The following is a 60,948-nucleotide window of genomic DNA, read 5'->3' as shown; positions in this document are numbered from 1 at the left end:
GTTTAAACAGCTTATTATAAAAAATTAGCATGAATAGTCATGTTGGTCTGAGGGCATCAGCTGGGTAAATAAATAAAACTGAAATATGACACCTGGACCCTTTCAAAATGATTAATGACAACTGGACCTTTTCAAAATGATTAGCTAATTATCAGCGCAAGCAATGAACCCACACTTGTGCTGTATGTGATACCTTTCATATTACTTAAAGTAATATGAATCAGAAAAATACAGGGTACACCATATTATTGTAGATATATGGTATGCAAACAACACAAACAGAAATTGCCTGAACAAAGAAACACGTTGATAAGAATAGTCATTTATATTGAATCTATAAATGCTTGGATGTTAAATATTCTATTGTACTATGCTCATTGTCTTTTCATGATTCATATTTTCAGCCATGTGGACGAAACTCGCTCTGCTGTGTGTAGCTGCAATGCTACAAATAGGTAAAACTTTCATCTCCCACATTTAACTGGATATAATTTGTTTAACTTTAGTGAACTCTACTGACATATGAACTGAAGCATGTGGTTCTTTGTACTTTACAGAACTGATGTTCCTATGTACAGGAACTTTCAAAGTTCCTTAATTTAATTTTCAAGCAAAACAAAAGTAGAAGAACAAAAAGTATGACATGTACATCTGAAACTACAAATAATCTGATTTTAAGAGAACTTGTACACAGTTAATTTTACTTAACAAAACTTTTTATATAAATATCATATATATCACTTTTTAAATCTATACCAGAAACAGCAACCAGTTTCTTATAGTAAAAAGAAAACGTTGTGATCACAACAGTCTTCTTTTGTTCACTCTTTTTCATTTTTATTTTGACCATAGCAGTCCATGGATGTCCGATAGGAAAAGAGTTCATCACTGCCTTTATGGCAAACCACAAAAGTGGAAAAGTCTTTGCCACCTTTGATCTAGCAATCACTGCACAGCAATCTGATGCTAATGTGAAAGTGAACATCCAGTCAATCCAGTTCTCCTCCACGGTGAAGGTCAGCAAATTGTCCACAAAACAAGTCTCTCTGCCAGACGCTGTTGAGATGCGGGATTCTGGCCTCTCCACCAAAACAGTGCAGATCACATCTGATGCTGACATCTCAGTGGTAGCTTTCAATGATAAACTTGTGAGTGGAGACAGCAGCATTGTGTTACCTACCACTGACCTGGACACTGAGTATGTAGTGTTTACACCTAACACAGGACCTGCAGAAATGGACAAAGTTGTGGCAATCATCAATGGCAAAGATGCTAATACGATAGAGATTGTCCCATATAAAAACGTGCAGGTTAAGGGGTTTGATTTCTGGCAGGGTGGGAGCAAAGTAACCATAACCCTGGCACCATTCGAAACTTACCAGTGCAGAAGTCGTTTTACCTTCACTGGAACCCGAATCAAAGCCAAGCATCCTGTGGCTGTCCTGGCTGGACATCAGTGCTCTAGTCGTGAAGGTCCCTGCAGTCATGTATATGAGCAGTTAGTTCCAGTGCAAAGGTTTGCCACAGAGTTCCTTGTGCCTATGATGCATGACTCTCAAGACTTAGCATATGTAGTAGCAAATGAAGACAGCACCAAGGTAAACATTGCTTTTGGGGAGAAAATGGAGACAAGAAAACTTATGGCTGGACAAGCTTGGGAAGTGTGTCTCAGAGGAAACAGCCCCTTGTACATCAACACTGACAGGAAGGTCATGGTAATGTACTACAGCAGTGGCCATCCATTCAGTGCCTTCCTCACAAGTATCATCCCTTCATCGGAACTGGCAAACCAGTGGTCACTGGACACACTGGCTTCATTTGAAAACACAGCAGTTATTGTCTGTGAAGCAAATGGAGCTGGAAGTATCAAAATCAGCAACACAATGATCCTAGGTGAAATCAAATGGAGTCCATTTCCAGCAAACCCAAAATTTGTGTGGGCGAGAGTTTCGCTTGGATTACATCAACGCCACATATCTATAACCAGTGACTCCTTAATGGCTGTTTATGTTTATGGAGGCAGACTGCTTAATGGTTATGGCACGACAGGGATTTGCTACAGAGGTGAGAATAACATCTACTTATTAAAACTGTTGATAATATTGCAATTTTCTACACAACTTGCCTAATATTTTTTGCCACTGGCTTGCAGGCTTGGTCCCACTTCCACCTCCTGATCCTTGTGAGAAAGTTAAATGCAGGGAAAAGGAAGAATGCCGTGAAGGTGTTTGCGTACATACCTCCAAAGAGACGTGTACAGCCTTAGGTGACCCCCATTACAAAACCTTCGATGGGAAGCGATTTGACTTCCAGGGAACCTGCACTTATATAATTGCCACTACCATAGACAGTGCATCTGGCCTCACACCCTTTACTATTCTGACTAAGAATGACCACAGAGGGAACCAAAGAGTGGCTTACGTCAGGACTGTCACAGTAACAGTCTATGGCCAGACTGTTATTATCAGCAAGGCGAGAGGAATAGTTCAGGTATGAAGACAATATCAGTTACTTTTCTGATATGAATTTTCCAAAAGAGAGTATTCTGAATGCAGATGTTTTCCCTTCTTTAGGTGAATGGCCAGAACAGGTATTTGCCAGTGACCCTTGCTGATGGAAAGCTGCGTGTCATGTGGAGTGGTTGGTATGCTGTCCTGATGACTGATTTTGGTTTAGAGGTGAAGTATGACTGGGACATGAAACTTTACATCACAGCTCCCAGCAGCTACTTTCGATCCTTGGGTGGGCTCTGTGGAAACTACAATGGTGATCGTCAGGATGACTTCACTGACCCCAAGGGCACCAAAATCTCTACAGTCATTGAGTTTGCCAAAAGCTGGAAAGTTAAGGACGGAGATCTCTTTTGCCATGATGACTGTGTGGGAGAATGCCCCAGTTGCTCTGAAACGCTCCAGGAAAAGTACAGGAGTGAGACCTTTTGTGGCCTCATGGCTAAGAATGATGGACCATTTTCCAGCTGTCATGGAACCATTGAACCAAACATGTATATTGATAACTGCGTCTATGATGTGTGCATCAACAAAGGATACAAAAAGTCACTCTGTGACAACATGGAGAGTTATGCAAATTTCTGCCAAGAGAAAGGAATGAAACTGGACATAAGCTGGAGGACACTGGCTGATTGTCGTAAGTTTTTATTATTACATTTTTAATTTTTTCAATTTTGATTTGATCTTGAACGCACACATATAATTTGAAGAAAATTCTTTTTTTTCTGTACTTTATTATTCCAGTTTTGCAAACTTGATATAGTCCAGTTATAATAAGTATGATAAACATGAATTAAGTAAAAATACTTGACTTCCGGGGAGCGTAGTGGTGCAGTGGGTTGGACTGGGTCCTGCTCTCTGGTGGGTCTGGGGTTCAAGTCCTGCTTGGGGTGCCTTGTGATGGACTGGCGTCCCGTCCTGGGTGTGTCCCCACCCCCTCCAGCCTTACGCCCTGTGTTGCCGGGTTAGGCTCCGGCTCCCCATAACCCTGTATGAGATAAGCAGTTCAGACAATGTCTGCGTGTGTGTGTGTGTGTGTGTCCGGGTTAGGCTCCGGTTTGCTGCCACCCCACTCGGGGCAAGCGAATTCAGACAGTGTGTGTGTGTGTGTGTATTTGACTAAATCTGAATTTATAAATAATAACTTCTTGTTGATTCTTACAGCAACTGAGTGCCCTGAAAACAGTCACTATGAGCCATGTGGAACAGCCTGCCCTGCATCCTGTGGTGACTTGGATGCTCCGACAAAGTGCAAAATGGCTTGTGTGGAGGGATGCCAGTGCAACACAGGCTTTGCTCGCAGTGGAGACAAGTGTGTGCCTCTCAAGAGCTGTGGCTGCACGTATGAGGGCCAGTACTACCCATCTGGAAAGGAGTTCTGGGCAGACAGCAAATGCACTCAGCAGTGTAAATGTAATCCCGCAAGTGCAAAGGTTGAATGTTCTAAAGTAAAGTGCAAGAATTCTCAAGTGTGCGACTTGCGTAATGGTGTAAGGGACTGCTACCCTGTATCCTTTGGCACCTGCCAAGGGTCAGGAGACCCCCACTACCGCACATTTGACGGCAAGAAATTTGACTTCCAAGGCACGTGCACTTACTACCTGTCCAAACTGGTGAACACAGCTGACCCGTCCCTCGTGCCCTTTGAAGTGCGTGTCCAAAATCAGAATCGAGGTAGGAATAGAGCTGTGTCGTACACCAAGACGGTTGAGATCACAGTGTATGGAAGCACAGTTGTGCTGAGTAAAGAAAACCCTGGAAAAGTATTGGTGAGTATGATCATGCATAAATACATATTAAATAAGGTGGTTGAGCATTTCTGAAGCCGACAAAGGTAATCCAACAATCCAAGAATGTGTAAAGAGGGGCACGTGAAAAGTTGACTCTTTTATTAGACAGTGTTTAATTATACAAAGAATGGCTTTGCATGGATTTTTCATCAAAATTTTATGCAATGTATAAGAAAAAATGCTGTTAATCTCAATTCTGGGCATTCTTTATTAACTATTTTCCAAAATTAATAGTCAGTACAAGTTCACCCCCATAAATGTGTGACTTTCTGCAGCTGAACAACCAATATGTGAGCCTTCCTTTCAACTTGGAAGGTGGGAAACTGTCAGTCTTTCGCAGTGGATTCTTTGGAGTGGTCAAGACTGACTTTGGTCTGATGCTGAAATTCAACTGGGACAGCCATGTTGCCCTGACCCTACCCAGTTCATACTCTGGCGAGATTGGAGGACTCTGTGGCAACTGGAATGGTCTGGCAGATGATGACATGATGACACCTGACAAGAGCCTTGCCAAAACACCAACTGCTTTTGGAATCAGCTGGAAAGTGCGAGACGACCCAGGATGCTCCAGCGACTGTAATGACAATAAGTGTCCCACCTGTCAGCCAGACCTTATGGACCGATACCAGAAGAGGGAGTTCTGCGGAATAATCACAGACCGGAATGGGCCATTTAAGGACTGTCACAGCAAGGTTGACCCCAAGCAGTACTTTGATGACTGTGCATATGACATGTGCCTATACCAAGGCCATGCCACTGCCCTCTGTGCCGCCCTCGGTGCTTACACATCAGCATGCCAAGAAGCTTCTGCTTCTGTAGATGTGTGGAGGTCTGATAGCCTTTGCCGTGAGTACTGCAAAACCATAGAGCATTTCTTAACAAGGTTCTTCTCTCATGACTTTGATTATGTTAATTTTAATACCATTGGGAAAATTCATCTGTTATTTCATGTGTTTTCCCTTTCAGCACCCTCTTGCAAAGCTAACAGCCATTATGAAGTGTGTGCAACAGGATGCCCCCAAACCTGCAGTGATCTCACAGAGTCTTCTGGCTGTGAGGGCTTACCCTGTACAGAGGGCTGTGTGTGTGACGACGGCTTCCTGCTGAGCGACGGCGAGTGTGTGCCTGTGGCAGAGTGTGGGTGCGTGCACTTTGGGCTCTCCTACAAGGCCGGACAGGTGTTCTTCCCAGAGGGCCTCTGCAAGCAGCGCTGTGTGTGCCAGGCCGGGGGAAGAGTGCAGTGTGATGCCTACAGCTGTGGTCCCAGTGAGAAGTGCCAAGTGAAGGACGGGGTGCAGGCTTGTCATCCAGATGGCACAGGCACATGCACTGTGTTCGGAGCTTCCCAGTACCGTTCCTTTGACAGCCAATCCTTCAGCCTGAGTGGAGACTGCATGTACAAAATGGTGGAAGTCATCCATTCTCATGAAAAGAAAACTAATTTTAGTGTGTTGGTGCAGCAGAAATCTGCTGGAGGTGATACCATGGTGACATGGACTGTTCAGATTGAAGCTTACGGGTACATGATAGTTATCTTTCCTGGAACCAGCTGGAAAATAATGGTAATTTTTTTGCCAGTTCTTATTAAAACATGTTGCAGTTATGAATACATGGTCAGTTATTCAAACATTTTGTCTTTTTTTATTGCAGGTAGGTGAAATCAAAATGAACCTGCCGCTGACTCTGGAAAATGGAAAAGTGAAGGCGTATCAGAATGGATTTAACGTTATTGTTGAGATGGATTTTGGGTTGAAAGTGAGCTACGATGGATTCTCTGGAGTCAGAATTGAAATACCTTCCACTTACAAAGGTGCTGTAGGAGGTCTCTGTGGGAACTTCAACGATGACAAAGCTGACGACTTCATGTTGCCCAGCGGAGTCCAGGCCGTGTCAGCAGAGAAGTTTGCGGAGGAGTGGGTGAACACTCAGGAAGGACGAACCTGTCACACTGGCTGTGGTTCACAATGTCCACCAACTGATGAGAAGAAAAGACCAGAGGCTGAGAAGGCTTGTAGCATTCTGACCTCTAAAGATGGACCAGTCTCACAGTGCCACTCACTTTTTCCACCTCAGCAACATTTTCAAGAGTGTGTCCAGGATTTAATAACAGACCCAAAAAATGCAAATATGCTGTGCCAGCACATTCAGAAGTATGTGGCACTGTGCCAGTCAGCTGGAATCACCGTCAAAAGCTGGAGAACTGAGACATTCTGCTGTAAGTTACCTTTTCACTTTCGTGAAAATTTTCAGGGAGTATTTCTGCTTTATTTTTTCCTTCTGGAAAAGAGAGAACCTGTCACAAACAGCTTTTACCTGTTTGCAGCTGTGAGGTGTCCAGCAAACAGCCATTATGAGCTATGTGCCGACACCTGCTCTTCCACCTGTGCCTCCTTGAGTGTGTCCAGCAAGTGCCCCAAGTGTCAGGAGGGATGCCAGTGTGACGACGGTTTTGTGTTCGATGGAGACATGTGTGTTCCACTGCAGGACTGTGGCTGCTTTGTGGATGGACACTATTATAAGGTGTGTTTTACACTTAGAAAAGGTGGTTTTCTTTTGAATGATGACAATACATTTCACTTTTTGGATGGAGGAAATTTTCTGGTTAAACTTATCTGCGACACATTTACTTTTCATTGATTTCCAATGTTTTAATATTTAAAATGCTATTATTCTTGGAATCGGTAGGGCTTCTGTTACAAAAACATGGCTGTCAGTTTTCTTTACAGTTTTCGTTACAATATAGTCTTCCAATCGTCTTCTGGAGGTCAGTCTCTGAAGGCTTTACAACTTTGTCTACTTACTATCTCTTGCTCTCTATAATTTATTTACATCTCGACTTATTACATTTACATTTATTTAGTAGATGATTTTATTCATTTAGCAGATGATTTTCTCCGTGCAACATACATCTCAGAGAATACAATTTGTGCATTACGTTAAGAGAAAGAGAGACATAGTTGCAGAATGTGTGATTAAGTACAGTTAGTTGGTTTCTTTCCATTATATGCACTAATGTTCATCACATGAATAGCTGCATAAAACTCAGAATAGACGAATTCTGATCACACACACACACATTAACTGAAATCACTTGTCGCAAGTGGGGTTGCGGTGAATCGAAGCCTAACCTGGCAACACAGGGCGTAAAGCTGGAAGGGGAGGGAACACACCCAGGATGGGACGCCAGTCTATCACAAGACACCCTAAGTAGAACTTGAACCCTAGACCCACCAGAGAGCAGGCACAAGCCAAACCTGCTGCACCACCGCACCCCCCAACCTCGATCACCTTCGTACAATTTTTTTTTTCCAGAAACATAAACATTTATGTACAATAGAGGAGTAGCGGCTGTGTAAAGGCTTATCCGGGCATGATCATAAAGTTATAGTGCATGAACAGTTACACCTTACATGAGCTTAAGAGATCATGGAAAAAGTGAGTATGGAAGAGGTGAGTGTTCAGACCCTTTCTTGGCAGAGTTTCAGCAGTTCTGAGTGAGAGGGGTAGGTTGTTCCACCACAATGGAGTCAGAACTGAGAACCTCTGTGCTTTACCTTTTGTGTGCGGGAAAACCAAGCGGGCAGAAGTAGAAGAGCAAAGCGGTCAGGTGGGGGTGTAGCAGTTGATCAAGTCTTGTAAAAAGCTAGGGGCAGTTCTATTGATGCATCTGAGGGCAATAACCAGGGTCTTAAATTTGATCCAGGCAGCTATAGGAAGCCAGTGCAGAGAAATGTGTAGAGGAGATATATGGGAATGCTTTGGCAAATCAAACACAATTTGGGCAGCAGCATTCTGTGTCAGCTGTAGAGGTTTGATGGCAATAGCAGGAAGGCCATACATTTATTCACTTAGCAGACACTTTTCTCCAGAATGACTTACAATGGATACTATGTGGTGTCACTAGCCCACACACCTTATTCACCAAGGTGACTTACACTGCTAGATACACTACTTACAATGGGTCACTCATCCATACATCAGTGAAACACACTCTCTCTGTGTCACTCACACACTATGGAGAAACCTGAACAGCATGTCTTTGGACTGTGGGAAGAAACCAGAGCACCCAGAGGAAACCTACACAGACACGGGGAGAACATGCAAACTCCACACAGACTGAGCAGGGGTCGAACCCACGTTCTCTTACACCATCCAGGCTCTGTGAGACAGCAGTACTACTTGCTGTGCTGCCATGCCACCCAACACAAGAGAGAGTTGCAATACTCCAGATGAGATGTCACCATTGCCCGAACAAGTAGTTGGGCAGAGTCAGTTGTGAAGTAAGGACTGATCCTGAGAATGTTATGCAGGATGTATCTGCAGGCAGCAGTGTGTGTGGAAATGTCTGATGCTCAAAATGTCAGATCGAAAGGAAACGTAGAGCAGGGTATCATCAGCGTAGCAGTGGTATTTGAATCCATGGGAGGGGGGGAGGAGGCAATGATAGGGCCGAGGGAGGAGGTTTAGATCGAGAAAAGCAGAGGACCCAGTACCAAGCCCTGTGAGATGCTGGTTGAGAGAGTTAGAGGAGAAGAATGGGAGCTCCACCCAGACCGCTTGGTAGGATCTGTCAGGTGGGTAGGACTCAAACCATTTTAGCGCTGTTCCTTTGATCCCAAGCTGACTAAAAGAGGAGAGTAGAATCTGGTGGTTGACAGCGTCGAATGCTGCAGTGTCGAAGAAGATGGGGACCGAGGAGAGGGAGGCGGCTCTAGCCGACTGGAGAGCATCAGACACTTCCAGGAGTGCTGTCTCTGTGGATTGACCAACTTTGAATCCAGACTGATATCCATCGAGGAGATGGTTCTGGGTGAAGAATTCAGATAGTTGATCACAGGCCACCCGTTCTAAAATTTTAGACAGGAAGAAGAGGAGGGATACTGGTCTTTAGTTTTGGACTGAGTTGGGATTCAGGGAGGTTTTGTTTGACAGAGGTGAAATGAGAGCAGTTTTAAAGTCAAAGCAGCCAGAAGAGAGCAAGGAGTTGATGATCTTAGAGATGAAGGTGGAGAGATGGTCTGTTGGAGTGACGATGGAATCGGATCAAGCAAGCAGGTTGTTGTTGTCACGAACCACGTTGCAGCCTTTCAAGTTCGCAAATGACGAGACCGACTCCTGGGTTTCTAACAAAACGTTACATTTAATTAAAAATACCAACAAATATCCGTCGCTCCACTTGTACACTCTGAGGCAGTACACTCTTCTTCACTACTTCTTTTCATTTACGCAAAAAGACCAAGGAACGTAATTAACGTATGGACATCTAGTGGCAGTTCTATAAATCGCATTTCAAATTGTACAATTAAACTCAATGCCAATCATTCATCAGCAATTACAAGTTAACAACCAAATACAAACAATAAAATACAACATCCTCCCCCCCTATGAAGACCGTAACACCATCAAATTTCTAAAGGATATAAACGCTGAACAGGTCTTCTTAGCACAGTCCCAGCTGGAAGATGCACAGTGCACGACCTCACACGTCCATCTCTGCCTGGGATCAGCTCCTTTATTATCCCAGTTTTCCAGATCTGTCGTGGCATTCGGTCATCTCCAACCAAGACCAGATCTCCTTCCTTTAGCGGAGTAGGAGGGGGTATCTTATTGGCATGTGCAGACTTCAAGTCTAACAGATACTCCGTTCTCCATCGCTTCCAGTACTCATTCAGAAGCCTCTGACGATATTTCCATCTTCGTGTGAGTTCCTCTTTGCCAACGTTGGTGGCTTGACTCTCAATGTGGAAAGACCTTGGTGGTAAAGAAGTAAGTCTTTTCCCAACAAGAAAATGTGCTGGTGTCAACGGTTGAGGCTCTTCCAACTCACTATACACAAATGTGAGCGGCCTTGAATTGACTATAGCCTCCACCTCTGTCAACAACGAAGACAATTCTTCAAAACTCAGTGAAGCTCTCCCCATCACTCTTTTCAGGCTTGTTTTCACTGATCGGATTAACCGTTCCCAGAATCCACCCCACCAAGGTGCTCTTTCTGCAATGAACTTCCACCTGATGCCGTTTGAGGAAAAATATTCCTGAAGCTCAGGCTCTTTAATTGCTGCCCAGAGTTCTCTGAGATCATGATCAGCCCTTTTGAAGGTTTGAGCATTGTCTGAGTAGATGACTCTGCAGAGGCCACGCCTGGACACGAACCTTTTTAGAGCCAGGAGGAATTTTTCTGTGGACAAGTCCGACACCAACTCTAAGTGTACCGCTCGTGTCACAGCACAGGTGAACAATGCAATGTATGCCTTTTCTACGGTGGCCCGAGTTTTCACATAAAGAGGGCCAGCAAAGTCAATGCCTGTAATTTCAAATGGAGGCGCTTCAACAATCCTGTCCCTCGGTAGGGGTGCAGTCACCTGCTGAGCTGGGGTTGCTGTGAACCTTTTGCAGATCATGCAGGCAGATATGATCTTCTTTACCTTCCGTCTGGCACCTGGGATCCAGTATCTTTCTCTCAGCTGGACCAATGTGTCCCTGACCCCTGAATGCATTACCTTGTTGTGGCAACACATAACCAGCATGTCAGACAGTCGGTGGTTGGTAGGTAGCAGCCATGGATGCTGCTCTCTCTCACTCAATCTTGACTGTTGCAACCTTCCTCCCACACATATTACTCCGTACTCATCAAGGAAAGGGTTAAGGTCTCTGATTTTTGAGTCCTTGTGAATATTCTGCCCTGTCTTCAATTCATTTATTTCTCTGGCAAACACCTTGCCTTGTGCCTCCTGAATCCACAATCTTTCAGCTTCTGACAGCTCCTCTGCTGTGAGGTCTCCTCGTTTCTTGTCTTGAGCATGACAATTATGGACAAATCGTCTGATCCAAGCAGTGACTCTTAAAACAGTGGTAAGCTTACTGAATGCTTCTAGTTGTAGTAGTGGTTCAGACTGAGTCACTTCAGTGTTGCTAAGCTGGACTGTCACTTGACATGACTTCATCTCAGACTTCAATTCTTCCTCAGAACACCCTTCCACTGTTGATTCTGGTTGTGTTGGTGATGTTAGGAAAGGTGGACCTGACCACCACAACCCATCTCCTTTCAGCTTGGATGCTGTCTGTCCTCTTGTGATGAGGTCCGCTGGGTTGAGCTTACCACAACAATGTGACCATGATTCTGGTGCTGTCAGTGACTGTATTTCTGTGACTCTGTTCGCAACGAACTGCTTCCATTTTTGTGCTGAGCCACGAATCCACTGAATAACTATCATGGAATCTGACCACAAACAAAGCTGGGATGGCATCATGTTCAGAATCTTTAACAAGTTGCTCCCTACTCTAGCTCCAACTAAAGCTCCCATCAACTCCAAACGTGGTAGAGTTAGTTTCTTTATAGGAGCCACTCTCGATTTGGATGCAACAAAACTGGTGACAGTTCTTCCATCCTTAGTTCGTCCTTGGAGGTATGCAACTGCTCCATATGCCCTTTCACTGGCATCACTGAAGACATGAAGAAGTGGGGATTGCGCATTCTGCCAGTCGCTTACTCCGTACCACCTCGGAATGGCAATCTGATGCAGCTATGGGAGCTCCATGCACCATTGTTGCCACTCATGACTGAGGTCTTCTGGCAGCTCCTCGTCCCATCCTAAGCCCCTTTGCCACATGTCTTGGAAAAGGCACTTAACTCGTATAGTGAATGGTGCCAGGAAACCTATGGGATCGAATATTCTAGCTGATGATTTTAGGACGCTTCTTTTCGTGTTACCCTGCTCCTTTAAGATGCTCATCAGTTGTCTAAGGTCAAAGACAAAATCATCACTATCTGGCCTCCACACCAACCCAAGCACCCTTAGCACGCAACCATGTGCTTCAGGTTCTGGCATACATTCAAATCCACCATTCAGCCACTTAGCCTTCAGTTCTGCAGAATTCGTCATCCACTTACACAAGTTCATGCTGGCTGTGGACAAGATCTCCTTTGCTCCTGATGTCAACATATAAGCCTCGTCAATATCCTCTGCGCTGGCAATCAGATCATCTACATAAAGGCAGGTTTCTAGAATGTTAACAGCATGTGGATGGCTGTTTCTGTACCCTTGCAGATGATGCCGGATAGTGGCTGCTAGCAGGAATGGGCTTGAGGAAACCCCAAACACGACACGAGCCATCCTCATCTTGCGTGGCCTTGTGTTCTCAGTGTCAGGTGGTCCTGTTATCCATAAAAACCTTAAGGCATCTCTGTCTTTCGTTGCAATGGATATCTGTAGGAAAGCCCTTGTAATGTCTGCTGTGAATGCAACTGGATGCAGTCTAAATTTCACTAAAATGCTTAAAAGGTCTGGATTAAGGTTTGGACCGGTCAGTAAACAATCGTTAAGAGATGGACTGCCACGCTCATGAGAGGAGGCATCAAAGACCACTCTCAGTTTAGTTGTCATTTTGTCTTCTCTGATAACAGCATGATGGGGCAAGTAATACATCACATTGTCCTCCGTCACCTGTGAACAGTCGTCTTCTGGGACATCTTCACACACCCCCTGCTGTAGATAATCCTCAATGACATCATTGTATCTCTTGAACAATACTACATCGGTTCTCAGTTTCCTCTGCAGTCCATCGAGTCTTTTCTGGGCAATTCTGAAATTGTCTGGGAGGTGCGGGGCATTTTGCTTCCACGGTAACCCTACCTCATATCGCCCTCTAATGTATTTGACTGACTCCTCAAAGCTCTGTCTGGCTTCGCGGTCATCTGCGCTGTCCCCATCTCCCTGTGTTATGCCAAGGGAATCCAATTCCCAGAACATGCGCAGCTGCTTTGAGACTTCATTGCATTCACTTATTTCAATGTTCATACAAGCAACCTCACCCATATTTGAAGCAGAGACTGGTCCCTGTACTGCCCAGCCAAATATTGTTTCTACAGCTACTAGGGCTTCTGATATTCGCTCTACTCTTCCTGACAATATCTTCCAGTAGTAATCGGCGCCAATCAGTACGGATATTTCCGGCTCCTCCCTGCTATCGACTGAGACATCTGCTAGTGGTAGGCCTCTCTTCTCTAGCTGGTGTCGAATGTGTTCACCAGGCACCTTCATAATTGCAGTGCACACTTGCGGTGTCTCAATGGCTTCAATCTCTATTTTCTGTTCCTTATTCCAGACATTCTCCAGCACTAATTTTACAACATTTCTCACAGCCGTTACCGGGTTCTCAGAACCAAAGGTATGCAACTTTAGAGTCTCCCTCCTTTGAACTGGTAGACCCAAAATCTTTACCTGCTTCTCGTGGATGAAACTTCGTTGGCTCCCACCATCCATTAAACAGCGCACCGCCTTCCGTCCGCTGGGTCCTTCAGTCCATGCTCTCACTGTTTGCAAGAGCACAGTGTTCTGACCCTTCGTGTGTGTGTTTGCAGTACGGGGCATAACGGATGAAATTAGTGCATCTGTAGAACCTTCAGTGTCATTGGGGGCTTCTGCTTGTTTGGCCTTGTCACACAATGTAGCATGGTGTCTTCTGCCACAAGCAGTGCATGACACACCCTTTGTTTTGCAAACCTTTGCGATGTGTCGTGGTCGTAGGCAAATAAAGCACCTCCCCATTTTCTTTAATTTCTCTTTTCGGGTGTTCACTGTGTCATCCGTGCACGCTTCTGATTTGTGGCTTGTGCTATCACAGAATATACAAGTAAGAGGCGCAGTCGAACTGCCTGTGTGGAGAGCTGCGGCTGTAGGCACATTTGCCCTTCTGACCCTTGTCTCGCTCCGTACATCTACTTTACAGTGTTGCTTGTGAGAAGCCTGTGCATCCTTGGTTATGGTTCCTGCGTTAGTCAAGTGCATCGCACGCTCTCTACTTTCAACCTCCCATTGCAGAAAAGTAACAAGCTCAAGAACCTTCCATTCATGACCTGGACTCATTTTGCGGGTGTACTCAAGGGCAAGATCATCTGGTATCATTTGAAGCAGTATGGGGCACAATAATCCTCCATAAGTGTGTGATACAACACCTAAGGATTCTAAACTTCTGATCTGTACCTCACATTCGTCATACAGTTGTCTTAATGCTTCAACGTCGGAAGATTTCTTTACTGGAGTCAACTTCAATAATTTGGACATGTGCGCACTCACCACAAGGTCCTTTCTTCCAAATCTTTCCTTCAGCATATCAACTGCTGTGTCATAATTGCTGTCCGATATCTTTAATCCTGCAACAGCTCGGGCAGCAGGTCCAGTGAGGTATGACTTCAAGTAAGCAAATTTCTCCGTTTTGCTTAATTCTCTGTTTTCATGGATAGCAGTTTCAAACTGATCCCAGAACTCTTGCCAAAGACATACTTCTCCGTTAAATTTACTTATAGACAGCTTCGGTAATTTCACCGATGATCTATTAGTTAATCTGTTTGCATGCGTACTCGCATCACTTAGCCGGGCCGCCCTTACTCCCTCCATCACGTCAGTCTGACGTTCAATCAGCCTGGCAGCACGGGTTTTCCACAGACTGATGTGGTCCTGATAGTCTGCGGTTTTCGCGACATCTGCATCTAGCTCGTCTATTGGTATTTCGTCTTCTATGTCTTTATCCAATTCGCGGAGATTCTCCTCCTTAATGGAGAGCATGGACAACAACTCTCTCATACGGTCGCAATTCACGTTGTCCTTACATGTTTCTTCTTCTAGAGACCGCAGTAGTTTCGTTGCGGATGCCCGCAAAACTCCGCGTTTATGTTTCAGCCTCTGTAGTCGGTCCGACATTTTCTCTTTCACCTTCGCGGCTAGGTGCAACGAGCTATCCGTTTAGTTCGCCTCTTCCCGGGTTTCGGCACCAAAAAATGTTGTTGTCACGAACCACGTTGCAGCCTTTCAAGTTCGCAAATGACGAGACCGACTCCTGGGTTTCTAACAAAACGTTACATTTAATTAAAAATACCAACAAATATCCGTCGCTCCACTTGTACACTCTGAGGCAGTACACTCTTCTTCACTACTTTTACATTTACGCAAAAAGACCAAGGAACGTAATTAACGTATGGACATCTAGTGGCAGTTCTATAAATCGCATTTCAAATTGTACAATTAAACTCAATGCCAATCATTCATCAGCAATTACAAGTTAACAACCAAATACAAACAATAAAATACAACACAGGTGGTGGCTCTGTATGATATCAGGAGGTCGGAAATTTCAGATTTGGAGAATAGCTTGAATTTGGAGAGCGTGACTACACAGGGAGGTCCAGTGTGATGCTGAGAACTTGTCCATGATTGCATTGACTTTGTCCCTGAATAACAAAGCAAAGGCATCAGCAGTGAGAGAAGATGGGGGAAGGGGCGGCAGATGACACAAGAAGGAATGAGAAGGTGGCAAGGAGTCTGTGTAGTTTTTTAGTTGCAGACTGTATTTTGTTGTGGAAGAAGGTAATTTTAGCTGAGGAGTCAACAGAGTGAAAAGTAGCTAAGAGTTGTTTGTAGACACCCAAGTCTGTGTGAGTCTTGGATTTTTGCCATTGTTGTTCTGCAGCCTGGAGTTTTGTCCTGTCAGCACGTAATGTATCAGTCAACCATGGGCAATGGGGCATGCTGGTCTGGAAGACAGCGGACAGAAAGAGTCAAGGGTGGAAGATAGGGCAGAGAGAAAATGTTAGTGGTATATGTTTGTTGATAGATCCGAGAACTGTGCAGCAGAAGGGAGAGCGGACAGTGTGGTAGAGGCAAAGCAGGAAAGTGAGAGAGATTTTAAGTCGAGGTGGAAGGTGAGAATGGGTGCAGAAAAAGGAGAGGGATTAGTGGTGGGGCAGGGTTGGATGGAAATGAAGAAGTGATCAGAGACATGCCGTGAAGTAACAGAGAGGACAGGACAGCCACAGTTACGGTAAAAGACAAGGTCATGGCAGTTGCCTGTTTTGTGAGTAGCAGGGGATTGGGACAGGGAGAGATCGAAGGACTGTAGGAGCAACAGAAGGCTGCTTGAATGAATGTTGTTGACATGCAGGTTGAAGTCACTAAACTAAACAAAGTGTTGTCCCCCGGAGAGAGCTCAACAAGATGTCATCCAAGAAGCAGCCGGGAGGGCCATGAGGGCGATAAAGAACAACCACAACAAGAATGATTGAGGCAGTGATAGAGACAGCATGCAATTCAAGTGAGGAGAAGTTATGCAGGTGGAGAGGGAGAACAGAATATTCCCACTGGGTAGAGATGAGCAGGCCTGTGCCTCTACCTCTGCCTGAGGGACGAGGGGTGGGGGAGAAAGAGTAGTTAGTGGAGAGAGCTGCAAGTGTGCCCGTGTTGATTCAGGGTTCAGTTTGGGCCAGGAGATCCAGTGAAAGATGGGAGGCGTAGGCTGGTATGAAGTCAGCCTTCCTCACAGCAGATAGGCAGTTCCAGAGTCCCATGGAGAAATTGAAGCAGGATGGAAGGTTTGACACACGACGATAAACCAGTTTAGTGTAGCAGCAGGAGTGTCTGAGTCTCTGATGGTGGTGGTGTTTGACATGTTTGACACATGATTCTTCAAAGAACTGGCTGGTGACGGCAGAATTCATGTAGTGGTGGTGGCCTCCCTTGGTGGACTCCTGCAGGTAGAGTCCCTTGTCTTTGCACACCGAGTCTTACCACCTAAGGTTGTCACTACGGAACACCAGCTGCTATTTAAATCACGCTAAATCACGTCAGCTGAGATAACTAATCGAAATCAAAACTACTCCAACAATGGTCACCAAAACAAACAAACAGACGCGATTAATCAATCGACGGAGTCCCGCCCACTGTACAGTACGGAGCACAGAATTGCTTAGCTTTAAATGTGCCCTAACAAACTGCAAATACAATTTAAAAAACAAACATTAATAAAAATACAACTGACAACTACACAAACACACAACCGATTGCTTCTATCTATCTGCACAACTACACGACAAGAATGCGCGTTGGGATAAAGCAGTAGCAACAAATAAACTTACCTGAAACACGACGAACTGCAGCGATGGACTGCCAACGCAAAATATAACGCACAATTGTTATGACTACTTGTCAGTATTTCTAAATACTACAGAGAGATTTTTTGTCAGTTATTGTAATCATCAAGCAGTTTGCTATAGGGTAGTATCACATACAATTTTTTGTCAATGTTGCTTTTGTGATGCAAAAAACATAATTTAATACTACTGATACCTGTAAGCTTACATTATGATTATTAAAAATGGTTTTGGTTTCTGGTACTGGGGTTCATATGCAATGCAATATACAGGATGACTAAAAGGTATTAGTATTTTTTAAGCTATTTTCAGCTAAAATAAAAATGAGTTAAATATGTTTTAGCTTGTAAACATATTTGCTCCAACTAAAATCTCACTACTGGAAAGTATTGCTGAGCATCTTGCAAATTAGTTATATAATCACAGAAAAAATCCTTCAGTTTAGCTGAATTTTGTGTACATCTCGCTATCCATACTAATCAACAAATTATCCAGTATGCAGTTATTGTAACTTGGAATCAATTCAACTAAGCGCAAATTGGAAGGCAGGCACCAAATTAGATTTGTTTACCATTTTTTTAGGTTAGAAAAAGAGATTACCACACAGCTTAATTAATAATTAAACCTATAATTACAGTAAACTGTATTTCCTTCATGCCAAGAGAAGCAATGTTGTTTGTAATAAAACAGTTTTGATACTGGATAAACTTAGGGAATTTATAACATTTAAAGATAAAGTCGAAAAAAATTGTTACAGATATTACAAAATGTATTTTCATTGCCATGCATACAATACTGTTCATACACACACAGACGCACAATGTCTACATTGGTCATCTACATAGTCTACCGCAGGGCCCCCCCAAGTAGGACTCAACCCCCCCTCCCCCAATACTGTTTATTTTGGTGCAATATTTTTAGGTGTTATGTTTTCCATCCAGGAACAAATAATAGTAAAACAATACACTCATGACAGGAATTTCCCCAGTAAGGTGATTTTTTTGCAGCATATTAATCCTGTGATGTGATGGATGTACAGTATAGGTTTACTATAATATGATAATCTGGTTTAGTGTGACATATTGTAGTATTAACTTTATTCTTTTAGCTGACACTTTTCTCTAAAGCAACTGACAGTGTTACAGTTATTTACCAATTTATATAGCTAGCAATTTTTATTTTTTTTTTTCTTTTCTGGAGTAATTTAGGGTAAGTATCATCCTGAAGGGTACTACAACTGGCAGTAAGGATCAAACTTCTAACCACTGGATCCAAAGGTTGTAGCTCTAACCACTATGCTACACACTATCCCATCTCACATAATACTTCAATCTAGAATCCAAAGGAAGTAAGTAGCACATTTTGAATTTCAATGAGTGTTTTCTGGGAAGGGGGGTGCGGTGGCGCAGTGGGTTGGACCGCAGTCCTGCTCTCCGGTGGGTCTGGGGTTCGAGTCCCGCTTGGGGTGCCTTGCGGCGGACTGGCGTCCCGTCCTGGGTGTGTCCCCTTCCCCCTCCGGCCTTACGCCCTGTGTTGTCGGGTAGGCTCCGGTTCCCCGTGACCCCGTAAGGGACAAGCGGTTCTGAAAATGTGTGTGTGTGTGTGTGTTTTCTGGGAATGTGTGCTTTCAGTCAGGGGAGTCTGTAATGCAGTTCGATTGCACTGAAGAATGCCACTGTGAGCACGGTGTGTTTTCCTGCAAGAGAACAGAATGCAAACCTTCTGAGTTGTGCACAATCCAGGATGGTGCCATGGGTTGCCATCTGTCAGGTGGGTGTTGTTATTAATGCAACAGAAATATTTCCATAATCACTTCAGTTTTCAGGGCTGCGCTTTGAATAAACACTATGTTGCTTTCCATCCACAGACCCTTGTGAAAAAGTCAAATGCAGAGAAAAGGAAAAATGCCATGAAGGTGTTTGTGTACATACTTCCAAAGAGACGTGTACGGCCTTAGGTGACCCACATTACAACACCTTTGATGGGAAGCGATTTGACTTCCAAGGAACCTGCACTTACATTATTGCCACAACCGTAAACAATACCTCTGGCCTCACACCCTTTGCTATTCTGACCAAGAATGACCACAGAGGGAACCAAAGAGTGGCTTATGTCAGGACTGTCACAGTAATGGTTTACAATCAGACTATTGTGATTAACAAGGAGAGGGGTACAGTTCAGGTAATGAGAAAATTTTGAGCAAAACTTTACAAACAATAATACTTATTCTGAATGAATCAAATGATGAGTAAACACAGATTTTTCCTTTATTATTTCTAGGTGAATGGCCTGAAAACCTTCTTGCCAGTGACCCTTGCTGATGGAAAGCTGCGTGTCATGTGGAGTGGTTGGTATGCTGTCCTGATGACTGATTTTGGTTTAGAGGTGAAGTATGACTGGGACATGAAACTTTACATCACAGCTCCCAGCAGCTACTTTCGATCCTTGGGTGGGCTCTGTGGAAACTACAATGGTGATCGTCAGGATGACTTCACTGACCTCAAGGGCACCAAAATCTCTACAGTCATTGAGTTTGCCAAAAGCTGGAAAGTTAAGGACGGAGATCTCTTTTGCCATGATGACTGTGTGGGAGAATGCCCCAGTTGCTCTGAAACGCTCCAGGAAAAGTACAGGAGTGAGATCTTTTGTGGCCTCATGGCTAAGAATGATGGCCCATTTTCCAGCTGTCATGGAACCATTGAACCAAACATGTATATTGATAACTGTGTCTATGATGTGTGCATCAACAAAGGATACAAAAAGTCACTCTGTGACAACATGGAGAGTTATGCAAATTTCTGCCAAGAAAAAGGAATGAAACTGGACATAAGCTGGAGGACACTGGCTGATTGTCGTAAGTAAATAACAGTGGTGTAAAATTTAAGTCTGCATCTATTTTGTCTATCTTAATTTTAGCAGTCTTCAGTCTGGTTATGTGACATGAAATGGAGCCAGAGAGCAGGACCTGGTCAAACTCGCTGTGTCACTGCACTCCCTATAGTTAAAATTATTTTTCATAACAAGGTAGTGTTCTTTAATTAATTGCTAGTAGTTAATACATAGGAGGGGTGCGGTGGTGCAGTGGGCTTGGCTGATCCTGCTCTCTGGCATTTCTGGGGTTCGAGTCCCGTTTGGGGTACCTTGTGATGGACTGTGTCCTGTCCTGGGTGTGCCCCGTCCCCCTCCAGCCCTGCGCCCTGTGTTGCTGGATTAGGCTCCCGTTTGCTGCAACCCTGCTTGGGACAAGTGATTTTAGTCAGTGTGTGTGTGTAGTTATTATATAGCTATTATGCATCATGCACTTAACACTTACAAATTAAACATAGATATATATTATAATGATACTGATAGGAAAACTGTAAATGAGTTTTGCTGTGGCACCTTGTACTGAGAACGTCTATTTTTTCACATTGTTGAGCAAGTTAATCTGGGCTGTAATGTTTCAAGGAGGTGCAGTGGCTCAGTGGCTTTGGCCATGTCCTGCTTTCCGATGGGTCTGGGGTTCGAGTCTTGTTTGCGGTGCCTTACGATGGCCTGGTGCCCTCTGCTGGGTGTGTCCCCTCTTGCTCCCTGTGTTGCTGGGTTAGGCTTTGGTTTGCCCTGCTGCTACTTGGGACAAGTGGTTTCAGCCAGTGTGTGTAGTGTTCTGAAAGGTTCTTATCAGCCTTTCTTCCAAAGTTCCCTCCTTGTGTTGTGTGGGTAGCTATGGACAGGAATTGGATGGGCAAAGCCTGCATGGGGTTTAGTCATGGTTTGTCTCAGCTCTTGTACTGTCTGTCATATCCTATGCTGTTATGACCGCAAGGTTGTAGAGGGGTATAACAAAGTCTTTGTACCAAGTTATGGGTTGTGAATTGATGGGACCAGTGGTGAGCCGTCAAGGCCAGCAAGGCCTTCTCTGCTGGCCTAAATGCTATCAGAATCACTGACTTACATTTTAATATATTTTTTACATGAATGTGTATTAAATTATTCCTAATAGTCTATTCTCTTAATTTCATAGCTTTTCTCTTGGTTGCGCTGCTTCCAGTAGTGTATGTTTATGTTAGAGCTTTTATCCAATCACATTTCAGCCATCATGTGTTGCCAGGGTCAAAGAAATCTGCCTTGAGGCCTTCAGAATCAACAGTGCGGGCGCCTGTAGCTTAAAATAAATGGCAATGAAACTGTTGCTTTAACCAATCAGATTTCGAGCTGGCGACACCGGGGCCGTCTAGCAGGCGTACAATAATGTCGGCATTTTCACGTCCTTTGACTGGATGGTCAGAGAGCGTACTAGTCAGAGCTAGCAAACCACATCTATAGTGAACTGCACAAGCTAAAACATCAGAATCAGAATCAGAACGAGCTTTCTTGCCAAGTATGTTCACACATACAAGGAATTTGTCTTGGTGACAGAAACTTCCGCAGTACAGACAGAATGGCAGTGACAAGACACAGATGAGAAGATAGAATATGTGAATAAAGGATAAAAATATTTAAAAAATATAAAGTACACAATATACAAAAAATAGTCACTAGACATTATACTGTATGTATGTACAGGTGTGTTCTATATAAATGCAAGGGAATGTGAGTAAGACATCTGATGTGATAAATGGATATAAATATAAATAGCATTGTGCATTGCACTGGTTTACTCTCTATTGTGTGAATAGTCCAAATGGGGGCATGGTGACTGAGATAGTAAAAGAGCAAATTTGCAAGAAAGGGGTAATGCAGCTGTGAACTTAACACACCATGAGACAAACTATAATTATGAAGAATATGGCAGGGTGGCTGTGATCTTATACTGTTCAGCTGTCCGGAGAGCGCAAAAACCATATTTCGTCCTTGTAAATGAGAAGAAAGACCTTGTCAACTGAAGTTGGGGTTATTAAAAGAAGCTCCTTGTACTCCAAATGCTCGTAATCTGAATGGGTTTATCTCAGAGTATGACTGTATGTTAAATGCAATTTTAACAAAAATCTGTGAACTGCTAAGTGAAAAACTGATGGACTTGCTTTCTCTCAATCACCTTTTCAGCAACTGAGTGCCCTGAAAACAGTCACTATGAGCCATGTGGAACAGCCTGCCCTGCATCCTGTGGTGACTTGGATGCTCCGACAAAGTGCAAAATGGCTTGTGTGGAGGGATGCCAGTGCAACACAGGCTTTGCTCGCAGTGGAGACAAGTGTGTGCCTCTCAAGAGCTGTGGCTGCACGTATGAGGGCCAGTACTACCCATCTGGAAAGGAGTTCTGGGCAGACAGCAAATGCACTCAGCAGTGTAAATGTAATCCCGCAAGTGCAAAGGTTGAATGTTCTAAAGTAAAGTGCAAGAATTCTCAAGTGTGCGACTTGCGTAATGGTGTAAGGGACTGCTACCCTGTATCCTTTGGCACCTGCCAAGGGTCAGGAGACCCCCACTACCGCACATTTGACGGCAAGAAATTTGACTTCCAAGGCACGTGCACTTACTACCTGTCCAAACTGGTGAACACAGCTGACCCGTCCCTCGTGCCCTTTGAAGTGCGTGTCCAAAATCAGAATCGAGGTAGGAATAGAGCTGTGTCGTACACCAAGACGGTTGAGATCACAGTGTATGGAAGCACAGTTGTGCTGAGTAAAGAAAACCCTGGAAAAGTATTGGTGAGTATGATCATGCATAAATACATATTAAATAAGGTGGTTGAGCATTTCTGAAGCCGACAAAGGTAATCCAACAATCCAAGAATGTGTAAAGAGGGGCACGTGAAAAGTTGACTCTTTTATTAGACAGTGTTTAATTATACAAAGAATGGCTTTGCATGGATTTTTCATCAAAATTTTATGCAATGTATAAGAAAAAATGCTGTTAATCTCAATTCTGGGCATTCTTTATTAACTATTTTCCAAAATTAATAGTCAGTACAAGTTCACCCCCATAAATGTGTGACTTTCTGCAGCTGAACAACCAATATGTGAGCCTTCCTTTCAACTTGGAAGGTGGGAAACTGTCAGTCTTTCGCAGTGGATTCTTTGGAGTGGTCAAGACTGACTTTGGTCTGATGCTGAAATTCAACTGGGACAGCCATGTTGCCCTGACCCTACCCAGTTCATACTCTGGCGAGATTGGAGGACTCTGTGGCAACTGGAATGGTCTGGCAGATGATGACATGATGACACCTGACAAGAGCCTTGCCAAAACACCAACTGCTTTTGGAATCAGCTGGAAAGTGCGAGACGACCCAGGATGCTCCAGCGACTGTAATGACAATAAGTGTCCCACCTGTCAGCCAGACCTTATGGACCGATACCAGAAGAGGGAGTTCTGCGGAATAATCACAGACCGGAATGGGCCATTTAAGGACTGTCACAGCAAGGTTGACCCCAAGCAGTACTTTGATGACTGTGCATATGACATGTGCCTATACCAAGGCCATGCCACTGCCCTCTGTGCCGCCCTCGGTGCTTACACATCAGCATGCCAAGAAGCTTCTGCTTCTGTAGATGTGTGGAGGTCTGATAGCCTTTGCCGTGAGTACTGCAAAACCATAGAGCATTTCTTAACAGGGTTCTTCTCTCATGACTTTGATTATGTTAATTTTAATACCATTGGGAAAATTCATCTGTTATTTCATGTGTTTTCCCTTTCAGCACCCTCTTGCAAAGCTAACAGCCATTATGAAGTGTGTGCAACAGGATGCCCCCAAACCTGCAGTGATCTCACAGAGTCTTCTGGCTGTGAGGGCTTACCCTGTACAGAGGGCTGTGCGTGTGACGACGGCTTCCTGCTGAGCGACGGCGAGTGTGTGCCTGTGGCAGAGTGTGGGTGCGTGCACTTTGGGCGCTCCTACAAGGCCGGACAGGTGTTCTTCCCAGAGGTCCTGTGCGAGCAGCGCTGTGTGTGCCAGGCTGGGGGAAGAGTGCAGTGTAATGCCTACGGCTGTGGTCCCAATGAGAAGTGCCAAGTAAAGGACGGGGTGCAGGCTTGTCATCCAGATGGCACAGGCACATGCACTGTGTTCGGAGCTTCCCAGTACCGTTCCTTTGACAGCCAATCCTTCAGCCTGAGTGGAGACTGCATGTACAAAATGGTGGAAGTCATCCGTTCGCTTGAAGAGAAAACTACTTTTAGTGTGTTGGTGCAGCAGAAATCTGCTGGAGGTGATACGATGGTCACACGGACTGTTGAGATTCGGGTCTATGAATACAAGTTGGCTATCTTACCCAGGGCCAGTTGGTGCATAATGGTAATTTATTTCTTACATTTTTATTTTTTCAAATGTCACATATCCAGTTGTGTTACAAACTTCTGAGGAATGAATCCTCTCCTGTCTCACTGTTATGCTGTTCATTCTTCATTTTGCTTCATGCCCTGTACTTTCTGAATAGAGGACAACTGACACCCTGCATTCTATGAGCTGTAGAAGAAAACAGAATAAAGTCTTACAGGAAATTTTTAATTCTTTTTTTGTCATCTGATGTTTTTTTAACATAACTTATTAAAAAACATCAGCTGTAGTTGGAAAGACAGCTGGTAATGTAGTGGTGAGCGTTGTTCCCTGTGGCTCAAAAGGTCGTAGGTTTAATCGACATGGTGGGCTGTAGTACTCTTGAGCAAGGTACTTACCCTGTGTTGCTCCACTGAAATTATCCAGCTGTGTAAATGGCTAAGTAATTATAATCTTAACATTGTAAGTTGCTTTGAAGAAAAGCATCAGCTAAATGAGTAAATGTAAGCATAACTGGTGAATAAACTGAGGCATTATAAAGCTTTAATACACTGTGCCTTAACAGGTAGGTGAAGTCAAAATGAACCTGCCGCTGACTCTGGAAAATGGAAAAGTGAAGGCGTATCAAAATGGATTTAACGTTATTGTTGAGATGGATTTTGGGTTGAAAGTGAGCTACGATGGATTCTCTGGAGTCAGAATTGAAATACCTTCCACTTACAAAGGTGCTGTAGGAGGTCTCTGTGGGAACTTCAACGATGACAAAGCTGACGACTTCATGTTGCCCAGCGGAGTCCAGGCCGTGTCAGCAGAGAAGTTTGCAGAGGAGTGGGTGAACACTCAGGAAGGACGAACCTGTCACACTGGCTGTGGTTCACAATGTCCACCAACTGATGAGAAGAAAAGACCAGAGGCTGAGAAGGCTTGTAGCATTCTGACCTCTAAAGATGGACCAGTCTCACAGTGCCACTCACTTTTTCCACCTCAGCAACATTTTCAAGAGTGTGTCCAGGATTTAATAACAGACCCAAAAAATGCAAATATGCTGTGCCAGCACATTCAGAAGTATGTGGCACTGTGCCAGTCAGCTGGAATCACCGTCAAAAGCTGGAGAACTGAGACATTCTGCTGTAAGTTACCTTTTCACTTTCGTGAAAATTTTCAGGGAGTATTTCTGCTTTATTTTTTCCTTCTGGAAAAGAGAGAACCTGTCACATACAGCTTTTACCTGTTTGCAGCTGTGAGGTGTCCAGCAAACAGCCATTATGAGCTATGTGCCGACACCTGCTCTTCCACCTGTGCCTCCTTGAGTGTGTCCAGCAAGTGCCCCAAGTGTCAGGAGGGATGCCAGTGTGACGACGGTTTTGTGTTCGATGGAGACGTGTGTGTTCCACTGCAGGACTGTGGCTGCTTTGTGGATGGACACTATTATAAGGTCATCAGTATTATTAAATTAACAGGCTTCATGTAGTAGTGTCTATTTAATGGTCTACTCATTGTTGTAGCCCTATTTGGATATTTCAGGTCCATGTTTATCAAAAGCATGTAATTTTTGCAAAGCGTAAGATATTTTTGTTTTTGCAGTCAGGACAGACCGTGATGTGGAATAATTGCAATGAAACCTGCAGTTGTAAAACAGGGCTGCTCACCTGCAAACAAACACAGTGCAAGCAGCCTGAGGTTTGCAGAGTCAGGAGAGGTGTCATGGGCTGCTACACTACAGGTACCTTCAAAATGAAATTGAAAACCTTTTGTTAAAGTTTTCTTCTAGCTTTTCCTTTACAACAAAAAAATTTTAGCACGTGCAACAGTGATGCAAAATATTACTGTAATGAACCTACAACAATTTCTAAATTTGGCCATGAAGACTATCTATGCAGGTGAGCCATTCGTGACTATATAAACTCAAGACCATCAAGACCAAACAGCAACTACAGATATTGTTGACATGAGTTTTGTCCAAAATAAGTACTTCAACATGTTTTTGACCTTGTGACACTAACAATTGTGACTACTCAAAAACTTCCTCATGTAGTAAAATTTCTGCTAGATGTGAAGTATGGAGTAAGGCTCAAGTTACAAAATATTGTTAATAAAGTTGTATACAGGTGGTCCCTGACTTACAATGGTTCAATTTACAATTTTTCAACTTTACGATAGTGAGCTGGCAATAGACATTTAGTAGAAACTGTACTTTGTATTTTGAATTTTGATTTTTTTCCTGGGCAACCGAAATGCAGTGCAATACTTTATTACGATGCTGGGCAGTAACAGCAATCTGCGTCTCTCAGTCTGCCACACAGAGGTGAGTATTAGGTGTATTAAATGCATTTTTGACTTATGATACTTTTGACTTATGATGGGTTTCGCGGAACGTAACCCCATCGTAAGTCGGGGACCACCTGTAAATATTTGATTTTATTATGGAGTTAATTTGCCATAATAAAAGCTGAATTCTTATTCAACTACAAAGATTTTTTTCTGAGATCACAAGAGCTTTGAAAGCAGGTTAGTCCCTTAGTTTCACGTCGTGAAATATATGAATGCATTGAAATACAGTATTTATGTGTTAACTGAAAGGTGTATTAAGACCTCAGATTTGCATTGGGAGGGATCCCCTTCAGTAAAATGGCAGGAAAAACACTTCTCATTTTAAAAAATTGTGATCTGCCTCATTCTGTTTTATTTCATTTTCAGACCCATGCATGGAACTCACATGTCGCGAGAAAGAAGATTGTATTTTAAAAGGTGACACTGGTACTGCTATCTGTGTACCACGGTCCAAAACCTCCTGCTGGGCCATTGGTGACCCCCACTACCAGACATTCGATGGCACCATCTTTGGATTCCAGGGAACCTGCTCCTACACTGTGGCTAAGACAAATGGTAAAGATGACAGCCTTACAGCTTTCAGTATCGTGAACAAGAACGAGATCCGTGGAAATTCTGATGGTTCCTTTCTGAAGTCAGCCAGCATAAAAGTCAAAGGTCATGAGATTTCCATTCTAAACCATGAACGTGGAAAAGTGAGGGTAGGTTTATAATTTGTTTGCACATCCTATCAGTTTTTATCTGCAATGAATATTTTTTTATTTTTACACGTTGTTTCAGTCATACACATGGCTGTATCTTTGCTTGAAATCAATTTTTCATCTATATGAACCATAGTATATATTTGAGTTACAAATTTAAGCACAAAATAAAATCCTGTTAGATAAATTTTGATCTTTTGATACCTTTTCATACATTATGTCCAACTCTTTGTTTCCAGATTGATGGAGTTATCTCAAATATCCCTCTAAGTCTGGAATCTGACAGCATCAAGTTCAGACAGTCAGGTATAAGGGGAATCATGGAGACAGACTTTGGTTTTCAGGTTACATTTGACTGGTCCACGCTCTTCATGGTGACAGTGACAAGCAGCTACTATGACAACCTAGCAGGAATTTGTGGAACATACAATGCAAATCAAACTGATGACTTCACTACTCCCAGTGGTGTTGTTGTGACAAACATCACAGAATGGGCCCAGTCCTGGAGTGTGCCTGATCGTGATCCCTTCTGCTGGCACTACTGCAAAGGATACTGCCCCACCTGTTCTGATGAGGATCAGGAATTGTACAGCAGTACAAAATACTGTGGTTTGATTGAAAGCAAGGAAGGCCCTTTCAGCCAATGTCACAACACTTTGGCACCAGAAGAAAGTGCTTCTAACTGTCTTTATGACGTGTGTCTCAATAAAGGCAGACAGGAAGTGTATTGTGCAGCATTAACTAACTATGTGGCAGCCTGTCAGAAGGTTGGAGGCACAGTGTCACCTGAATGGAGACAAATTTCCAATTGTCGTAAGTACAGGGCTATCATTTTGTCTATGTATATCTTAAAATTATTACATATAATAACAAACATAATGGGTGAATGAATAAGATTTTGTGTCCCTCCCTCAGCCCTGATCTGTCCAGAGAACAGCCACTATGAACTTTGTGGCAGCCCTTGTCCAGCTACTTGTGCAGGACCAATAGCCCCCGAAACTTGTCCCTTCCCCTGCGTAGAAGGCTGCCAGTGTAATGACAGTTTTGTACTCAGTGGAGAAAAGTGTGTGTCAAGAATAGAAGGATGTGGATGTCCACATGAGGGCCACTACTATATGCCTGATGAAACCTTTTGGGCAGACAATAGGTGCCAAAGTAAGTGCACCTGTGACAGTACTACACGAATAGTTGTGTGCAAGAAGAGCGGTTGCAAATCCAATGAAGCATGCAAGGTGGTTGATGGCATCCGGGCCTGCTACCCAGTGAGCTTTAAGACCTGCACAGCACAAGGAGACCCACACTTCCAAAGCTTTGACGGAAAGCGCTTTGACTTCCAGGGAAATTGTGTTTACAAGCTGGCTGGAGTTTGTTCCAAGGATCCCAATCTGGAAAGTTTCGACATTACCCTTGAGAACAATAATAGGGGCAACAGACGAGTGTCTTTTGCAAAGGTGGTGACAGTCAAAACAGCAGGCAATACCTTTACCATCAGTCGGGACATCCCTGGTAAAGTATTGGTGAGCAAATTTTCAGTCACTCCATTCATAAGTTGTTGAAAAATTGGAGCAGGGTTCAGCAAGCTGTTTGAAATAGTCACACTATTGTTACAAAAAAATTTGCTGAGTAAATTTCAGGACTCTAATGATATTCAAAGTCAACTATATACAGAATTCCTGAACTTGGCAGAAAGCAGAAGATTTTATTTTATTTTATTTTATTTATAATACACAAAAATATTTGGAACATAATAATTTGGTTCACCTAAATCAGTATGGCCACACATTTTTATGAACTGGCTACAATGGGTTGCCCACTGTGGAACTAGAAGTTCCTTTCAAAAAACTATGTGTAATTGTTTCATATTGTGGAATTCACCTTCCTTTCTTTTGTATGTCTTCCCAGGTAAATGACATCATTACTTCACTGCCATATTACTTTAATGTTACTGCAGTGCAGATCTATAGGAGTGGCAGACTAGCTGTCCTGGATACTAACTTTGGTCTTAGTGTCACCTTTGACTGGAGCAGCATAGTACGTGTCAAGGTCCCCAGCACTTACCAAAATGCCATGTGTGGCCTATGTGGCAATTACAATGACAACGCAGATGATGACCTAGTTCTTCCCAGCGGAGAAAAGGCAAAGGACCCCAATGAGTTTGGCAACAATCATTTGGTTAGCAGAGTTCCTGGATGCTCGCACATCTGTGAAGACTGTGCTCTGCCGACACTTTCTGCTGGGCAAGCAAACCAAACATACACACGGGACTGTGATATAATTATTGACAAAGAGGGTCCATTGAGGGGTTGCATGGGTAAAGTGGATTCAGTTCTGTATCATGAAAACTGTGTTTACGACGTTGTGCTAAATCAAGGGCTACAAAAGGCAGCATGTGATTCCATTACTGCATATGTTGAAGAATGTCAAGAGGTGGGAGGAAAAATCGAAGCATGGCGTAAAGAAGACTTCTGTGGTAAATACCTTAATTAATACTATAAATAGAAAAAAAAAAGTTTTTTCACTGGGGGGGCGCGGTGGTGTAGCGGGCTTGGCTGGGTCCTGCTCTCTGGTGGGTCTAGGGTTCGAGTCCTGCTTGGGGTCCCTTGTGACGGACTGGCGTCCCATCCAAGGTGTGTCCCTTCCCCCACAGCCCTACGCCTTCTGCCACCACAACCCTGCTTAGGACAAGTGTTTTCAGCCAGTGTGTGTGTGTGTTTTTACTTTTTCATCATGTTTATATTTAGTTCATACTCAGCAATACACTTAGACAAAACTTAATTTGTCATTCTAATCAGGAATTCAGACTAGCAAATGCATGCAATACGCATTTTAACATTAATTTTTTTCTGTTATTGCTGTCATAATGGTTACCCTCTCGTTTTCTCTTTACAGCTTTCCTTTGTGCGAAGAATAGTGTGTACAGTATTACTGCCCCTGGTTGTCCAGCCACATGCTACAGTATGACCAGCCCAGATACTTGCAGGACTGGTGTCAAAGAAGGTTGTATTTGCATCCCAGGATTCTTGCTGAGCAATGACCAGTGTGTGTCTATTGAAGACTGTGGTTGCCACCATGAGGGCCAATACTATAAATCAAAGGAAGTTTTCTACCCCGATGGAGAATGCCGTAATCGATGCATTTGCAACTCTGGCACTGTAGCCTGTGAAGAAACTACCTGTGGCCCCCAAGAGGTCTGCAAGGTGGTTGATGGTGTCCGGGGCTGCCATCCTAAGGGCTATGCCAAATGTATTATTTTTAACTCCCATTATCTTACCTTTGATCAACAAAGCTATGATTTCCATGGTGCCTGTGGATATACTCTGGTGCAGGTTTCTGACAGTTACAACCATCTGGAGCTGAAGTGGTTTACAGTTACAACGACCATGGAATATGATGAGATTGCCTACCATTTGGAGTCTGTTCAAGTTGAGGTTTTAGGGCTCTTGTTGATCATAGAGGCAAATTTACCCTGGGAAATACAAGTGAGTTTATTTTGTATCTGAATGAGATTCACATGTATAAAAGCTCATTGTTGCATTCATTATGTGTTTTTATGTAATTTTTTCCTTGATCAGTATATTCCTTCCTGTAACAGGTAAATGGAACCCGGAGAAATCTACCAGTGTCTCTGAATGATGGACAGCTGAAAGTTTCTCAGATAGGTCGAGGAATAGTAGTAAAAACTAACTTTGGCTTCAGGGTAGCCTATGACCTCCAAAGCACAGTGATCATTACAATACCATCCACGTACAGTGGCAATGTCGCTGGACTCTGTGGTAACTACAATGGACAAAAAGAAGATGACTTCACGCTCCCGTCAAAACGCCTCACAAATGACATCAGTACATTTGGGGAAGCCTGGCAAATAGAAAAAGATGAATTCTGTAGGAATATCTGTCCAAAAGAAGGTTGTGCCAAACCCGACAATAACATAAGACAAGAGCTGGCAGGTCAACAGAAATGTGGCTTTATCACTGACATTAACGGCCCATTGGCTGCTTGCCATTCTGTTTTGGCCTCTGGTATATTCTTTGAGAACTGCATTTACAACAGCTTTATAGCTGGAGGAAAGATGGAATCTGTGTGTCTTGGAATAGAGGCTTATGTGTCTGCCTGCCAAGAGGCTGGAGTGTCTCTAAAAGCCTGGCGAAGCAAAACTTTTTGTCGTGAGTAACACCACAGTGGTCCCTTTAGTCCTCATAAAAGCAATGAAAATATTATTCTGTAATTACTGAAGGCCAGTTTATTAACCATAGTTTCCCTCTACAACAGCTCTGACTTGTCCTGAAAACAGCCATTATGCTCTTTGTGCTAAAACATGCCATAATCACTGCATGGACTATGTTGGACCAGATGTCTGCTCACAAACTTGCACAGAGGGCTGTGAATGTGACGATGGATTTCTAGCCAACGGAAACGAATGTGTGAAATTACAGAATTGTGGCTGCAACTTGGACGGAATGTACATTGAGGTGTGTATTTGGGTTGACACACACAGCAACCAAAGAAATTTGTCTTCAATCCTTCATCCATCTCAGATACAACTCAATACACAAATTGCTCAGAGTGGTATTTACACACACACACATTTTCTGAACCGCTTGTCCCATATGGGGTTGCGGGGAACCGGAGCCTACCCGGCAACACAGGGCGTAAGGCCGGAGGGGGAGGGGACACACCCAGGACGGGACACCAGTCCGTCGCAAGGCACCCCAAGCGGGACTCAAACCCCTGACCCACTGGAGAGCAGGACCCGGTCCAACCCACTGCGCCATGTGCCCCCCCAGAGTGGTATTTATTCCTTCATTTTTGTTTTATTATTCACGATTCTCATTCTTGCCTTGTTTTCTTTGCCAGAGTGGAGAGACGATCTATCTAAATCAGTGTTCCCAAAGGTGTACCTGCACCTCTTCCCACAATCCAGTGTGTGAGAGTACCACGTGTCCAGCTAATACTAAATGTGGCATCAGCAATGGAATTATGGCTTGTTATCCTTCCAAAAACACCTGTGTCATAAATGAAGGAAATACAGTCAAGTCATTTGATGGATCAACTTCTAGACTTATGGTAGGAAATCAGGTAATTTTATTAAATATGTATAAAGTTAGGAGTGATGGTCAATATTGTATTGTAAACATTACTGCCATCACATGCTGCTGATAGGAAACAAATGTAAAGAATCATATATCATTTTTGAGTTTAAAAGTAAGCAATAAATACACAGTTAAAAAAATGACAAAAAAATCAGTTTTTTTAAACAAATTTGTATACTGTAGGCTGCAGAGGAATCAAATCATCACAACAATGTGTCATTCAGTTGCTGATGATCTCATCTTGCACGTTATGGATTGTTTTATTACTCAGTATTTAATCAAAATCCTTATTAAATAATATTATTGTCAACTGTATTTGCGAACACCTATATGACCAGTAAAGCATGCCATGCACAAGTAACAGATACAATTCTGTTCAATGGATGCATTTATATAATCATTTCATAAAATACATTTTACTTGTTATTTTCCTTCTTTAGGATGGAGGGCTTTATTATGTTGTGCGTTCTAAGGACAAGCCAAGTTCCGAAATATTTTGGCTGCTTGCAAAGGTTACGGCCTGCAGTCAGATGAAGCAAAGCCTAGGAGTCATCCTTGGTTTGTTTGGAGACACCCTGGTTAAAATCTCTGCCAATCATAAAGTCACAGTAAGTGCAAACAAAATAAGTGAGTGAATTTACTGAAATATTCATATGTTAATGTTTATCCTTTTATTGTCATTCAGGGAAATCAAAACAGAGTAGTTGATTTCTGACTGCCTAACTGCTTGAACTGACTGCCTTAAAATGGATATTAAATGTTTTGTGTGTTTTTTTAAATATCTTTTTTTGTAATTTAGCAATGACAGGTCCAAATAAATGGAATTGCTCTCAAATCAGACTTTGCTTTACCAATCTGTGACACACACTGACTTCCGGCTTTCCAAACTCTCAAATTTCTGCAGATTAACTCTTGGCCTGTGACTCTTCCATGGGAACGAAGTGACAAAAAACTGGCAGTTAAGGAAACAGATGGAAGTGTCACTGTTACCTATGGTGCTGATGTGCTGGTGAAGCTTGATGCGAAGAATGATCTGTCAGTTACAGTACCTAACGCTATGCTCAGCAACATGAAAGGTCTTTGTGGAGTGTACAGAGATGATGCACAAAGGTACAGGAACAGCTGGCTCTCCTCCACAAAGTTTAAAAAAGGGTGGCTTTCCAAGTATATCTCAAAAATGTTCGACCACAAATGGTAAGTCTATTACAAGTCTAAGGATACTGTGAAAAACTGAATGATCTATGGACTTTTTTTTTTTATATTCCCAAACACACAATAATATCTGTACGAATATTTATGTAAATAATAAGTCAATTTTTTTTTTAAAGTGGCGGAGTCAATTTGGGTGCTTATGTTGTAACCTGAAGTTACTATTCAATTTATCCTGTTTCATCAAATTGCATGTAATAGTAACGGGAACACTTTTTGGGGTAATAATCATGGCATTGTGATAATAGTAATAATCATTAAATCAAAATGTAAATGCAGTTTAAGCCCCTTGGAAAATGCATTCTTCTTACAAAACAAAACAGTTTTCATTTTTTCATTTTTTTTTCTAGTAACTAAGGTGCTGCAAGAATGAAGACCTCCCATGATGTCTCTCATACTGCTCTTCTACAGTACACTCACTGTACATGCTATACAATAATCTACATGGTGTTTAGGTGCTTCTGCTTACATTACAATATTTAGTAAATTATGTTTTTGCTCAAAATCACAGCTTTAAATTGTTCACATTTATCCAATAATGTAGCTAATTAACTGTCTTAATGATGACCTCTGTTCAAATTCACAAGCTTTGTCACAAAATTTGCTCGACTTCTGCATTTCCTGCTTCCCTGCATATTTGCTGTTTGAAAAAATTTGTTCAAAGAAACAGTAAAGGTGCTTTTTCAACCCTGAGTTGTTTATTTGCCTCTTTTTATTGTGAGATATGCGTATAGACATCGGGTGTGGAAAGTCAAAATCCCTTTCACAATGTTCACAGTAAAATCAGATTTTCCCCAGTTTTATTAAGAAATTCTGTCTTGCAACATTAAAGTAAAAAGACAAATTTAATCCTCATCATCCGTGGTATTGGCTTTGATCAAAGTTGGTAGCAGAATTTTCAGATTTAAACTTTTTCTAAGATGAAATTTATGGACTGATTGAAACAAAACAATGGCCATGCCCCATATTGAAAGTGATCATTTCATTCTTATACTTTGATTGTTCTTTCATCCTGGGCTGTATTTACTTTCCCTGCTAAAGACATGGACATTGTTTTTCCATTTTATCGTACTGTTAATTTGTGGTGGGGGGTGCAGTGACGCAATGGGTTTGGCAGGGGCTTACTGTTGGGCATGTCTGGGGCTCACCTCCTGCTTGGGGTGCCTGGGGGCAGACTGGTGTCCATTGTGGGTGTGTTCCCTCCTCTTCTAGCCTTGTGCCCTGTGTGTCTCCAGTTTGCCTCTACCCTGTTCGGGACAGGTAGTTGCACACTGTGTGTGTGTGTTAATTTGTGGTTCAGTGTCATTAACTAGGTGGTGCTAGTTTCTACATTTCCTCAAAAAGTGGACCTAGATCAGTTCTCCCTCTGCATCTTCAAATATTTTTGACAGCCTGCTGTTGAACATACTGTGGGGAACCAAATGCTGATGGAGATGATCAAAACACTCTTCAAGACTGTTGTGTAAAACTTCATCAGGATGTTTCGTGAGATGTTTTTTTTTTCCTTAGGTAGAAAAAAAGGAAATCAGTCAGTGACAACAAACACAGTGTGGCCATTAATATCCATGATGAATTTTTCAGTGTCACTTTCAGTGTTACTTTGTCTTTGCACTCAGTGTCATCCCTGTGATAAATGGTATGTTCTTGTAACATGCTCTGTGTCACTTTATTGAGAAGTACACAAAATAAATAAACTGAATTAGACAAGGTGGTGCCTGGGAGCAGCAGGTAATGTTGGTGCCTGTCATGCCTGCAGGAACAAGCAGAGTGGCAACAGCGGTTAATTGATGAGACCCGGTATAAAGGGAGCTCCGTGACCGCAGAACGATGCAGATTCTTGCAAACGCCCTTGCATGGATTTGCAGTCTCAGCATCTTCTCCTCGACCTTCATGTCTTGCCTTGTTCTCAAGTTCCTGGTTCCTGACCCTCACCTGCTCTCTTGACCACTGAGTTTAGTCTTGCCTGCATTGTGACGTCTGCACCTAGAAGACCTTCGCCTGTCCCTGACTTTCACTATTTGTCCTGTCCAACGAGCCTTGTCGAAAATAAAACCGACCCACAATTGGGTCCATCCACCTATCTCCTTTCTCCAGTCTGCCTGTGTGACAGTGCCTTCTGTGACACCCTGGAGCTTTTCTGCTTCAAGGAGTGACCGGGCAAAGGGTAAACCTTCAAGAAGCTCCATATGTATGTATGCTCTGGGCATGGCCAGGCTTGAGCCTTCTACACTCCCAACTTTTGGGATGTAGTTTTGAATTTGAGTTTTGAATCTGTGTCAAGTAAGTATGTTCTTCCTGTTTTTGAATGACATCCTGAATCGGTTTACTCTTGATTTATTCCGTGAAGTTTCTTACTCTAAGGTGCCATTAAAGGATGTGAGTGTGAGAGAGTGCTTTGCAGTGGCTTGGACTGACCTGGCATCCACACCTTGTGCCCTGTGCTTTTTTGAGGGGATTACTGTGGCCCAATGCTTGATTAGAGTTTTCTCATGATGGATGGAGATTTCTATTTTGCAATAGTGTTTTTTTAATTTTAAAAAAAGAAATGATTCTTCATGTCTATAGCTGTCAGGCTATTACAAAAACATACATGCTGAAACCGCTTGTCCTGAGTGGGGTCACAGCAAACTGGAGCCTAACTCGGCAACACAGGGCGCAAGGCTGGAGGGAGAGGGGACACACCCTGGACGGGACGCTAGTCCGTCGCAAGGCACCCCAAGCAGGACTTGAACCTCAGACCCAGCAGAGAGCAGGACCTGGCCAAGCCCGCTGCACCACCACACCCTCCTTACAAAAACATTTTCAGTGAAATATATACACATATTTTATAGACCTGGTAGGTGTTAACCACAATTCCACATTCAACATGCACAGAATAAGATATTATACTCTGTGCACTTATATCAAGGGCTGTACGCTAAGTCCAGTTCTACCAACGTTGCCATCTTGCTCATGAAGCTCCAGAGAAAACATCATCAATGCTATCATACCTTTCAACAACTCAGAATGAAGCAACTTAATCTCCTCTACATTTATTCATTTAGCTGATGCTTTTCTCAGAACTTACAACATTAAGGTTGCAATTATTTACCCATTTATACAGTTTGGTCATTTTAATAGTAATACCTCAAGGGTACTACAGCTAGAGTTGGGGATCAAACCTGCAACCTTTGGATCCAAAGGTAACAAATCGAAGCATTATGTTACCAGCTGTCCTGAGTACAAGTACTACTTCTGCTCACAGGGTACCAAAATGGGTATTTCATAGAGATTGTCTAGTGGGCACCTACCTTTGTCAGTGTTTCATTGAGTTATAGCCACAACACCTCAGGAAGACTCAAAAGGTGAAGTTTGGCCTCCCAAACCTACCCCCCCCTACCCACAGCAGGTGCATCAGTTGTGCAAACCATTACCATAACTCAAACCACCGCATTGAATTTCAACACCATACCTCCATACATGCTAACTAAAAGCTGGCCCCTCGTGCAAGCCACCTGCTACCTACCCTACCAAAACATTACTAACTATCCTCTGAGCTGCAGCCGCAACTACCCAGCTCTCTACTCATCAATAACTACTGACTAATTTTCTCAGGCAGCTCCTTTACTGCAAACCTTAGTGAGCGGTGTCTAATACCAAATGCTTGGATATGAAGAACTCATGCATTTAGGTGAATTTACAGCTTTTATGAAAGTTGTTTTTTAAGATAAGATGTCTTTGGTACCAGTTCCGAGGTCCTTCTTCCTCATCAAAATTGCTACAAAATTGTCTGGAGCCAGTGTACTCCTTCATGTATTGTTCTAAACAGTGGTAAAACAACAACTAACCTTCAATATTTTAAGCATGATTTTTAACATTGAAGTAAAAACTTTTTGAATATTTTCTTAAGGTGAATGTAGTAACTTTAACACAAATGATTAATGTATTGGCACAAATAAATCCAGTTTTGACTTTTGTTGTATAATTTTCAATGTTTTACTGTATGAATAGACCATTTCTGTATCCATAAAAACTGAGTTTTTAAATTTTTATCACATTTTATACTGTTTCTTTTGTATAACAAAGGTATGACAAATGAAAAAGAAGAACTGATCCTCAGTTTGTGTACAGAGCTCAGGTCAAGGGAATTGATAAATTCTCCTTTGTCCATAAAGCAATATGAGCTCAGCTGGTACTGACTGGACAAATGGCAGTGCCTGTGGAAGTGACCTCCTCTGAGCACATCTGCACTACAGCCTCCAGTACAGTAAGAACATGTTCAAAAGTTTGTTAGACTATGAGTTTTAACCTTGTTTTAAGCAGACTGGTAGAGGGGGATGGTGACAGTAAGTGCAGAAAGGCAGTCAACAGCAACAGAAGTAGAAGAGTGAAGGTGTTACAAATGCAGAACTGTTCCTGTAGCTTTCTTTCTAAAATGTGAAACACCAGAATAAAGTAATGAATATCGGCGCCAAGAGGTCTTCCACTCTTTGACACCAATTCTGGAACTGTATTGCCATTTTCAATGATGTTGATGTTTTATTTGTTGTTTTGATGATGGTAACAGGAAATGCACTGTCACACTCTACTACAGAATCTCCCTTTAACTATCAAAAGATATGCCATATATAAGCAGATACTTTTTATATTAGGGGGAGCGTGGTGGTGCAGTGGGTTGGACCACAGTCCTGCTCTCCGGTGGGTCTGGGGTTCGAGTCCCGCTTGGGGTGCCTTGCGATGGACTGGCGTCCCGTCCTGGGTGTGTCCCCTCCCCCTCCGGCCTTACGCCCTGTGTTGCCGGGTAGGCTCCGGTCCCCCTGCGACCCCGTAGGGGACAAGTGGTTCTGAAAGTGTGTGTGTGTGTGTGTGTGTGTGTGTTTGTGTTTGTGTTTGTTTTATATTATTATAATACTGTTCTTTGACCCTAACCCTGTGGATGGGGGTATAAAATTGCTGTCATGGAAAATTTCAATAGCATAAGGTTAGAATGAGTGTCGTGGTGGCACAGCGAGTCACACTGTTGTCTTGCAGCACCTGGGTTGTGTGAGAGGATGCGGGTACGGTCCTTGCTCAGTCTGTGTGGAGTTTGCATGTTCTTCACCTGTGTAGGTTTCCTCTGGGTGCTACAGTTTCTTCCCACAGTCCAAAGACATGCTGTTCAGGTGAACTGGTGACTCTGTGTCACTCATAGTTTGTGAGAGTGAGTGACAGGGAGAAATTCAATTTGGTTATGTATGTAATGTAATGTATCTAGCAGCGTAAGTCACCTTGGTGAATAAGGTGTGGGCTGACAACACTACGTAGTATTCATTGGAAGTCACTTTGGAGAAAAGTGTCTGCTAAATAAATAAATGACACACTTTGTCTTTCAAAAGCATTCAGATTTTTGCAGTATGTGCTATAATATTTGCTCTCGTCAAGATATTTAAGTACACTTGAAACAGCTGATAAATTGATATGAGCTCTTACATGAAAATGTACAACACATCAGCATAAGCCAATCTAATTGCGCTACATTAATCTTGAAAATAACTATGCTTTTAACCTTTCCTTTTCTTAGCTTAAATGATATATCATTTACTCTTTTTTTTCAATGAACTTTTGAAGCCAGTTCTTTATACAAAAATATAGGTATATTTCTTTCAATGGCATAAATAATAACAATCAGAGCAAAGACAGCAGAAGGCACAAAAGCTTACTGAAATAGTTTTGTACAAACAGTGGCATGCATACAATTCTGAGGTCATATAACAGGAATTGATACCATCTTTAATGGACCAACAGTGAAAAATGGTAGTCAGCATAAAAACACAAAAAATGTGACAGCTGGTACAGAAATGGTTAGAGGTGTTGCTTTTGGCCCCAGAAATCACAGATTCAAATCTCACTACTGGCTGTAACATCCTTGAGCAAGGAATTTATGCTAAATTGCTCAGATTTACAAATGGGTAGCTGTAGGTATCTTTACACTGTAAGTCACTTTGGAGGAATGTGCTATGAATAAACGTATTAATGCCACTTTAAAAGACCATGCCAACAAGTGGAAAAAATTGTGTAACAGGACTACTGAAAAATTTACATCTCAGTACAAGGAATTAAAATGAAGAAATAGAATTAAAGAACATACGTACAATGAATACAAAAATTCCATAGGCAAGTTACAATTTGTTTGCAGATCAGACAAAATAGGGCAAAAACTAATTGAATTACGGATTACACACACTGTCTGAAACCCCCTGTCCTAAGCGGGATTGTGGTGAACTGGACCCTAACCCGGCAACATATGGCGTGAGGCTGGAGGGGGAGGAGACACACCCCTGACGGGATATACCCCAGACAGGATGCTATTTCGCTACAGAGCACCCCAAATAGGACACGAACCCCAGACCTGCCATACAGCAGGCCCTGGCCAAACCCGCTGTATCACTGCACCCCCGAAATACAAACTATTGTATATGTATTGAATGAGTGAATGTATCATGTTACTGTCAATAACAGATAAGTGTTTCTGTTGTCAGCTTTTGTTAAATGTTTTGTAACCCTATAATATATGCTGTCTCACCTTTGCGCTATTTTCATATACTTACCTGCCAAGGGGTTCTGAGCTCCTGAACCCATAACTTGATTCTTATGCTAAGCTGAGCACATCTCTTGTTTTTTTTAAAAATGGTATTACGGAGAAATAATGATCACAAATATGCAAAGTGACATTTTATATAACCATAAATTGGGGGGCGTGGTGGTGCAGCAGGCTTGGCCGGATCCTGCACTCTGGTGGGTCTGGTTTTGAGTCCTGCTTGGGGTGCCCTGCAATAGACTGGCATCCCATCTGGGGTGTGTCCCCTCCTCCTCCAGCCTTGGGCCCTGTGTTGCTGGGTTAGGCTCCGGTTTGCCGCGACCCCGCCCGGGACAAGTGGTTTCAGCCTGTGTGTGCATGTGTGTGTGTATAGCTAGAAAAACTCAAATATACTTTTTCTATCCCATCTAACGCTTTTTTCTTACGTGACAGATGATGAAAGAAGAATATATGCTCAGCCTGTGTACAGAGCTCTGGTAAAGGGGATTGACGAGTTCCCACTTGTCCATTCATCAACACTAACAGGTCAGCTGATGCTGACAGGAGAGACAGCAGTGCCTGTGGTGGTGACCCCGGGGCACATCCTTATTGCAACTTCTACTAACGGAAAAGAGCAGGTGGTGATAATGGCACACAAAATATACATACAGTTAACAGTGCCAGAATTTAGGCAGTTTTCACTAAATGCTGTGGAATGGCCCACTCCAAATCCAGAAACCTGGGTGGGAATCACAAGGCTGATTGTCCTGGGTGACCTTCTGAGAAGGGCTGGCTATGACTGATTCCAAACAACACAGGTCAACTGCAGCCCACACTGCATTTCTGCACTTCATAGATAGAGAGGCACCCCACACAGGTCCATTGTACTACTGAAATGTTGTGCCCGGATGAGACATTTTCACAGACATAGATTACCGTAATTTCCGAACACGGACGTGAGGGGTGGTGATCTCAACAGCAGAGTGATATATAAGTGCACAGCGCACATGTAATTGAATTAACATGGAACAAAGGGACGTCACTAGTACTTATTTACAAGGATCTAAAGGGAAACACAAAAACAGGACTGGGATGAGGACACAGAGGCATAACAAAGAGAAGAATAATTCGGGATTCCACTGGTGGCATAGAGCTTTTTGTACTTTTCGGCGGTAAGAGTGCAGTGGGTTGAGCCCATAGAGGCATCAGTGAAGGAGTGTGGAAGTGTGAATGTCCCCTGCAGTGAGCTGGTCTGACCTGGCATCCACACCTTGCACACCCTGTTCTTCCTGGAATGGGCTCAAGGTCACTGTAGCCCACGGCTGGACAACAGTGGAGAGGGAATTTCTATTATAAGAATTTTTTTTTTTTTTAAATAAATTATTCTTTATTGCAGGGGGGCGCAGTGGTGCAGTGGGTTGGACCGGGTCCTGCTCTCCAGTGGGTCAGGGGTTCGAGTCCCGCTTGGGGTGCCTTGCGACGGACTGGTGTCCCGTCCTGGGTGTGTCCCCTCCCCCTCCCCCTCCGGCCTTACGCCCTGTGTTGCCGGGTAGGCTCCGATTCCCCGCGACCCCGTATGGGACAAGCGGTTCAGAAAATGTGTGTGTGTGTGTGTGTGTGTGTGTGTGTGTGTGTGTGTGTGTGTTCTTTATTGCTACAGCTGTTGTACTGTGTTAAAAATAATTTTCAATGAAATGTAATCAAATTAGGGGGGTGCGGTGGCGCAGTGGGTTGGACCACGGTCCTGCTGTCCGGTGGGTCTGGGGTTCGAGTCCCGCTTGGGGTGCCTTGTGACGGACTGGCGTCCCGTCCTGGGTGTGTCCCCTCCCCTCCCCCTCCGGCCTTACGCCCTGTGTTGCCGGGTAGGCTCCGGTTCCCCGTGACCCCGTCTGGGACAAGCGGTTCTGAAAATGTGTGTGTGTGTGTGTGTGTGTGTGTGTGTGTGTGTGTGTTCTTTATTGCTACAGCTGTTGTACTGTGTTAAAAATAATTTTCAATGAAATGTAATCAAATTAAAACACACACACACACACACACATTTTCATAACCGCTTGTCCCATACAGGGTCACGGGGAACCGGAGCCTACCCGGTAACACAGGGCGTAAGGCCGGAGGGGGAAGGGGACACACCCAGGACGGGACGCCAGTCCGTCGCAAGGCACCCCAAGCGGGACTCGAACCCCAGACCCACCGGAGAGCAGGACTGTGGTCCAACCCACTGCGCCACCACACCCCCTCAAATTAAAACATTTTCTTTTATTTTAAATGTGCATAAATTGTCTCAAACATCTTTTTTTCTAAAACACTATTAATAAATTTCAGATATCTTTCTTACATCTGTAGGAGCAATCATCAGTTGCATTCTGAAACATTCATTACTTGACCATATTTAGGCACCGATGTCACATCCCCACTCACGCATCCTGCCTACAGTGACCAACTCGGTAGATTTGAACCACACCTACAGAATTAGGCTTCCGCATGAAGAACCTTTAGTTGACACCACTGCTTTCAGAAAGGTTGCTTTCAAGACAGTCTGTGTTTGGCAGCAGTCATGAGGTTCTTCTTCCTCATCATCATCATCGCTGCAGCGTTTGCTCTGGCATCTGCAAATAGCAAAAGTAAGTGTCTGAGGTCAGTCCGTGTCCTTCATTCTGAATCACTGTTGTCCTCTTGGTTTCATGCATTTTTGTGTTTCTGAGTAGCATGTTTATTCATACATCTGGTCGGGATGAACAGCCTAAGATGAACAGAAATCTTTGCCATACTTTCAGCTCAGGAGAAGCCAGCATATGAACAATACTGCCTACAAGTTCAGTCCAGGACATATTGGGACACAGCAACTATGTCAGGTTCTGTATGGATAACCCTTAATTTAAAATGTTCTGTTCTACACATTGGAACAACAACAACATATTCAGTGCTCGTATTTTAAACATTCATATTTCTAACATAGGGGGTGTGGTGGCGCAGTGGGTTGGACCAGGTCCTGCTCTCTGGCGGGTCTGGGGTTTGAGTCCCGCTTGGAGTGCCTTGTGGCGGACTGGCGTCCCGTCCTGGGTGTATCCCCTCCCCCTCTGGCCTTACGCCCTGTGTTGCTGGGTAGGCTCCGGTTCCCTGCAACCCTGTATGGGACAAGGGGTTCAGAAAATAAGTGTGTGTGTATTCTTAACATTAGCCTAAGAAGTTTTTGAATGTTTAAAGTGCATCTGAATAAATATCATGGCAGAATTTACTAACTTCCAATGTAAATGATTAATAAATTTATTACTAGTAATTAGTTGTACTGCATTACTCCAGCTATTATCGGAATTTCCATAATAATTTCAATAATCATGTAAGTGGTAGTGTAGCGGTTAGCATTGTTTCCTTTTGATTGAGTGGTTTCAGGTTCATATCCTAGCTGGAGGACCCTTAAGCAAGGTACATTCTCTTAATTGCTCCAATAAAAGTACCAGGCTGTTGCTGGGTATGGAATTATAAATTGCATTACATTTCATTACATTACATTTATTCACTTAGCAGATGCTTTTCTCCAAAGCAACTTACAATGGATACTATGTAGTGTCACTAGCCTACATACCTTATTTACCAAGGTGACTTACACTGCTAGATACACTGCTTACACTGGGTCACTCATCCATACATCATTGTTTCAAATGAAAGTTTTAGCTGAATGAATAAATGTATTATTAAAATGCAGTACTGTGTGTGCATTAGAAATTTTATGAATTTCTCTACACATGCAAACCATCACTTCCTCTTTTTATAGTGTTGCAAACTGAAAACTTGCAAAAGTTTTCATACATTTTCATTAACTCACTATTGTACTCAATGGCAGAAATAATTTTTAGAGAAGAGATGGGAGAGCAGACACAAGCTGACCAAAATAGTTTTTTTTTTTCTAGTGGGACACAAGTTTTTTTTGTAGGATGCTATTATCAGAATACCAGTATATTGTACAAGCAATAATATTTATAGTTAAAGCCATTTTAACATATCAATCTTAGCACCAGTGGTAGCTTCACAGAGGTTTTGCAAGACACGCCAAAAATATCACTTTAAACTGAGAATGGAAACAACAGAATGGAAAAAAATGCAATAGTGGGGCTCCCCAGCTTGTCATAGGTGAGTCTGGTTGGGGCCCTTCTCAGTCGCTGAGGCCGCGCAGACTCCGCCGAGCTCTCTGCGACATTATCCTGTCCCTCACTCACTTCTTCTGCTGTCTGTACCCCAGCACCGCACTCAACTTCATCTCCCTGGACACCCTTCCTTGGGGAAGCAACAGTTGTTTGCAAGGCAGCTTGTTGGGTGGCTTACTCATCCTGTACAATACGGAATTCACAACCTGTAACTTATCCTACTCTTTCAGCAGCAAAGACACATCAGGATGTCTCCCTTTGTTGGCATGTTCGGCATTCTTCTGATTAACTGCATGCCACACTTCGCCAATGCAAGGGTCGTTTCTGCTGTGAATATGAGAGGTCTGTCGAAGTCAGTTGGGGCAGCTGCTGAATATTCAGGAAAGACAAGTTGCAATAGGCTTTGGGTACCACCCCTTTTGATGAGCCCATGAGATCAACAGCTCTGCAGTGACGATAGCGAGGTGGTCTGACTGAGGACATCTGGCAGATAGCTTGGACTGAGTCAGCTGGCATGGCCCCCGTCCTCTGAAACGCCTCAGGATGGACGTGTGAGCACCGTGACAAGGCGTCTGCCTCAACATTCTGCTTCCCGGGGCGGTACTTCAGGCTGAAATCATATGTGGCCAGTTCCGCCAGCCATCGATGCCGTGCTGCATCCAACTTGGCTGTGGTCAGGACATAAGTCAATGGGTTATTGTCTGTGTGCACCTCAAACTTGGCTCCATAGAGGTAATCATGCAGCTTATTGGTAATCGCCCACTTTAATGTCAAAAACTCTAGCTTATGGGTGGGGTAATTTTTCTCTGCTGGGGAGAGGCTTCTGCTGACAAAAGCCACAGGGCGCAGGCCCACTCCCTGATCCTGATAAAGGACACCCCCCAAACCTTCTCTATTAGCATCAACGTGCAGCACATAAGACAGTCCTGGATTGGCGATAGACAGAACCGGGGCCTCTGTGAGACTCCGTTTTAGCATTTCAAAAGCTTTCTCGCAGTCCTCATCCCACCTAGGACCAAACGGCTCTGAAGGGTGGTGCCATTCCTTTGTACACAGACTTGATGTTGGTTTCCTTCCATCTTGAGAGGCAGTCTTAACCCCTGCCACTCTTCCTGGTCCTCTAGCTACGATGCAGCCCTGCAGCAGCTGATTTAGGGGATAACAGACCCTGGAGAAATCTTTCACAAACCGTCTGTAGTACCCGCAAAACCCGAGAAAACAGCAAAGAGCAGTAATGCTCTCTGGGCGTGGCCATGACTTCATTGCTTCAACCTTCGAGGGATCTGTAGCGATGCCATCTCTAGACACAATGTGCCCAAGGTAAGTCACCAAGGGGCAGCAGAACTGGCACTTGTCCAAAGACAACTTCAGTCCCTCCTCCTTTAGTCTGTCCAGCACCTTTAGAAGGTGCTGCTCATGCTCCTCCAATGTTCGCCTAAATACAATGATGTCATCAAGATACACTAGGCATTCCAGAAGATTCATATCTCCGACAGTCCGCTCCATGACCCATCAGAAGGTTGCTGGGGCCCCACATATCCCTTGTGGCATCCGCTCAAACTGGTAAAATCCCGCGGGACAGATGAATGCGGTCTTTTCCTTGTCTGCTGCACTCAGAGTGACCTGATAAAAACCACTTCCGAGTCCAGCACACTAAACCACTGGCTACCACTCAGGGAGGCCAAAGCATCCTCCTCCCGAGGAACTGTGTACTAATCAGGAATCGTTCTCCTCTTCAGGGTTCTGTAGTCCACACACACATGCGTATGGTTCCGTTTTTCTTCCGAACCACCACTATCAGAGAAGCGTAAGGGCTCCGAGATTCCGAGATGATTCCAGCCTCCTTCAGATCATGGAGGTGTTTCCTCACATCCTCTAGATCCCCTGGCAGTAAACGTCTGGAACGCTCTCTGAAAGGCGTTTCATTCGTCACTCGAATGTGGTGCTGCGCACTCTTAGCACACCCTACATCAAACTCACTGCAAGAAAAGACCTCTTTCCTCTCCATCATTTTTTGACACAGTCTATCCTTCCACTCAATAGGCACAGGAGAGTCCCCAAAGCTGAAGGAGGAGGGGGGATGGTTGAGACGTATGTGGCATCGTCTTCTCCCTTCCTGGCCCTTTATTCATCACATCCACTGGGAATAGGTGCGCAATAGGCATTCCACGTTTTAATGTCACCAGCTGACGAGACACATTCCTCAAAGTGACTGCGAGGTGACGGCACTGGACAGTTCCTGGCTCCTCTACAACAGGCATTACCAGCAGCCCTTCTGGGAAAGGGCCCTCCTCTGGGTGATCTATAACCACAGCCTAACTATTCAGGTGCCCAGGAAACTTTGGAGTGCCAACCACTGTAGCAACACCCCCTGGTGCCAGAGTGAAAGGCTTGCCCCTCGTGAACCAGACAGTCCCTCGCCTTTCCTCAGCCAGGCCGTCAGAAGCTTCCTGGAACTTCTCATATGCTTCTTTTATTACTGGGTGGACAGCAAGGGTAGCTAAGAAATTTCCCCCCTTTTGATTTATGCAAGACTGAAAGAGCCTCCTAACTATGGAGGTGTTTGTACCAACCACCACAGAAACCTCCCCTTTCACAACCAGGTCTGGACACACAGGCACAAGCGTTTCTATGGTCTCCACTACTCCAACTACATCTCCAGTGAACTCCAGTTTCATGCACAGATAGCCATCATATGGATATTGCTCCACACTAAGGCCCCAAATCTCCAGGTACTTGAAAGGGGTCAAAGGCAAGTGCTTCAAATACTGGTCATAGAAGGAGCGATACAGTAGAGTAACCTTGGAACCGCTATCGAGCAAAGCTTTAGCATAAATGCCCTCAATTTGTACCGAGACAATAGCACTGGGTCCAACTAAACCCTCTGGCAATATAGCCTCCCTTTGCCGTAGCATATCACACCTGGTGAAACATGTCTTCTCCGGGGCGGCAGGCTGTTCCTTCACCGGGCCCCTGGGAAGTTTCCCGGCGGCTGCCTTAGTTTCAATATACGGTTCGTCACCTTTTGGAGGTTCTCTGGATTAGGACACTCTCGTTGGAACTGCCCATCTTCACCACATCGATAGCAAAAAACACCAGCACGATACTGGGGTTTGGGAGCACCTTCCCTTCCGCAGGCATACAAGTTCCCTGTACTCTTCGGATTGACATTCTGCGTGGTCCGTTGTGGTATGCCATCAGAGGCAGCTACAGAGGCAGAAAACAGCCGGGAAACCTCCGTCTTTAGCCCTCTGAACTCTTCCCTGAGCCGTTCTAGTTCCTGACCATTCCCCACCACCACAGGTACTGCAACATTTTCAGGCTGCACTGGTACGGGGGGAGGGTGTGGCGCACCCCACACACCTAACCATTGCTGGAAGAGCAGCGTTCTCCACACTTTGCCTTGCCAGGATCATCTCCTCTTCTCTGACATCATGGAGCAACTCTGTGAAACTTGGAGGAGGTTTAAGCTTGTACGTCGTTCTGATGCGAATAGCAACAAGGTCATGGGACAGAGCTCCTCGTGCAACCTGCTCAATGCGAATTCGGTCCATGTCGGCCACCTCAACCCCACCTTTACGATGAACTGCATGCAACAGTTTGTCTAGACGGAACAAGTATGCTGATAGTTTCTCACCTTCCTGCTGGAGTGTACCACGGAACCTTATCATGAGATCAGCCACACTGTCTGTGGTTACAAAGGCTGCTTCCAGGGCTTTGAGGTAATCATCATCAGTGACAGAGGAGTTGCTAACTCTCAAGCACCGGACAATGTCTGCTGCTGGTCCTTTAAGACTTTCAGCTATCCTCTGCTTCTTGACAATATCTGAACACTGCCATTCGTCCAGCATGTGAGTGGTCTGCTCAGTCCAGGCATCATACTCTTCTTCTCCCGGTAGAGTTGGTTTCATACCGGAGAACAAGCAAAGTTTACGATAGCCGAGTCCATCCATAGGTGTGGCTTGGCATTTCTCCACAAGTGAAGAGATGGCATTCACAAGTTTGGTGTTCAAGTCTGGAGCGACAGGTGGCGCTGGAGTAGGCCCAAACCAGCCTGAGACATCAGCTAAAGTCTTCCCTTCACTTGCTAGGAACAACAGGAATTTTGCCTGGAAACTGCCTCTTTCACCAAGTATCGGACATTCTCGGGTCTCGCTGACATTAACTACCCAGGGCCCCAACTCACCTCCAACTGCTAACTGTTCAGGTATGGTAGCCTTAGTCATGTCATTTGTGGTTTCAACTAACACTAGTTGGTTTTTTCCAGCCTGTTCTAAACACCGTCCCCTTACTTTACATTGACCAAGTACTCCCATCCCATCCAGCACCTTGTACACAGTCTCATCACTAACGTCAACAGAAACCCCACTAAGCACGATAGCTTTTCTTACATCAATCACTCCATTATAATGTTTTTTTTAACATTACTAGCATGGGAGGTTAATCGGTGGTGTCTACAACACAACTTTGGGATGCGTGTACTGTCGCTTCCCCAATTGCGGGGTATGACTCTCGCTAGGGTGAGGAGGGGCCCAGTTAGCGTCGTGCAGCTATACTGTTACTGTGAGTACAAACCTCCTCATGCATCACACTTAGCAACCTCAGCCCCTTCTTTTCCCCCCCCAAAAAAAGAACCATTCACACACACACAGACTGTCACAACATTCAGGTGAAATAAGTAACCCAACGAACGCACACACATTTATTAATATAAAACTACTAGTCCACACAAATAATAAACATTACAGTATTCACACCAACAAAGAAAAAACTTTTTTGTGCCCGGGTTTTTTTTCTTTTTTATTTATGACTCATTCTCTGGTACCGTCTCGTTGGCGCGCTTTATTCTGGAGCTCCTTCTCCTCCACCACCGAGGGAAGTTCCCCACCATTATTCACGGTTTTCGTGCGATGCAGGAAACCGACAGCGACCTATCCTCACATCCACTCTCTCTCCAGTGAGGTGGAGCGATGATGGGGAGTCCTGGCAACACTCTCTCCACGGTCCAGTCGCGCTTACCTAACACTTCCACTGCCCCACAACTCCAAAAAAAAAAAAAAAAAAAAACAAACTAGGTGCAACGCGGTGTCTACCACACACGTGCTCCGTGACGACGTTCCCCCTCTTTCCCTTAAAGTAAAACTACTCAAAACCAACTGACGGCACGCCCGCTGGTTGTTATGCTCGCGTAGTTTATCGAAACACCCGAGCGAGAACGAACCCAAACCGGCTCGTTCTCCTAGCCCGGTCTCAAAAAACTCCTTCCTCCCCACGCGGTGTTCCAACTCTCCTTCCTACTCCCTCTTCTTCCCCTTCCCTCCCGGAACATCCCACCCTACAAGGTCGCGATAACACCGATTGGGCAGTCCCTAAATTACATTTTTCCTACCAATAAACACCAAAAAAAACGTACAATATGGGAATAAAAAACACATCACGTTACAAAACCATAACCCTCTCCATATTTATATAACTATTTTCCACCCCAAATATCCAACTACACATGGGAACAAATTGCGCAGGCCACTACAAGAAATTAAAACTCCCACACACACAGACATACACACAAGCATAGCATGTGAAACACCATGTCAGTTTGTTCACAATTGAATTGCATTTTTCTCTTACATTTCCTTTAATTTTTTAACATTAAAGATGAATTAATAGATAAAGACTTTATAGAGCACTCTTGTCACATAGTGACACAGAAACAGAGCGCTGAACAAAGGCAAAAGGGCAAAGAAATAAAGATAACTGTTTCCTACAGACAGGTAATAACAGCATTGTTTCTGTATGTTGACTGATTTCCCTGTTCATAACTGACAGTGTCATCATAATGTTTGTCTAAATACGTAGTACGAAATTCACTTTTTCAAAACTTCAGAGTTTGCATAATATCAATATTTGTGAACTAAACTCTGGATAATTTTTTTTATTGCTTTCACACAAAATGCATTCGATGGCCACATCGCTCAGAATTCATGGACTCTTCTATGAATTGAAGTTCACTACCTGCAAAACTCTGTTTACAGTCCTTTTTGCATATGTATATACTCTTTTCAAAACTGTTGTATTTGTTTGAAAACAAATTTAACATAAAATTCAAATAGACAGCAATTTAGTAAATACCTACAGTGATACTATATTGAAATATATTCAAAATCTTGACAAAGAAAAAAACAACCACAGCTGACACCCATTGTAGTTGAAGACCAACACAGGTGTTTTGTTTTCAATCTGGACAATTTATACAGCCACAAAAACTGACATATACTATGTTTATCCAATTTTTATGTTTTTTTTCTTGTTTGACAGATGAAAAAAGAAGAATTTATGCTCAGTCTGTGTATAGAGCTCTGGTAAAGGGGATTGACGAGTTCCCCTTTGTCCATTCATCAACACTAGGTCAGTTGATGCTGACAGGAGAGATGGCAGTGCCTGTGGTGGTGACCCCCATGGGGCACATCCTTATTGCAGCCTCTACTTATGGAAAAGGGCGGGTGGTGGTGGTGGCACATGAAGAATATATTCAGTTTTCAGCAAGGATGCTAGAATTTCAGCAGTTTGTACTAAATGCTGTGGAGTGGCTCACACCGGATCCAGAATCCTGGGTGGGAATCAAAACGCTGAATTTCCTGGGTGGCCTCCTGAAAAGGGCTGGCTATAGGGTGAAGATAGTTCCCTCGTATAATGGATCAGTAGGTGTCTTCTGCTGTGATGCTTATGATGATGAACAAGCTGAAGAGCTGGTAGAATTTGTAAGGAGAGGTGGTGGTCTCCTCATAGCAGGTCAGGCTTGGCACTGGTCCAGCCTTCACGAAGAGAAGGATGTGCTGAAGTGGTTTCCAGGAAACAAAATAATTGGACACACTGGGATTTTCTTCACTGAGATGTCTGGAGAAAATGGAATCTTCAGAGTTCCCGATGATGTTCCTCAGATCCAATAATCTACACGATAAGATGCATTTACCTGCATATACATTGATCTGTGAAAAAGTACACATAACTTCACCTTACTAGTGAAGAGTTGTAAACTGGTTAATAAAGGATTACAGTATTTTATGATATGAAAACTGAAACTAAATAAAAAGACTAGTAAAAATAATGAAAATGTTTGCCACAGTATTGTTTTTATCTTGTTCACTGAAAAGGTAAAGCCTTATCTTACAGATATGTGCTGTGTCTCTCTATCCATCTGGTGGGTATATCAACAGCAGGGGAAGAGGATATGGACAGAGGTTTGATGAAGGGCATGTTGAGAGATGCAAGCACAACCAACTCCAGTGATCCTACAGACTCTGTACAAGGAGGGCCAGAGTCATTCTTACTTGTTGAGGAGACTCAGGTCTTTTGGAGAACACAGGTCACTGCTGCAGATGTTTGGTGTACTGGATTTGTCTTCTACCTTGTTGTACACTGGGGAAATGACCTTTCTGCAATGCCATCACACTGAACTAGGACACTCAGGAAGGTTGTACCCAGTCCTGGCAGTTATACTCCACACAGACTAAGCTGGATTTAAACCTCTGCCTGAAGAGTCCATGTGTGCAAATACTGAAAATCCAGCGATAACATATTTGTCAGTTTATTCAATTTGTGACACATGTATAGTTGTGTGAAACTGTCCGTAAACTGATGTTCCTAGCTCAAGGAACTTACCTCTAAACAGTGTGCTGCATCAGCTGTAAGTAGCTTAGTGTGTAAACACTGCAAGTCACCTTAAGCAAAGGTGTCAGCTATATAGAGAATAAGAATATTGAATCGTCAACAACCAGAACAGTTTGTGATGTTTCACCTGCTATCGCTAGAGGGTAGCATTTCTCTGTTAAAACGCTTGTGGAAAGCTCTTCCGCTGCTGCATTGGTTTTTACCTCAGGAGGAGTGGGATTCAGACACTGCACCTTCAAGTTACCAGATGACAACATTCAGGTGCTTCAGATGACAACCGATCATCGTTCCAGTACAATATAAAAATAGAAAAATGAAGACGTTCCAGACATGTAAAATTAAGACATGTAGCGTCTGGATGGGAGTCTGACACGGACGCGCATTGCTGTATTTTATTGTGGAAGAAGGAGGTTTTAGCTGAAGAGACAGCAGATTGAAAAGCAGCTAAGAGTGACATTGAAAAGCAGCTAAGAGCTTCTTATTTTTTAAATAGCCAGGACTTGCACTGTATTGCATAAGCTGCAATGAGCTGGTAATCTAACAATCTAATCATGCCAGTGCTACAGCAAGTCAGCAGATATCAGTGTGCTGACTTAGACTGTTGGATAGCGTATCTGAAAAGCCCCAGTTGCCTTGAGTCCTGGAATTAGAGTAATTAGAAACCCATTGGTTTCTGAGCCATGTATTCTAATGGGTCAATGAGAAGCAGCCTGAATTTTTAAAAATGCTGACTTACAAGTGTAAAAGCATTAACATGTCAATCTTAAAGACACAACACACAGTACAAAGACACACACACACACTCAACTCCATATCAGTGATTCCAAACAACACAGCTCAATTACAGCCCATGCTGTCTTCTGCACTTCATAGTTAGAGCGGCACCCCACACAGGTCCATTGTACTACTGAAATGTTGCTTCCGGAGGAGACATTGACACAGACATAGATTACCGTAATGTCTGAACACGGATGTGAGGGGTGGTGATCTCAACAGCAGAGTGATATATAAGTGCACAGTGCACCTTTGGAAACAAAGTGCAGATGCGATTGAATTAACATGCGACAAAGGGGCGTCACAAGCACTTATTTACAAGGACCTAAAGAGAAACACAAGAATGGGACTGGGATGAGGACACAGAGGCATAACAAAGAGAAGAGTAAAGCATGGGACCTGGAATGGAGCACGAAAGACGGGTGCAGAGAAGGAAGAAGACTGGGACTTGAACAAAACAACCACTTTGGGAACTTGGGAAACAGGTGAGTCAATGTGGAAACCAGTGAAGTTTATAGAGTTGAGAACAAAGCAGGATCAAAGCCAAAAACAGATGTATGTACTTGAAATGCATGGATGTAGTTGTAGCTGAAGTCTTCAGGAGGGTGTATTGTCTCAAATCGGATTTCACCGGTGGCATAGAGCTTTTTGTACTTTTCTGTGATAAGAGTGCAGTAGGTCGAGCTCATAGAGGCATCAGTAGAAGAGTGTGAAAGTGTGAATGTCCCCTGCAGTGACCTGGTCTGACCTGGCATCCACACCTTGCACACCCTGTTCTTCCTGGAGTGGGCTCAGGGTCACTGTAGCCCATGGCTGGACAACAGTGGAGAGGGCATTTCTGTTATGAGAAATGTTTTTTTTTTTTTTAATAAATTGTTCTTTATGTGTGTGTTCTTTATTGCTACAATTGTTGTACTGTGTTAGAAATAATTTTGAATAAAATGTAATCATAAATCATAAATTCAAACATTTATTTTATTTTAAGTCTGCATAAATTGTCTTCAAATATCCTATTTTAAAGCTATTACTAACTTCAAGATTTCTTTTTTTTTGTTACAAAGGGTGCAGTGGGTTTGCCTGGGTCCTGCTCTCTGGGGGGTCTGGGGTTCGAGTCCTGCTTGGAGTGCCTTGCAATGAACTAGCATCCTGTCCTGGGTGTGTCCCCTCCCCATCCAGCCCTGCGCCCTGTGTTGCTGGGTTAGGCTCCGGCTCCCCGCGACCCTGTATGGGACAAGCGGTTTCAGATGATGTGTGTGTATTTTTCTTACATCTAATGTAGGAACAATCACCAGTTGCATTCTAAGACATTCATTACTTGACCATATTTAGGGACCTACATCACATCCCCACTCACGCATCCTGCCTGCAGTGACTCACTTGGTAGATTTGAACCACACCTACAGAATTAGGCTTCCGCATGAAGAACCTTTAGTTGACACCACTGCTTTCAGAAAGGTTGCTTTCAAGACAGTCTGTGTTTGGCAGCAGTCATGAGGTTCTTCTTCCTCATCATCATCATCGCTGCAGCGTTTGCTCTGGCATCTGCAAATAGCAAAAGTAAGTGTCTGAGGTCAGTCCGTGTCCTTCATTCTGAATCACTGTTGTCCTCTTGGTTTCATGCATTTTTGTGTTTCTGAGTAGCATGTTTATTCATACATCTGGTCGGGATGAACAGCCTAAGATGAACAGAAATCTTTGCCATACTTTCAGCTCAGGAGAAGCCAAAATATGAACAATACTGCCTACAAGTTCAGTCCAGGACATATTGGGACACAGCAACTATGTCAGGTACTGTATGGATAACCCTTGATTTAAAATGTGCTGTTCTACACATTGGAACAACAGCAACATATTCAGTGCTGGTATTTTAAACACTTATATTTTTAACATAAGCCTAAAAAGTTTTTGAATGTTTAAAGTGCATCTGAATAAATCTCATGGCAGAATTTACCAACTTCCGATGTAAATGATTCATAAATTTATTACTAGTAATTAGTTGCACTACATTACTCAAGCTAATTTCAGAATTTCCATAACAATTTCAATCATGGAGGTGGTAGTGTTGTGGTTAGCATAGTTGCCCTTTAATTGAGTGGTTTCAGGTTCATATCCTACCTTCAGCTGTAGTTCTCTTAAGCAAGGTACTTTCTCTGAATTGCTCCAGTAGAAATACTAAGGTGTTTAAATGGGTATGTAAATATAAATTGCTTTAGGTAAAAGTTTTAGCTGAATGAGTAAATGTATCACTAAAATGCAGCGTTGTGTGTACATTAGAAATGTTATGAATTTCTTTCTCTACACATGCAAACTATCATTTCCTCTTTTTATAGTGCTTCAAACTGAAAACTTGCAAAATTTTTCAGACTTTTTCATGAACTCATTATTCAATGGCAGAAATAATAATTAGTGAAGCGATGGGAGAACACAAACACGCTTACCAAAATAGTCTTATTTTTTCTAGTAGGACAAAAGTTTTTTGTAGGATGCTATTATCAGAGTATACCAGTACAAACAGTAAAATTTATGCAGTTATGAAACCATTTAACACATCGTTCTTAGCACCAATGGTGAAAGCTTCACAGAGGTTTTGCAAGACATGCCCAAAAATATCACTTTAAACTGAGTATGCAAACAGAATGAAAACATGCAATAGAACAACTTAAAATGTTCATTGACTGGGAATTTAACTCTTCTAGATGAGACCGCGTCGTGTGGTACACTGGCTCCAACGTTTCGCTTCCCTTGTTGTTGGAAGCATCATCAGGGAGCTGACGCATCTTGTAAAGGTCAGATGTGAACTGGAGTGTTCGACGAGGGTGGGTGTATTTATGGGCGGGATCGGGGTCGGAGGTCGTAGCGGGTGGTCCTGATAGGTGGTGCCCCCACTGTGTTCTCATCTTGCGCTGTTTCTTTCGTGTTAGTTAGGAGGAGGAGTGACGGCAGCCTCAGCCACAGGTTTATCGAAAATCAAACCACACAAACTGGTACCTCAACGCAGGTTCCCACCACCACCCGGCTCAGAACGCGGTCATGAACGCCTTGATCACAAGAAGCATCTGACTAAGCAATAAAAGTTCCTGGAAGGAAGAAGAACAGATACTTCTGTCTGAAAGCGCTCTCAGCGAACGGTTTCGAGCGCAACCGAGTCATAAAAATCATTTGCCGGCACGAAAACCAAAAAAACATCAGACCTGTAACCAGGGACGGACTGGGAGTAAAAAACGGCCCTGGATTTTCACCCAAATAGGCCCCACCACAACTACAAACAGCGGCTACTATCTCACAATATTATAGCAGTCGATGTATCGCATTTATGGCAAATATCATCACAAAACCCATGGTGATTGAAATAAATTTATTATTGTATGAACTCAAATACTTGAAATCTACATAAAAAGAGCAGATGCAAAAATGTATAATATGACATATAATGATAAACATAAACCTAGAATCTAGAAACCTGAAACCTGAAACAACAGAACTTTTCTACAATTTGAGTATTCATATGTCTGTATCACGTGTGTGTGTGTGTGCGTGCGTGTGTGCGTGTGTGTGTGTGTGTGTCATTGACACTATGCTTATCGCTCCTGCAACTACCTTCACCCTGAATAAGCAAATGAATACAGATAAGTTGATTTCAGATAAGTCTCAGTATAACATCTGTCACTTAATATTAAACCAATCCTAAATTACTTTTAAATTATTTATATATTCTGATATATTCTTATAACACTTTGAATGTTATGGAAAGCAAACACATTATTTTAGGTTTATTTTCAGACAAAATGGTTGTCTGCATGATGTTATCTCAATCTTGGGGAGAATTATAGCCTATGTTTTGCTATAATTTCAGCTGTAGGTAACGTGAGAACACCTGATTGTGCAAACTGACACGTAGCACCATTACACACACACACACACATTTTCAGAACCGCTTGTCCCATACAGGGTCACGGGGAACCGGAGCCTACCCGGCAACTCAGGGCGCAAGGCCAGAGGGGGAGGGGACACACCCAGGACGGGACGCCAGTCCGCCGCAAGGCACCCCAAGCGGGACTTGAACCCCAGACCCACTGGAGAGCAGGACTGTGGTCCAACCCACTGCGCCACCGCACCCCCCACGTAGCACCATTAGAACTGTTAAATTCTGTTTGTTTTAATGTGAGTTCGTGACCAGTTCGTGGGCAATTTAAAACGGGATGAATGGGTGTGAATTTGGATATTGGCTGGGTTAGCCTACATGCCATGATCAGAATAATATCGTTTTGGCGTCTAATGTTGCCACGCAACGACAAAAGTCATGCTGCAGCCAAGCTGAGTGAGAGTGACCATGTGTGCACAAATTATTTGCAAACTCGCTCATTCTCATGTTACATGTTAATCGGAGCAATCGCCTTAGGCTACTTCATTTACTCTATTTTCTAACTCACTCGCAATGTTGTAACCCGTTGTAGAATCGCTGCTGTCTCGTTATGAATGAATGCAATTATTCACGTCAGACAATGCGGAGTGATAAATAGCAGTGAACGTTCGGACTAGGGATGTCCTGGGATTTTACTATAGCGCTGTTCATAGGCTTCATGCTCTATAGTGAGAGAGGCGGGCAAAGGTAACCTGATGTAACTGTCCTGACAGGCGACTCACCAGAACCATTGGTTCAGGAGCAACTGCTGCTGTCTCTCTCTCATCAGGCTCAAGATTAGGGCTACTGCTGCCTGCAGTTGCACTGCTGCTGGCAACACTGTTGCCAAACATCTCTGTTATTTTTTTGCATTTTGTCGGTCTCTAAGGACTTTGCTTTTTTTTCTTTTAGCTTCTCCCAACCGCCTTTATCTTTACGTTTTTTGCTTGCCATCATGAGCCCACTCTCCTTTGCATCAGTTTCGGTTTATTATAAGCAAAAAAAGATTGCATTAGCGTCCCCTTTTGTCGGCTGTCAACGTCACTTAATCTGACACTTTTTCTTTGATGATGAACCAGCCAGGCCGACGGCCGTCGGACGGACGGCCGTTCTGGACTTCTCCAGAAAGTCCAGATGGCCAGTCTGCCCCTGCCTGTAACACGGAAGAAACAGCGCAAGTGGAGAACACAGCGGGGGCACCACCTATCAGGACCACCCACTACGACCTCCGACCCCGATCCCGCCCATAAATACACCCACCCTCATCGAACACTCCAGTTCACATCTAACCTTTACAAGATGCGTCAGCTCCCTGACGATGCTTCCAACAAGGGAAGCGAAACGTTGGAACCAGTGACCCACATGACGCTGTCTAATCCAGAAGAGTTAAATTCCCAGTCAGTTGACACCAACCGCGGAAGCCTACGGGTTTTAATAAAATGTTCATCTTCTGTTTTTTCAGTATACAGTCTTCCCCAATGATACACTTTTATGTGTAAAAAATTGCAATTACAAAAAGCAGTGAGGTCTCAGTAGCAAAACCGTGTTGAAAAATAGCCTAGGCTCTTGCATCTTTCAAAGCCTCCTTTACGGGTGAAACACATGGACAGAAGCACACCAAGCGGCAGTTACAGTTGTAAACACTTTTAGTGAACATTTTTCCAGCTACTCTCCCGTTTGTGCTGTTATAAGAAATTAAAACTCCCACACACACAGACACACACAAGCACGACGTGTGAGACACCATGTCAGTTTGTTCAGACTGCAAGTTCAGTTGCATAATTTTCTTACATTTCCCTTGTCTTTATTTCATTTTTTGACATTAAAAGCTGAATTAATACAGAAACACTTTATAGAGCGCTCTTGTCACACAGTGACACAGAGCGCTGAACAAAGGCAAAAGGGCAAAGATACAAATATATCTGGCAAAGAAACAAAGAAAACTGTTTCCTACAGACTAGTGTAATACACACACACACACACACACACACACACACACACTTTCAGAACCGCTTGTCCCATACGGGGATCGCGGGGAACCGGAGCCTAACCCGGCAACACAGGGCGAAGGGCTAGAGGGGGAGGGGACACACCCAGGACGGGACGCCAGTCTGTCGCAAGGCACCCCAAACGGGACTCGAACCCCAGACCCACCGGAGAGCAGGACTGTGGTCCAACCCACTGTGCCACCACACCCCCCCGGTGTAATACATTATCAATGCATTTATTAAAGCTATAAGTATGCCCACTTGGCCACGCAGGAAACAAACGGTCCAAGTGGCTGCCCATCCCTCCTTGGCATTCTAGATTAAATAGATAAACAGATTACAGGTAATAATAGCATTGTTTCTGTATATTGACTGATTTCCCTGTTTATAACTGACAGCATAATAATGTTTTTTTTTCCTTTTACACTTGATTACTTGCTTGTCTAAATACTGAGCTCACTTTTTCAAAACTTCAGAGTTTGCATTACATCAGTCTTTGTGGACTAAACTTTGGATAATTTTTTTTATTGCTTTCACACAATATGCATTCAATGGCCACACCTCTCAGAATTCATGGACTCTTTTAAAAATCGAACTTCACCACCTGCAAAATTCTGTTTACAGCCCGTTTTGCATATGTATTTTCAAAACTGTTGTATTTGTCTGAAAAAAAATTTAACAAAAATTGAACTAGACAACAATTTACTAAATATCTACAGTAATACTAAACTGAAATATATTCAAAATCTTGACAAGGAAAAAAAATAACTACAGTTGACCCCCATTATAGTTGAAGACCAACAGAGGTGTTTTTTTTTTCAAATTCATAACTATTAAAACCTTACAAATGTAATTTGCCAAAAACACAATGGCTATAAGTGCTACCTTCCTAAAGCAGAAGAAGGCTATAGTTTGAAACAAAAATTTTGTGTGAATCGACAATTTATACAGCCATAAATCGGAGATATACAATTTTTAACCCATTTTATGTTCTTTTTCTTATGTGACAGATGAAGAAAGAAGAATTTATGCTCAGTCTGTGTATAGAGCTCTGGTAAAGGGGATTGACGAGTTCCCCTTTGTCCATTCATCAACACTAGGTCAGTTGATGCTGACAGGAGAGATGGCAGTGCCTGTGGTGGTGACCCCCATGGGGCACATCCTTATTGCAGCCTCTACTTATGGAAAAGGGCGGGTGGTGGTGGTGGCACATGAAGAATATATTCAGTTTTCAGCAAGGATGCTAGAATTTCAGCAGTTTGTACTAAATGCTGTGGAGTGGCTCACACCGGATCCAGAATCCTGGGTGGGAATCAAAACGCTGAATTTCCTGGGTGGCCTCCTGAAAAGGGCTGGCTATAGGGTGAAGATAGTTCCCTCGTATAATGGATCAGTAGGTGTCTTCTGCTGTGATGCTTATGATGATGAACAAGCTGAAGAGCTGGTAGAATTTGTAAGGAGAGGTGGTGGTCTCCTCATAGCAGGTCAGGCTTGGCACTGGTCCAGCCTTCACGAAGAGAAGGATGTGCTGAAGTGGTTTCCAGGAAACAAAATAATTGGACACACTGGGATTTTCTTCACTGAGATGTCTGGAGAAAATGGAATCTTCAGAGTTCCCGATGATGTTCCTCAGATCCCATAATCTACACGATAAGATGCATTTACCTGCATATACATTGATCTGTGAAAAAGTACACATAACTTCACCTTACTAGTGAAGAGTTGTAAACTGGTTAATAAAGGATTACAGTATTTTATGATATGAAAACTGAAACTAAATAAAAAGACTAGTAAAAATAATGAAAATGTTTGCCACAGTATGGTTTTTATCTTGTTCACTGAAAAGGTAAAGCCTTATCTTACAGATATGTGCTGTGTCTCTCTATCCATCTGGTGGGTATATCAACAGCAGGCGAAGAGGATGTGTGCAGAGGTTTGGTGACTTGCAGTGTTTACACACTAAGCTACCTACAGTTGATGCAGCATACTGTTTAGAGGTAAGTTTCTTGATCTAGGAACTTGCAGGAGGAGTGGGATTCAAATGCTGGACGTTCAGGTTACCAGATGACAACATTCAGGTGCTTCAGATGACAACCAATTATCGTTCCAATAGAATAGAAAAATAGAAAAATGTAGACGTTCCAGCCATGTAAAAAATTGAGATAACTGGTGATTTATTGAATTTAATCAAT

General features: G+C 43.4%; 2 protein-coding genes across 2 annotated transcripts; both read left to right on the top strand.

Moving 5' to 3' along the window:
• The first annotated feature begins 896 nt into the window (after window positions 1-896).
• LOC114912584 (IgGFc-binding protein) lies at window positions 897-35,692 on the top strand. Its single transcript, XM_029260112.1, has 25 exons — window positions 897-1,893; window positions 2,153-2,490; window positions 2,574-3,147; window positions 3,675-4,279; window positions 4,576-5,146; window positions 5,267-5,862; window positions 5,951-6,515; window positions 6,624-6,820; window positions 18,926-18,992; window positions 19,090-19,403; window positions 19,503-20,076; window positions 22,248-22,852; window positions 23,149-23,719; window positions 23,840-24,435; window positions 24,983-25,547; window positions 25,656-25,852; window positions 26,002-26,140; window positions 27,115-27,449; window positions 27,689-28,262; window positions 28,365-28,966; window positions 29,352-29,919; window positions 30,339-30,928; window positions 31,042-31,612; window positions 31,824-31,908; window positions 35,614-35,692. Exons 1-25 carry the CDS (start codon window positions 897-899, stop codon window positions 35,690-35,692), a joined length of 11,475 nt encoding a protein of 3,824 aa, XP_029115945.1.
• A 13,643-nt stretch (window positions 35,693-49,335) lies between these two features.
• On the top strand, window positions 49,336-60,398 carry LOC108919116 (TRPM8 channel-associated factor homolog). Its single transcript, XM_029260111.1, has 4 exons — window positions 49,336-49,382; window positions 50,778-51,317; window positions 51,596-51,663; window positions 59,767-60,398. The coding sequence occupies exons 1-4, from the start codon at window positions 49,336-49,338 to the stop codon at window positions 60,396-60,398; spliced, it is 1,287 nt and encodes a 428-aa protein (XP_029115944.1).
• Window positions 60,399-60,948: the final 550 nt, after the last annotated feature.

The sequence above is a fragment of the Scleropages formosus genome, chromosome 18 (genome assembly GCF_900964775.1).
Source record: "Scleropages formosus chromosome 18, fSclFor1.1, whole genome shotgun sequence".
NCBI classification, from domain to species: Eukaryota; Metazoa; Chordata; class Actinopteri; order Osteoglossiformes; family Osteoglossidae; genus Scleropages; species Scleropages formosus.
This window is presented reverse-complemented; position numbering and strand designations above follow the sequence as displayed.

Coding starts and splice junctions, on each gene's coding strand:
- LOC114912584 (XM_029260112.1), top strand. CDS start 897: ATGGCAAACCACAAAAGTGGAAAAGTCTTTGCCACCTTTGATCTAGCA. Junction 28,263..28,364: donor GAGACAAATTTCCAATTGTC/GTAAGTACAGGG, acceptor TCCCTCCCTCAG/CCCTGATCTGTCCAGAGAAC. Junction 31,909..35,613: donor GGCTGCAACTTGGACGGAAT/GTACATTGAGGT, acceptor ATGGATTTGCAG/TCTCAGCATCTTCTCCTCGA.
- LOC108919116 (XM_029260111.1), top strand. CDS start 49,336: ATGCAGGAAACCGACAGCGACCTATCCTCACATCCACTCTCTCTCCA. Junction 49,383..50,777: donor TCACATCCACTCTCTCTCCA/GTGAGGTGGAGC, acceptor GTCTGTGTATAG/AGCTCTGGTAAAGGGGATTG. Junction 51,318..51,595: donor GGGATTTTCTTCACTGAGAT/GTCTGGAGAAAA, acceptor CTTATCTTACAG/ATATGTGCTGTGTCTCTCTA.